At 35.7% G+C, this 60,948-nt stretch overlaps 1 protein-coding gene, 2 long non-coding RNA genes, 1 other non-coding gene and 1 pseudogene across 7 annotated transcripts; 1 reads left to right on the top strand and 4 right to left on the bottom strand.

Annotated features, from left to right (window-relative positions):
* The first annotated feature begins 324 nt into the window (after positions 1-324).
* Positions 325-396, top strand: TRNAG-UCC (transfer RNA glycine (anticodon UCC)). The gene has a single exon. It is a non-coding gene; the product is annotated as a tRNA-Gly (tRNA).
* Positions 397-502: 106 nt separating this feature from the next.
* LOC126696371 (probable L-type lectin-domain containing receptor kinase S.5) lies at positions 503-5,361 on the bottom strand (annotated as a pseudogene).
* A 6,289-nt stretch (positions 5,362-11,650) lies between these two features.
* Positions 11,651-44,313, bottom strand: LOC126712947 (probable L-type lectin-domain containing receptor kinase S.5). Of its 4 annotated transcripts, XM_050412502.1 has the most exons (5): positions 43,958-44,313; positions 42,251-42,619; positions 36,479-37,201; positions 35,044-36,167; positions 11,651-11,837 (listed from the first exon to the last, which is right to left on the bottom strand). In XM_050412502.1, exons 1-5 carry the CDS (start codon positions 43,974-43,976, stop codon positions 11,823-11,825), a joined length of 2,250 nt encoding a protein of 749 aa, XP_050268459.1. In that variant the 5' UTR covers positions 43,977-44,313; the 3' UTR covers positions 11,651-11,822. The 4 variants fall into 4 exon arrangements, with proteins under 4 accessions (XP_050268459.1, XP_050268456.1, XP_050268458.1 ...); XM_050412499.1 differs by lacking the exon at positions 43,958-44,313 and having other exon boundaries at positions 42,251-43,935; XM_050412501.1 differs by lacking the exons at positions 35,044-36,167; positions 36,479-37,201; positions 42,251-42,619; positions 43,958-44,313 and adding exons at positions 13,270-13,992; positions 21,549-21,931; positions 42,634-43,482 and having other exon boundaries at positions 11,651-12,958.
* Positions 44,314-46,234: 1,921 nt separating this feature from the next.
* LOC126712946 (uncharacterized) lies at positions 46,235-47,217 on the bottom strand. Its single transcript, XR_007651222.1, has 2 exons — positions 46,847-47,217; positions 46,235-46,460 (listed from the first exon to the last, which is right to left on the bottom strand). It is a non-coding gene; the product is annotated as an uncharacterized LOC126712946 (long non-coding RNA).
* An 8,343-nt stretch (positions 47,218-55,560) lies between these two features.
* On the bottom strand, positions 55,561-55,989 carry LOC126712945 (uncharacterized). Its single transcript, XR_007651221.1, has 2 exons — positions 55,806-55,989; positions 55,561-55,598 (listed from the first exon to the last, which is right to left on the bottom strand). It is a non-coding gene; the product is annotated as an uncharacterized LOC126712945 (long non-coding RNA).
* Between the last annotated feature and the right edge of the window lie 4,959 nt (positions 55,990-60,948).

Raw genomic sequence — 60,948 nt, 5'->3', positions numbered from 1 at the left:
TTTGGGGATATTTTTGTTATTTTGTGATATATGAAAAAAAAAAAAAAATTATTATTATTATGGGTTTTCCTTTATTCTTGCGAGGGGAACAAAATTTCATTTGAACTAGTTAGAAAAAGATCTTTTCCTTGCATTACTGATTTCACAAAAGGCTTGGACTGAATCCTAATGGAGAAAATTGCAGTTTGGGTTCGGCCATTTGGAGCTCACATGGTTTTATCTGGGTCTTGTTTACAGAGTAGATAATAACACCCTAAATCTAGCTTTTCTTAAATTCCTGTAAATTCAGTTATATAAGAACAATTATGCTCTAGTATAACAGCAGCGTTTGTAGTCCAACGGTTAGGATAATTGCCTTCCAAGCAATAGACCCGGGTTCGACTCCCGGCAAACGCATGCTTTGATTTTGTTTTCAAATGTATTTTTTTTGGCTTTGAGACACTAATATGCGTTTGCATCCTTATGACATCTTAAAGAACCTTTTGCATTACAAAGTCATAGATTTTACATTAAGTACAGATCTATACTTTCATTGGAGAATCGATCATGCGGAAAAAAAAAAGATTATGTGTAAATTGTGAAAGGGCCATTATTGGACCTCATTATGTCTATGTCACAGCAAGTCATATTGGACCTCAATCTCATCTACCGATGCCATAGATGATTGAAGCAATGCAGAGCCACTGTTAGAGCCAAAATTAGTGGTTGTGGAAGTAGAAGTAGAACAATTAGAAGAGACCAATAAGTATACACCACTAGGTCGATTTTCTGGTAAGTTCATTATGGGCTCGTTTGGGTTCATAAGAATATTCACCACTTTTCTCATCTTGGGCCTGAACATGGAATCTGGGTGCAAACATGCAAGCCCAACAATCAATGTCCTCTTCACTTGCTCCTCATCAAATTTGCCTTCGAGCTTTTGGTCCACACACTCGAGCAATACATTTTCTCCATATAAATTCCATACATGGTCTAGTAGGCTATGTTCATCCATGATACCCTTTGCTCTTTTCCCACACACAACTTCAATTACTACCACGTCAAAGCTATACACATCAGATTTTGGAGTAGCCTATTTCTGGTGCTAAATATCCTGGAGTCCCAGCTAGCGTTGTTGTAACTGAGGCATCATTTTGGAACATTCTTGCGAGACCAAAATCACCAAGATGAGCATCAAAATCAGAATCTAACATTACATTGTTAGGCTTAATGTCTCGATGAACCACAGGGTTACCACATTCTTTGGGCAGGTACAGTAATGCCGAGGCCAACCCTGTTAATATTTTGTACCTAGTTCTCCAGTCAAGAAACTCCTTTCCTATGAAACGGTCTAGGCTACCATTTGGCATAAATTCATACACTAGGAGCAGATTCTCTCCATCATGGCACCAATCTTGGAGTTGCACAATATTTTTGTGCCTCATGCGTCCTATAGTTCATATTTCTGCCATGTACTCTCTTTCACCTATAGTTTAGAGAGTTAAAAAAATAAAAGTATAAGCACAAAAACAAATTTTAGGAATCATTTGCAATAAATCATAGGAACTAAATTACAAGTTAAATATTGTTTCAAATTACATGTGATCCACTCAAGGTGTAGCATTTTGTTAGAATCCTTTGGAGATTGTCTATTTTACAATTAAAATTTTATTTTATAAATCTAATAGTGTATTTAAATGATGTGATACTAGATATATCTTTAGATTTATAATACTTATGTGGACCATGAAATAGATCCATTTCAAAGGGAGAGGATCATAATACTTATAAAAGCATATAATCAAGAAACAATGCAATAGAGGTAGAACAAACCTTGTTTTGAGTTTGCCGAAATCTTCTTCACAGCTATGACTTTCGGAGGAACCGAGATAATACCTTTGTAAACACTTCCGAATCCACCCTAACCCAACAAGTTTTCCTTGCTGAAGTTGCGAGTAGCTTTTGAAAGCTGCTTGTACGTAAACATCTTAGGGGCATTTGCTGCATTCCTAGATCGACTTTCTATATCCAGATCTCTCTGATTTTGATTCCTTAGTTTTCTTAAAACAGATGGAAGAAACATGCAACTGATCAATATAACCAACAAAATCATGAAATTCGTTGTTACAATGATCACTATGGTCTTGATATTGTCCTTTTTTTCAAACCCTTTATTGGTGGGAAGGAATGGCAATGGCACTGATGTGAACGCCCAATCAATGACCTTATGGCTTTCTGAGACGAGCCCCGTTGAAGCCGTAAAGCCCACAGAAACGGAGTTTGGAACTGTGTTAGACACGATTATTGATTGTTCGAGAACAGTCACTAATGGATTCCCAGAATATCCTATTGAAATATGAAGCATATTTTTCCAACCATCGTAGTCAATTTGGACCTTGATATCTCTTCCACTTTTGAGGTCAATGTCAGTGTTGTTAAGACTCTTTGTAGCAACTGGATTTGTCATGCTTATTGTGTCAATACCAATATGGTTTCCGTCTGGATCGAATTCATTCTTGTAGGTGTCAAGCTCCACAGCTAGTTGCCGAACAACACCACCTACATTTCCATTTTATTTGACACTTTAAAATATGTTTTCAAATGATTTTTCCTAACAAATTAAACTAATCAATTGGCTCAGTTCCTTGTGATATAAACCTCCAAATTAATTGTCTCTAGGGAGCTAGCATATGCTTAAATTCCAGGTCTATAATGAAGTCAAGAATTGGTTTTTGTTTTCATCCATAGTAGTTGATTTTGGAGCTAAAACTTTTCCCCTACTACTATTTGTGTTTCATTTTCAATGCAGCCAAGTTTTACGCATAAAAAAACATTGTAAAAAGAGGAGATTAAATTCAATGCAATATGACTTTGAATTTAATTGGAAGTCCTAATATATACAACTAAGTTTTATCATTAAATAAAATAAAAAAATGTACCAAAATTAAAAAAATCCATAAAAACTACCTTCTTCAGTCAAAAAAAAAAAAAAATTCCTTTAAAAAAATCTCACAACTAATTAGTACGAGAATGTCAATTGGCATTGATTATTACACATTCGTTAGTATACATCGTTTGTACACATCCCTTATTTTGTATGTTACATGTAAACGTGTTAAAAAAAATATAAAAAATATGAACAGATGTGAAATTATGAATATTGCATATGTAAGTGAATAATACATAACAAGTGTAAGAATATTTTCCTTTTTTATGGCCTATTTACCTAGTTGTCAATGTTCTTTTTATCAATTTTAGGTGTCTTACTATCAATTCTAGGCTTGTTTGATGTATTTTTCTATTCCAAATTAATACAAACACAAACATTAAAATAGTAAACTATATGTTTTTTTATTCTACCATATACTTACCTTCGGTTGACCGATCAAGGAGTCCAAGATACAAGCCCTGGCTATTTGGTGGCGAGGGATCATTATTTTGTGCAAATATAAACGCCATTCCATCTCCTGAACCAGTTAAATTCTAACAGTGAAAATGGTTCAGATATTGGCTGGCCATGCAAGCACGGGGTGGGAATATAGAACCCGGCCAACCTGGTTTTGTAGCTCAGGTGTAATGCTCAAGTATATCCATCGCCTGCAGTCAGTACTGAACCCATGCAAATAAGCGATCTATTGCTGCAGCTTTTGGAATTGAATGAGGGGAAAGAGAAGGTGATAGGGTCCATCATGGAGCTCAAAGAAGGTTGAATAAGAAAGGTAGAGAGGAACTAAAGCGAAAGCACGGTTGTAGACTTGTAGATAAGGGACACAGCATAACCCAAGGACAACTAGGAAATGTAGTTCATAATTTCTGAAAAGATGAATAACTAGGAAATCTGAATTCTGTCTTTTGTATGCTTTTGGAGTATCCAATAGACAATAGTTGTTAGCTTATGAGCAAGAAATGCTATTTGTTGTCCTCATATGTATAGCATGCACAACACCTATATGCTAAATGAAAAGAAGAATATAATATGCTTGCCTAAACTAGATATATGCTCAATATCACCATAAAGTTGTTCTCAATATCGATCTCTAGTCATTGGCTTCGTATAGTTTTGTTTTGTAATAATCCACTGCAAGATAATTTATATAATTTGTACATTAAGTTTTGTTGAATTTTATGTTATTAGTAATATTTCCTTTCTTTCTCTATGATATCATGCTCTTAAAATGAGTAGAAATTATTTTATGTAATGGATAAATACAAGTCTTTTGTATTTTTAGAAATATTTAAGGTCAATAATCAAGGCCCAAGCCCAATCATATTTGGTGTGTAAGCAAAGTATTATACTTGAACTACAAATCAATTAACTTTATTTTATGCATGGTTAGTCAGTTTAGTTTTCTACAAATATCCATATTAGGTTCATTGTATTACGTGATTTGTCCTTTACTCATATATTTAAGATGTTGTCCTTAAGGAATTAAAGATTTCCTTCGTAAATATAGGTCGTCAAAATTGAATCACATAATTTTCTTGTGTTCTTTTTATACTTTCATTCATTATAATATTTTTTTTATCTCCAACATTTTAGCAGGGCCTCTTTGTTGAAGTGGGTGACGTACAACCTCAGGCTTTCGTCTTCTCGTTGTTTGATGTTCAATATGGTTGTGGAGGACCATCTATGTCTTTGCCCTCCAATCAAGTGTGTAACAAAGTGCCCACTTAATTCCTTGAAGATGGAGTCTGTGTTTAGGATAAGCTTGCTGAACCATACCTTTGCTGGCCCCTTCAGCGTGGTAGGGAATGCTCTACACATAATCTCCTTTGGCGCTCTTTGTAGGTGCATGAGTGTTTTGAATGACTCTAGGTGGTCGAGTGGATCCCTTGAGCCGTCATATGTTTCTACTTGTGGCATCTGAAATTTCACTGGGAGGGGGAAAGATGTTACCTTGGCGATGAAAGGGGAGTCGGTTCGGTGGACCAGCTCATCCAAGTTGGTAGATACTCATCCCTTCATAGCGTTCATCATCATGTCCATCTTCTCCTTCATCATCTGCATCTCCTGGGCCATGTGCATTGCATTGACTTCTATTTCAGAGGGACGATTAGTGTCTTTCGGACCGTCCCTTCTACTGAGTACTCTTTTCTTGGTCTTCCCTATCTTGCCTGCCCCTTGTAGGTAGGTGACTACCATTTTGCTCGTTGGCATTTGGTTCATCATGAGGGCCTTCCTGGTGTCGCTTGTTCCTTTGGTTCAACTGTTGTTCCAACTCCTGGTTACGTTGGGTGAGTCACTCTACTGTTGCAGCCAGGGTTTGCATTTGCCTTTCCAGGGCATTGGGTGGATTCCCAGTTTCCTGGTTGATGGTAGCCATTGAACGCGTCTAGACCATGCAACTCCTTTGTCTTAGAATTGTTGTTGAAGATCCCCATAGACGGTGTCAACTGATGATGTGCTAAAATCGCCAATGAGTTGTAGGCTCCAGGTCATTCCAACGGGTACCTGTGAATAAGAACAATAGAACCAACAGAAAGCACCAGTGTGATACTGGCTAAAAACCCTCCAAAGGTCAAGTTAGTGAATGAGAAATCTCTATCAACTCTTTTGTGAGAGAGCTGTGGATTTTCTATGTACCTGAGGAAAGAGGAGGTTAAGTTTTTCTATAGTGGTAAGTAGTGAATCGAGATCCCCCAAAAGTGGGGATCTTTCCTTTTGGAGGGTATTTGGAATTAGGGTTTTTGTGATTATATGGTGTCTTTCCATATGAGAAAGACACGTAATAAGGCCTTGGTACATGATGCTCAAGGCATTTCCATATACTAGCACGCGTAGGGACCACGCGTAGCCATGTTGGAACCGTTAGCCTACCTAACTTGTCGGTCTTGTAGCTTGTCGTCACTTCATTTCCTCCCGTCAATATGAGATATAACTGTTGGCCTCGTCATCGTCTATCTTGTAAGTGCCGTCAGCTTATTAAGGATTCTACGTCACCTTAAAGTCGATGACCTTATAGAGTTTGTCTACTTTTCTTAGCCTTTCGTTTATAAGTGCTTTTCATGTTGAAAATGTCCCCACCAATGGGGATGAAGTGGTTGATGAGATGGTTGATTTGGTGAGGAAGACCATGGATAGGTTGTATGATTATTACTCTTGTGTTGATTCACCAAATGTGGTAGTACCAAGTGAGAGTGAGAGTGAGAGGACACACATAGAAGGTGATACAATTGGTTGTACTAATCCATATGCAATGGTTAATTCTTGATATTTGCGTTTCTTTGAGGCTAAGAAGTTTATAAGGTGTAGTAAGGAAATTGAAAAATATTTGGCTGAAAATTGTGAGAGAAGAAGGGATGTGAAATTTGAGATTTTGGAGTGGTGGAAAACCAATTCAGATAGGTATCAAGTGCTGTCCGAAATGGCCTGGGATGTGCTGGCTGTACCTGTTTCTACGGTTACTTCTGAATAAGCATTTAGTACCAGAAAGTACATACTTGACCCATTTCGAAGTTCACTCTCTCCTCGCATGATTCAAAATCTTGTTTATGCTCAAAACTGGCTGCAAGCCCATGTCCCAATTTCTTTTTGTAAGTCAAAGGACGAGATGGAGGCCTTGGAGGATGAATTTCATTACTTAGGTAATATGGTTAACTTACAAACTTCTTGTCTATTAAGTGTTATTAAATGTGTCATATACTTGAGCAAAATTTAATCTATTGCCTCAATTTTTTCTTTTTTAGTTTTGAATCAAGTAACAACAGTAGCAAGTTCTAGTTCCTGCTCAAGCAAAGGTGGTACTCGTACCACAGTTAGTATTGATGAATGATCACTGACCAGGTATGTTTCTGCCCTTGTAATTTTTGTTGATATTGGTTACTTCCCTTTTGGTCATTCTGTAGTTTTGTTCTTTGTCTTTTTATATTATTGATAAATATTTTCCCCCTTGTATTGTACGAGGAAGGAAGGTTGCATTTTGTATAGGAGGCAATTTTTTGGATATATTTTGGAAGATTTTTTGGACAGATGTATACCTTTTCTAACTATACATTAACTCTTGCTCATAGGAAGGAAAACTTAGCATCTATGTAGGCTTTCCTTTCTATAAGTTATGGACTTGTTAACTTTAGATAATAAAGTAATTCTTTACTGCTTTAGGGAAGCTATTTTTTGGAAATACTTATAGTATTTCATAATTGTAACTAATTATATATATATTGCTGGGAATATTGCCTACTGCCTTACATACTTGTGCAATAATTGCCTTCTTTGCTGCCTTTATGGCTTACTATATATATATATATATGGAATTATGAAGATGTTCTAGTATTTGTAGCAATGCTTGCTACTATGTGGTTTTAGAAATTTACTTGATGTGTGGAATGGTTGGTAGGTTTAATGTGTTCAGATTGACTTTTATATGCCTAAGTTTTCTTGAGGCAATTTTGAGGTACTACCCAGTACCCAGGCCTTTAGCCTTAGGCAATTTGAAAAATATTTGTTGTAATGTGTGGATGATTAACAGGTGGTAAAAAAATGGTATTTTATGCTTTTTTATTTGTTTGATTAATGCCTAGGTTTTACATGCTATTGATGTTTAACAGGAAATGATATTTTGTGTGTTTTTATTTGTTTGCTATTGTGCCCAGGTTTTACTTTTTTTTTTTTTTTTGGGTTTCCAAATGTCAATATGTGGGTTCTGGGAAGTGTAAATTTGGGCTGATATTGCTTTAAGCAGAGCTTTTTTTTTTAGATCCAAAAAAAAAAAAAAAAGACCCACTCATCAATCACCAACGGCAATTTCTTTTTTCTTCTTCCTTTCTTTCTTCTTCTTCTTTCCTTTTCTTTCTTTCTTTCTTCTTCAAACCCACTCTAAGGCTTTTTTTTTTCCTCGTCTTCTTTTTTATTTTTCTTTCTTATTCAGACCCACTCCAACATTTTTTTTTTTCTTCTTCTTTCTTTTTCTTTCTTTCTTTCTTCTTCAGACCCACTCTACCATTTTCATACACGCATACATTTATACCCAGAAACAAAAACTCACACCTCATTTTCGTGATTTTGGTTTTCAATCTAAGGATTCCTAGGTTTGGGTTTGGCAATTTGGATCGCCAATCTAAAGATTTTATGTTGGTGGGTTTGGGTTTTCTGTGTTTGTAGTTGTGGCTTGAAGCTTGGGCTATGATGGAGGTGGGTTTGTGTGGTTGATGGTTGGAGAGATTTTTCTGGTGTCTTTTCGGGTTATGCAGGGTAGGGATTTTGTTTGAAACTTTCTTGGGAATTTTTGGCTTTGTTTAGAGGGTTGTCTTGTATCTCTAAAAATGGGGAAAATGGAGAATTGTTCTGGGTGATTTTTGGGTTTGGAATTGAAGGGAGTGTTGACATTGTTGCAGAGGGGAGAAGACATGATTCCTTAGCTGGTTGTGCAGCGTCGCTTGCCTTAAAGGGGATCAATTTTTATGAGCAATTATGCATTCCTAGTTTTTCTGATGGGAGAATATGAAGTGGAGGAAGGGAGCAGAAATCAGAACGCAGGTAGTTCTGTTTACTGTCAATGGGGTTGGCTCCACCACTTTGGCAAAAAGTGGTGTTAAAAGCTGAGATATGTAACTCGGTTTTGTAACCAAACAAAAGTTTTGGAGTTTTGGAGTTATAGGGAGAATTGAGTTATGAGTTATGGGATTTGAGTTTGAGTTTTGAGTTATAAAACTGAGTCATGACCAATCCAAACGAGCCCTTATTGATTCTTTCCCAATTAGTTAGACCGTAGGTGTGATGATTTACTTCACAAGTGAGGTCTTTGATTCACGTCTATAAGATGAAGAAAGAGGATATTACCAATGGTACACAAGAGTGAGGTAATCAGAGGATATTGCTGATTGATAATTTTGTAATTTCTCTACCTTTGATTTTGTTGAAATAATTTATTTTATTTTAGCTCAAGAAAAATCCTAAATTATACTTACTAAAAATTGCATCCCAAAGATTTTGAAAATTGTGCAATTTTCTTTTTTAGTAAATAGTAATACTTATTAGAATACACATGAAAATAATAATATTAATGTTTTAAACCAGGTTTATAATACATTACCTAACCAAAGTACAACTACAAAAGAGTTTTAAAAGGGCCTAACTTTTGTAGTTGTAGACAATTGTGCAAATTGATTATGTTAATCCTTATCAAATGGTAGAAGGACCAATTTTATGGCTTAAAAATGCCAAAGCCTATCTCAGACCCTTGTTCACCCCACTTTGACTTGGTTTACCAAGTTTGACTAGGTTAACTGAATCCATCCAAAAACATTGAATTTCATAAGCCCACCTCCAAATCTCAATTCTAGAACATTTTGAAGGTTCAGGTTTAACCATTATTCACCAATATTTGAACGAAATTTGACTTATCTGATTAGGGTAAATCGAGATCCATGTGAAGAAGATGAAGTTCTCTTTAAAAAGATTGCTCACAAGCACAGATCGAGCTCAAAATGAGTGAGATATTGCAGAATCATTAAAAATAAAAAATAAAATGAAAAAAACTATCTAAACATTGTCAAATTTTGTTAAGTTTTGCAAATTAAGTTTGACCACAATCAAAGTAGAAAGAAAACATATCCGAAAATTTCCTCTTCAAAACACCCACCTTCCATGTGGAATAAGTTTTCAACCATAGCCCCAAAATAACAAAAAATTTGCATAATTGGAAATTTGTCAACAATAGCAATAACACTGAAAACGAAGGTCCGATAGGCAGTCAACTAAGTGTATGAAGTTGAGATGTCAAAAAGGCAAAATGGAAAGTAAAATATGTTTAGAAGAGAGGCTTAAGGAACAGGTTCATGGTAAGCACCACTTTCCCATTGATTTTTATTTTCTAGGGGAAGGAAAATATTGCAGAGTAATAACCTTCCTCTATTAGCCTAAAACAAAAACCTCCAATTGGGATGTGAATCATGAGGCTCATTATTTTGTTGGATATTTTTAGGGCACTAATAGGCCCTTCAACAACACCGAGGTGGTCCAACGGTTAGGATAATTGCCTTCTAAGCAACAAACCCGGGTTTGTCTCTTGACAAACGCATGCTGTGATTTTGTTTTCAAATTTATTTCTTTTGGCTTTCAACTTCCCAGTATCTCACAATCATCCAAGGTTTACTGCATTGACGACATTAAAATGCGCTTTTATCCTTTCAAAAAGTTAAAGAACCTTTGCACTACGTAGTCATATATAGGGATGGAGCTATTCTTTGGCTTTGGGGGGAAGTAGCCCTCCTAAAATTTGGAAAAAATTACTAGTACATGCATATAAGTAATAATTTAGCAATTTGATTCAATAAAATTACACTTAGCCACCATTAGAAATAACATACTCCAAAAAAAAACCCAATAACAATATCACAAAAGTTACAAAAATTAGCCCAATTTACCAATTTTACCAAAATAAAAAAAAAGCCCAGCCCTTAAATTTCCAAAGAAAAAAAAAATCACAACTAAGAAAGAGTGTGAGATGCTGAATGGAAAAAAGAGGCAAAAAGGTAGTGTCACTGTAGCACAACACGAGGTTACGTTTGGCATTGATTGGAAAAGACAGTTTTTTTATTATTCAACTTATTTTTACTATTATTCATGAGTCCCAATTCACTTTTTGGTACTATTCATGAGTTTTACTGTACTATTTTAACTAGTTTTTAGCTTTATTTATAATACTTTTAGTAAAAAGTTTTCAGTTTCAGCTAAATAAGCTATTCCCAAATGGACTTTGAGTATACAAACACATGCAGAATTGATGTTCTGAAGGACACGAGAGAGAGAGAGAGAGAGAGAGAGAGAGAGAGAGAGAGAGAGAGAGAGAGATTACAGTGGACGAAATAAAGAAAAAGGAAAAAGATGAAACAAAGCAAGAGAAACAAGTGAAGAAGGAGAGGGGGGAAATAAAAAGGATTAATTGTGTGGATGTAAAAAAGGTGGAGAAAAAAGAAAAGAAAAAGAAAGGACTAGAATATAAGGAATGGGTGGAGGGGAATAAAACATAAGAAAGCACAAATAAAAATTGTAGCATGTAGGAGGGTCGAAAAACTACAACCATGGGCCTAGTTGGGATTATATTTATGGTAGAGATATTTCTTTTGAGAGAGAGAGTTTCAATCTATGGCGTCTACTCTTGATGATAACTCTTTATTATCAAATTCAAACATCAATCGATTTTTGGTGTAGGCGAGGATTGAACCCTAGATTTCTTATTCAACCATCAGAGATTTTACTAGTTAAGCTAACTAGAATCCACTATGGTAGAGATATAAGTGGGAAAAAAAAAAAGTAATTTGGTCAATAATTACTAAAAAGATAATATAATTCTAGTATAATATATATTTATTTGACTATATATTAGCTTAATATATTGGGATTACACAATGTGGAGATTATATATATATATATATAAAGTATTGTTTTGACTCCCTTAATTTGTTTATACTAATTAGAGGTTCATAATAATTTTTATTTTATACTACAGCTCCCGAATTTGGAATCCTGGCTCCGTCCTTAGTCATACATTTTAATTTCAAATTCTACTAAGTACAACTCAATAGTTTCATGGGAGAATTAATCATGTCAAGACAAAAACATTATGAGATATTTGTTAAAAGAGCAGTGAAGACATTTTTGACAAGACCCGGGTAGTGGGCGATTTTGGGAATTACGTTAAGCATTAGCAAGGGAATAGGAATTCAGAACTTTTAAAAACTAAAAAGGAATGTATATTTCTCATTTTAAGGAATAGAGATTCATATGAAATGATTATTACACATAATAAAAATTTAACTAAACAACTGTATAGCTAAACCATAGAAATAACTATTACATTACAGTATCTATTACAGTCTACCAAACATCTCCTATGTCACTTTTAGTCACTTTGGACCTCAATCTCATCTAGCGATGGCATAGATGATTGAAGCAATGCAGAGCCACTTTTTGAGCCAAAATTGATATCCGTGGTTGTTGTGGAAGTAGAAGAAGTAGAAGAGAATGATAGATGTTCTCTAGGTTGATTTCCTGGCAAATTCATTAAGGGCTTGTTTGGGTTCATAAGCGATGCCATAGATGATTGAAGCAATGAAGAGCCATCAGTGGCTGTTGTGGAAGTAGAAGAATTAGAAGAGAAAAATACATATGCTCCACTAGGTCGACTTCTTGGCGAATTCATTATGGGCTCATTTGAGCTCATAAGCGATGCCATAGATGATTGAAGCAATAAAGAGCCATCAGTGTCTGTTGGGGAAGTAGAAGAATTAGAAGGGAAAACCACATATACTCCACTAGGTCGATTTCCTGGCAAATTCATTACGGGCTCGTTTGGGTCCATAAGAATATTCACCACTTTTCTCATCTTGGGCCGGAACATTGAATCTGGGTGCAAACATGAAAGCCCTACAATCAATGTCCTCTTCACTTGTTCCTCGTCAAATTTGCCTTGGAGCATTTGGTCCACACACTCGAGCAATCCATTTTCCCCGTATAAATTCCATACATAGTGTACTAGACCATGTTCATCCATGATATCCTTTGATCTTTTCCCACACACAACTTCAAGTACTACCATGCCAAAGCTATACACATCAGATTCTGGGGTAGCCTTTCCTATGAAGCCCATTTCTGGTGCCAAATATCCTGGAGTCCCCGCTAGCATAGTTGTAACAGAGGCATCATTTTGGAGAATTCTTGCAAGACCAAAATCACCAAGATGAGCATTAAAATCAGAGTCTAACATTACATTGTTGGGCTTAATGTCTCGATGAACCACAGGGTCACCACATTCTTCGTGCAGGTACAGTAATGCCGAGGCCAACCCTGTCAATATTTTGTACCTAGTTTCCCAGTCAAGAAACTCCTTTCCTATGAAACGGTCTAGGCTACCATTTGACATAAATTCATACACTAGGAGTAGATTCTCTCCCTCATGGCACCAACCTTGTAGTTGCACAATATTTTTGTGCCGCATGCGTCCTATGGTGCTTATTTCTGCCATATACTCTCTTTCACCTTTAGTTTGAAGAGTAAAATAAACAAGTGTAAGCACAAAAACTAATCCTGACAAATTAAGGAATTAATTCGGATATAATTATAGGAACTACATGAGTATTTTGTTGTTTCAAAATAAATATGATGTACTCACGGTTTATTATTTTGTTAAGATCCTCAAATGGAGAAAGTCCATTTTATTGTTAAAGATTTTATTTCATATATAACTTCAAATTAGTAATATTTAATATATCAATTTCAAATGGATCAATCTAAACCGTGAAGAATATTATCAAGAAACAATGCAATAGAATTAGAACAAAGTAACATACCTTGTTTTGAGGTTGCCGAAATCTTCTTGACAGCTATGACTTTTGGAGGAACCGAGATGGTACCTCTGTAAACACTTCCAAATCCACCCTTACCCAACAAGTTTTCCTTGCTGAAGTTGCGAGTAGCTTTTGAAAGCTGCTTGTACGTAAACATCTTAGGGACATTTGCTGCATTCCTAGATTGAGTTTCTATATCTAGATCTCTCTGATTTTTCTTCCTTAGCTTTCTTAAAACAGATGGAAGAAACACGCAAGTCACTATAACCAACAAAACCATGAAACATGTTGTAACACTAACCAATACGATCTTCTTGATTTTGTTGTCCTTTTCATGCCCATTGTGGATGGAAGAGGATGGCAATGGCACTGATGTGAAAACCCAATCAATGACCCTATGACTTTCTGAGACGAGCCCCGTAGAACCCGTAAAGCCCACGAAAACGGATCTTGGAACCGTGTCAGACATGACTATTGATTGTTCGAGAACGGTCACTAATGGTTTCCTAGAATATCCAACTGAAATTTGAAGCATTTTTTTCCAACCATCATAGTCAATTTTGACCTTGATATCTCTTCCACTTTTGAGCTCAATGCCAGTGTCGTTAAGACTTTTTGCTGCAATCGGATTTATCATGCTTGTTGTGTCAATGCCAATATGGTTTCCGTCTAAATCATATTCATTCTTGAAGGTGTCAAGCTCCACAGCTAATTGCCGAACAATACCTACATTTCCATTTTATTTGACACTTTAAAATATATTTTCAAATGCTTTTTCCTAACAAATTAAACCGATCAATTGGCTCAGTTGTGATCCAAACCTCCAAGTTCGTTGACTCTAGACAGCTAGTATATGCTTATATTCCTGAGTCTATAATGAAGACAAGAATTGGTTTGTGTTTTTCATCAATAGTGTTAAGGTTGTTGTGTGATTGTATGTGATAATTAAGTGATGAGAAGAATCATAAAAGATAGAGCACACACAAATGTTTACGTAATTTGGCCTCAATGGTGGCTCTAGGAATATTTTTTAAGGTGATAACAAAGAAATTTAAATCACACAAAATCTAATTAAAAGTTCGGATTTGTGTGAAAACACACAAGAACTTGTTTAGACCCCCAATTAAAATTACGGTTAGATTATTTTTACTCTAACTTATCTAAGTGTAGAATAAGAGTAAATGAAGCGTAATAAACCGATAACTATTCTAGTGCATAATTATGAACAAACAACAATAAAAATAAAGCACAAGAGTAAGGGAAAAGATATGCAATCACAAGATAACACCAAAATGTGTTATGGAAGATAAAACCGAAGAACTCGGCGAAAAACCTCTCCGCAACCCTCCAAGTCGAAATCAATCCACTAGAGAATAAAGTTGGAGTACACGAATAACAAAAGACCCTTCAAGCCTAGTCTACCCAATGTACTTGAGCTCTCCAAGCTCTTGCTACCAACGGACTTCTCTGAGTCATGTCTTCTCTAACTTTCTGGATCCCATAATACGCCCAATTGCATCCGTCAAGCCTTACTGGTTTCTTTTGACAAATTCCCAAAACTTCTCAAACTCCAAAACACTCTCTACACTCTAAATATGTGTGAGTTGTGTTTGGATATAAATCTCCTCTTAAGGTATGACAATGGGAGAGGGAAGGAAAATAGCCTATAATGATTTCTCAATAAGGATGAGTAATTCTCTCTCTAAAAGATAGGTGTGTTATGTTGTAGAAAACCTATCTAGGGTTTTTCTTCCTGAATTGCCTCTCATATTTTTGTGGGTAATGAGGGTATATATAGTATGAGTAAAGGATAAGAAAGTCGCACTTAAAATCTTCCAGGTAAAACGTTTTGCGAGTACTTTGCGAGAAGGCCTTACCCATGAGATAGTCGCGAAATTGATAGCCTGACATGACTCTTCAGCTTCTAGAATGTGCCTCTCACGTGCCCTTTTCGTGGGATACTCTTCTCGCGAGTTAATCGTGAAATTGCACTGATTCTTTATTTCATACTCGATTCTTCGCCAACTTAATACTAAACCCAATACAATAAAATCCCACAAAATACAAGAAACAAAATTAGAGCAATTACAACACTTTTTATCATGGAATAAAGCTAACATAAAACATAGTTGTAAATCACAATTTTAGACTAATAAAAAAAAAAAAATCAACATAAAAAAAAAAAAAAAAAAAAAAAAGGAAGCAAATAAATGAAGTATTACAATTTCTTTCTACTAACAAAGAGAATGAAAAAATGGTCTGAAAGGAGATAAGGTGGAAACTGAGAATGGTGAGATGAGTGTAATAAATTTAGAGATATTCTAAAATGATAATACATAAGCGAAAAATGTAGAGAGAGAGAGAGAGAGAGAGAAATGGATGATTTTTGTTACAACTGTAAACCGAGTCGCTAAGAAGAGAAAAATTGTTGCGATTGCAAAGTCAAAAACAGCATAACTACCTGCACTGTCAAGAAGAACTCACTACCATAGTATTACTCTTAATACCATTTTTTAAGGGTGAAAAAAGAAGAAGAAATTATAGATTATTTTTATATAATGGGTTGGATGAATTACAAATTTAAATGATTCAAAATTTGCAAAGTCAAAAGATAACATACCTTTAGAACATAGACGACCCATAGCACTAGTGTAAGAAGGGAAGGCTCCCCTTCTTACTTCAATTGGGTCGCCAGTCCAAAACCCAAGAATTAAGAAAAACTTTGTCTTCCAAAGTCTATCAGACGTAAGAAGAGACTCAATCATCCTATAGCCAGAGTCTCTAGCTAAAAATTGGTAAAATCCAAGAGACTTGTAGATCTCATCAAGTTTGTAATAGTAAAGGAACCCATTTACTGTGAGAGGATGATTCCCTTCAAATGCTTCTCTCCGCAAAACTTGCATTGCCACAATTATCCTCCAACCATTGGGGTTAAGTTGGTTGAGTCCAATACCTAGACTATGGAGGAGTTCCCTAGCAAAAGTGTTTAAAGGCAACCTCAAACCACCTTCAAATGCTTCTCTCCGCAAAACTTGCATTGCCACAATTATCCTCCAACCATTGGGGTTAAGTTGGTTGAGTCCAATACCTAGACTATGGAGGAGTTCCCTAGCAAAAGTGTTTAAAGGCAACCTCAAACCACCAAAAAGGTAGGATTCGTATATACCAACTCTAGAGGAATCTAGAGTATAACACCATTTACCAGGAGCAGGAAGACGAGTGTGAACGTCCATAGGAATCTGGTACATATTCCTAAGTGTATGAAGCCTATCTGCCTTAATTTTGGACAGAATGTTCATGGCACAACATTCCAACACATTGTCCACCTGATCAAAAGAAGGTGGGATGAATGATGTAGGAGCACTATGCTGATAAGCAGACGATTCAGACACTACCCTCTTCCTCATCTCTTCCTAGAAAACCTTTAAAGGAATTCCAGTAGTACCAGATGAATACCGTTCGTCCAAGGAAGTACTCTCACCACTACTATCCCCATTACTATCACTACTACTATTACTATAATTACTCTCATCATGATATTCATCTATCTTTCTGTCATCCTTATCACTAGACCAGGAAACTATGATTTCAACCATAAAGAAAGCTCTAAAGAAGAAAACCTTAGACAAGGAAGGAGATGATACCTGATTCTAGACGGAGAGGACTAAGGATGAAGGAGGACTCCTAGACGAGGCGTGAAGGACGAATGATGTTAGAAAAGAAAATATGAGAAAGTGAGAGGGTAAGAGAGAGATTGAGCTATTTATAGGGGACCAGGTGGGTCATTGAAACGACATGGACCAACTAGAAGATGCCATGTGGCCCATTTTTAAAGGAACGAAGTGATGCGACCTCCTAACCATTGTGATCAAGCCACATGGCAGCATCTATATCGATTGATTTCACCAAGTCATTCGACGCCACATGTATGACCCATCAACTAATCAGAAAGTGCAATGTAAAAATAAACGTAAAAATAAAAAAGAGAAGAAAAGGAAACAAGTACGACAAAGGCATAGACAACTTATGGACAAGGGGACAGTTGATGGTAATCAACAACAAGTATTCTTCGTCCATAGTGTCCAAGATCAACAATGTCCAAAACAACCTTGAAAAATGAGAAATAAGATGTACGCATCACAAACATAAAATAAAGACTTGTAACCAAGTCACTTGGTCGTCCAGCAAAGATTTGGTCATCTAAGGAAAGTATTGTCATCCATACAATATTCAAGTATGGACGACTAATAAACACTTAATAAATTTTCGAGTGTTTTCTACAATCTCAAATGGTTAGCCCACTAACTCACATCTTGGAACGTGTGGTTAATTCCCCAAATTTCGCTCCACATTTCCCACTAAGTCCACACATCCCCCCTGATATTAATGGCGCCCAACAAGTAGACCAACTCCAAACTCTCTATGAAAGGACCAAGCCTCATCCAGCTAAGGTACGTATTCACCATTCATCCACTCACTACTCCTATGATCTAGAAAGAGAACTGACTTAATCGTCAGAGGGTCCTTGTAGGTTCACCCTGGTCACATTTGATAGTTATTTTCTTCCTTCTCAAGTCACCTAACCATGGTAGAACTCCGGAGTATTTAACTTACTGATTTTCATGAATTATCAAAATTCAATACAATTATGTATTTGAATTTAATGAAAAACCTAATATATATATATATATATATATCTCACAACTAACTAGTATGCGAATGTCAGGTTGTATTGATTATTGCACATTTATTTGTATATATCGTATGTACACATCATTCATTTTGTATGTTAAATGTGAATATGTTTAAAAATTGCGGACAACACATGTGAAATTATAAACATTATGTGCACGAGTGTATAGTTAGGGTCCATTTGGTTGGAATGGTGAAAAAGTGAGAGAATTGAAAATGTTGGAGGGATAAAAAAGTGAAAGAATTGAATAGATTTAGTTTTCTTTTATATGTGTTTGGTTAAGAGGATGGAAAAATTGAAAGATGGATAACTTTTTTTGTTTAGTTGAGAAGAAAAATGAGAGAATAGAAAATAAAATTGATAAAAAATTACTTTTATGTCCCTATTAGATAAAACAAAAGTAATACATTATATTTTTATTAAAAATTTATGTATCAATGACTTCATAAAAAAAAAAGTTTTTAAAAAAAATCATAAGAAGTTCAAGAATATAAACTGTTTTCTTAAAAAAAAAATTTTAAAAAATAAATAACATGAAAAGAAACCAAAAAGAACTTTGTGAACGGGGCTCGGAGAAGAGCCAAGAGAAAAAAGACAAAATGTTCAATTTTTTTAACATGGCTGGGTGAAGAGTGCATGAGCTTGTGAATGTGGCAGCAGCTAGTTCTATTTTTTTTCAAAATGGAGGAGTAATTTTGTCCAAAATGCCAATGAGCTTTTGCTCTTTATTTCCAACCTCATTTTTTCCCCAATTTGGTTAGGTGAAGTTTCGGTGGTTGCCGAGAGAAAATTGAGTCTCACCAATTTTCTACCCCTTCATTCTTTCAACCAAACACCCTTCTCACCTATTTTCTCCCATATTTCTCACTTTTTTTTTTCATCTTCCCCAAAATCAATCCAACCAAACATAAAATTAATGTGTACTAGTAATTTTTCCTTTCTATAGCCTATTGGAAAAAAATGCTCATACACCCCTCTAAACTTTAAAATAATGGCCATTACAACCCCTTAACTTTTATTTTAACCAATTTACTCCTTAAACTTCACACATATACCAAATCACTACCTCAATTAGTCTCTATTAAAAATTTTAACAAAATATGCATGTGAGACACACTTGATGTTTGAGTTCAAATTTTTTGTCCCATTTTTCCTGTTTCACTCTATACTCCACCAATAAAAACCAGCCACATATTCACCTAACTAATTAAATACTACCATTATTAATTAATGGTAATAATTAATTAATTAAGTAAACATGTAGCAAGTTTTTATTGGTGGAGCATAGAGTGAAGCAGAAAAAGTGAACCAGAAGATTTAAACTCGGTTTGTTTAACCTACCAAATCTGAAATCTGAGAAGAAGAGAAACGTTCAAAAGTGAGAGGGAGACGATGATTAGAAGTTAGAACCACTGTGGCATCCTTACCTCTGTGCCGGAAATTAGTCCCGCCGTCCATTGTCCCGTCACGCTGGTCAATTGCATATCCATCTCTTGTTTGATAGCCACCATGTTACTGACATTTGCATTCTAAGTATTTTCCAAGATGCATCAATTTTGAGACTTTATTATCTTACAGTGAACTCTGATTTACAAGGCTGGATGTCTTCACTGATGTTTGACTATTGAAAGTTCAAATATGTGTATAAACACCCTTGAACGTTTAGACCCCCAAATTACAACTTAACCAATTCAAGCATTATATCAAACAACTAGTGTGCGGAAAATGAACATAAGCTACAATATAGAATTGGATAAACTATTTAAGCCAAATTAAAATCACAACCCACAGCAGATAATAAAAGGCAAAGATAAAAGGGAAGGAAGATGCAAACACAAAGACAACACGCGATGTGTTATCGAAGAGGAAACCGAAACCCTCGGCGTAAAACCTCTCCGCCGCCCTCCAAGTGGTAAACAATCCACTAGAAAATATAGTTGGGATACATGGATAGCAATAGACCCTCCAAGCCTAATCTACCCAGTGCACCTAAGCCCTCCAAGCTTCTTGCTCCAACGAGGTTGTGCCAAACCTTTTTCTTTTCTAGCTTCCCGGATTCCGCTACTAAACCGTAGCATCAACCAATGAAGATTGGTTCCTTCCTAACTGCTTCCCAAAAATCCAAACAGCTCTCTCACAGTGATGATTATGGTGAGAACAAGGTTTGGTAAAATGCCTCACAAGGATTTGACAATGGAGAGGAAGAGAGTTGAAGAATTTGAAGAGACTCTAATGTATAGATTGTGGGTGAATCAATCTTGTTTTTCTTTAGGGTTTCTCTCTCAAAATTCTCTCTGGAAACTCTCTTACATTTGTGGGTAAAAGGGGTATTTATACTGGAGTGAGAGAGGAATGTGAAACGTTAAGATTTACAAAACAGGGGTGGCTCGTGGCTTGAACTCGCGGCTTGACTAAGTCGCGAGATCCAGTCGCGAGATAACCGTATGGTCAGTTGTCCTGTTTTGTCCTATAGTGCTCCAGCTAGCATGACTGTTCACCTTCCGGCATGCTTGGCACGTGTGCTGTGTTTGGCAGCTTGCAGCCGCGAGTCACCCGCGAGTCTCTGTTTTCTTGCACACTCTTGAGCAAACTTCACTCTATCTTACTCACTACCCTTACAACAAACCCACTTAAATACAGGGTAACTAAATGCTGAAATACAAGTAAATTTGACACGGAATAAAACTAATTAGATGGTTGAATAAATTCAACCTTACAACTATGAATTCCTTAGAAGCTGCAATCAACAGCCAGACCAAATCCAATAACCCAAATAGCTGAGTCCCCCACAATCTTTACCAACCCAACAAAGAAAACTAACCAAAACCCACCAATCCAATTCCAAATCCCAACAACGCACACCGAATTCATCAAAACCCCCTTCTTCTTTTTTCTTTTTTTTTTTGTAAAAAGAGTTGCATATAAATTCCTTTAATCAAAAACTAAATTGAAAAAAAAAAAAAAAAAAAATTTGTTTTATTTAAGGTTCTTGGAGATCAAAGTCTAGGAGATTCAGAGGCTTAATTCCCCTGTCCAGATCCATTAACCTTCTTAAAATTGAAACTAACTGGTTTTAGAAATTCGAGACTTTTTTTTTTTTTTTTTTGGGTTTGTGGTGCGGATCCATATATTCTGTTGAATGGCACTGCGAGACCACAGATGGCAAGATGGATTTCTGGCGGCGGAGGGAGGGATGTTGCGGTGGTTTTGACCGATCATCTCTCTCACTCAAAACGTTTCTCTATTCTTTCCCTGAGTTCAGATTTCAGATTTGGTATTTTAAATGTCGTGTCTCACGTGCATATTCTGTTATAATTTTAACAGCATAATGAGTAAAGTTCAAGATTAAATTGACCAAAATAAAAGGTCATGGGTATAACGACAACTACTCTAAAGTTTAGGGGGGGTGGGGTGGCATTTTTCCATAGCCTATTTAAACTTTTAAATGTAGTGTCTCACGTGTTTGATATATTTTTCTATCCCAAATTAATGCAATTTATATTTCCAGGAAAGGGTCTAAAATCCAAACAGAAACATTAAAATATTAATACATATAACTATATATATATATATATATATACACACTTACCTTCGGTTGACCGATCAAGGATTCCGAGAAAGAAGCCATGGCTATCTGGTGGCGACGGATCAAGATTTGGCGCAATAATAAACGCCATTCCATCTCCTGAATCGGTTGAATTCTGGAAGGGAGAAATTCTAACAGTGAAGATGGTTGAGATATTGGCTGGCCATGCAAGCATAGGGTGGGAATACAGAACCCGGCCAACCTTGGTTTTTAGCTGAGTGAAATTGCCTTGTTGTGGCTCCGGTGTAATGCTCAAATATCCATCGACTGCAGTCGCTGAACCCATGCAAATAAGCTCTCTATTGCTGCAATTTTCAGGATTGAATGTGGGGAAAGAGAAGGTGATAGGGTCCATCACGGAGCTCAAAGAAGGTTGAATAAGAAAGGTAGAGAAGAACAAAAGCAAAAGCATGGTTGTAGATAAGGGACACAGCATAAACCAAAGACAGTTTCTTATGAGCATATAAGAACTGAGTTTAGATTGGAATGTAGTTCATTATTCCTAAAAGATGAGAGGGTGTTTAGATTGGGTGAAAACCAAGTTATATTTCATCACCCATAATCCAAAATACAGAGCCATTCTTTGGCTTTGTCCCCCTAAAATTTGGAAAAAACCACAACTGAGATAGAGTGAGAGATGCTGAATTGAAAAGAGATAGAGAGAGAGTTTATGGTGGACGAAATAAAGTAAAAGGAAGAAGATGAAACAAAACAAGTGAAGCAGGAGAATGTAGAAATATAAAAATGATTAATTGTGTGGATGTAAAAAAGGCGGAGAAAAAAAAGAAAAAGAAAAAGAAAGGTCTAGAAGATAAGGAAGAGGTGGAGGAGAATAAAACAGAAGAAAACAAAAATAAAAATGGTGGCATGTAGGTTGGTGGGAAAGCTAAAACCAATGACCTAATTGGGAATCTGGGATAACATTTATGGTAGAGATATGAGTGAAAAAAAAAAAAAAAAAAAAAAAAAAAAGTAATTTGGTCCATAATAATTAAAAGGATAATATAATTCTAGTATAATATATTTTTTTACTATATATGAGCTTAACATATATATATATATATATATATAACTTCTTTGATTTGTTAATAAGAATTAGAGTTTCATGGTAATTTTTTTTTTTATACTACAGCCGCTAACTTGGAATCTTAGCTCTGTTCTTACTTAATTGTTCTTATCGCTCAAAATTCAAATAATTGACTTTGAGGGATGAAAATCGGGAACACATCAACTAGTGGATCCCACCTACGTGTAAAGTCACCGCCCACAGGCAAAGTCATCATCAGTGGCAGTTCACCAAACGACTACAATACTGTTCACTTACCAGCATTTTTCTTTATTTTTTCCTCATTTCTCCCTAAATTTCACTTTCCCTTACCAATTTTTCCAGCCTCCATTGTTCTCTGTTTCCGAAAAGGTGAGCTGATGCTCTGAAATCTCCATGATTCGGTGTAGTGAAAGCTGATCTCCCTCTTCTTCTTCTATAGATCTAGGCCTTGCTGCCCATTTTCTTCGGTGAAAGCTCTTGGGTTTTCGTTTCTATTGTGAAGCTGTGGGTCTCTCTACTCGGGGCCGGCTCAAGGCCTAGGCAAGTTAGGCCTAGGCCTAAGGCCCCACCAAAAAACAAAAATTTTCTTAGGAAAAAAGGCCTCACTTTCCATAGTTGAAAGCCTAAATTTTTATAAAATTATATATATATTTTCTAAAGGTTGCACATTTTTTTTATTAGTGATGTTAAGGATACTACAAATTTTACTATTGGTTTACAAATTGTCATGTTATTAATTACAAAAAAGTGATATAAACATTCATTAGTTAAATTGATGAAGTTCATCAATGAGAGACAATGTCATATTATATTTTGAACATTTTACAGTGCTTTAAATTAGCTCATTTTTCTTTTTCATTTCTATTAAGACTCTCAAATTACGAAACCAATAGAATCTTAACTCAATTGAAACCCTAAAATATTTCAAAAAGATGTTGCAAATGTGTTAAATCATCAATTATAGATTAATCTCCCTTGATAGTTTGAGACTTTGATTTTTGTAAACTAATATTTGACAAAGCCATACACCAAATAATATCTATCTCTCTCTCTCTCTTAAAATCAAAATATAAAATTAAAAATTAGATTACAACTTTATTTAACTATACTTCGTCTTATATCCAAAATAAAGTATCTTTTTCAATCACAATATATTTTTATTTCTTTTTATTAATATTTATAATTCAACTATGATATTCAATTCTCTATATGAAATTAACATTAGTCTAGTTGTATTATTTATGTATTTAATGTATCAAATTAATCTTAGTTTAATTAGTATTAAATAATTTTGTTTAATTAATAGTTATATATTAAAGGCCCCACATAAATTTTTCGCCTTAGGCCCCAAATTATGTTGAGCCACCCCTGCTCTACTGCAAGTTACTCTCATGCCGTGGTCATCCTCAACCTCTCAGTCTCGCGTCTTGGTTATAATTTTTAATTTCTATTGTTGGAGAATATTGTTGGTGCATCTAATAGGGCACGTAACAAAGCTGGGCTTATCCCTTCGTGACAGTAGTTTGTATTTGTATATATCTTATCATTTGATAGCTATTTGATTGGTATGTCATATTATCGTATCCAATATAATAAAAATTAGGTTTAAAAATTGTGATTGTGTCAAATGACTTCACCACATTGTAATATTTTTTTTTTTTAATTTTTCAATAAATTCATTAACTTAAATTTTTAGATAAAAACAATTTTTTTTTTTTTTTTTATCTTTATCAACTTTTTTGGATAAAGTAACAATAAATATTCTAATGAACTTCTTTTTTTTCTTTCTTTTTTTTTTTTAATTTTATAAAGTAACAATTTTACTAGCTTATATTAGTATTTTATTTTATTCTTTTGGGGATAAACATTTATCCTACATTATCTATTTTCTAATAATAAAATAACAAATTTAAAAGTATTATTTTTTCTTCTCAAAATTTTTTCTTTTAAAATAAATAACAAAAAAATAGCTAATATTTATTAACTTTAAGATAAATTTAAAAAAAAAAAAAAAAATCTAATAACATTAGCTATTTTTTTGGGATAAAGTAAAAAAAAAAAAAAAAAAATTAATATGTAATTAACATAAACTTCTTAATTACGTAAACTCGTTTTTTCTTTCTATTCATATGAAGTTATCAACTTCTTCATGACTTAAAATTTTTTAATATAAAAGTGGGGGTATATATACGGTTTGGTATATTTTTCCCTGTTTCCTACCATACAGTTTTTTGATGTATTCTTTACTTCTCATACTTACCTTACCTATGAAACTTGCATGTATGTATTTTGCCTTTTTCTTTTTCTTTTTTCATCAAATTGAATATGTTTTGTGTGCGGGTTGCCTTTTGTTTAAGTTATTTTTGTTAACTTTGATCTAATTTATATGCTTTTATGGTCTTTAGAATCAGTTGTATATCTTCCATGAAAACTAATAGATTAATTTTAACAAAAATTTTATTCACTTTTTGAAAGATCTATTTTCCAATATGTGTAGATCCCACAAGTAGTCATGAGACCAAGATTTGAGCATCCAAAACCATGATAATGAACATCACTCCACGAAGAATGGAGACAAAAATTGATTAAATATAAAAAGGGTGATGTCAAAACAATGAATATTTAAGGTGATGTGAAATCTCCATGACTTCATTGCCTCCCCCTTACTGTCAAAGTTAATTCAATTTTCATGTGAGTATCTTTACTTTAATTCTAATTCCAGATTTTTTTTTTTTAATGTTTAGAAATTAATATTTTTTGTAATTATTGAATTTAGAGTTTCTTTGTATCTATATATTTATGTGTGTGTTATTGTGAGTTTTGATTTAAAATTTTTTATTTATTTATAAATTTTGGTGGTTTTAATTTGTAAATTTGGGATGATTGCTTGGGGTTAAAGTAAAAATATTAGGTCAATTTTAATCATAATTCATGCAATAGTAGGGTGTTAGATGTTGATATTAATTTTATGCTTATTTACATTAATTAACATAAACATCTTAACATGTTTAGTGTTGGTATTAATTTGACACTTTGAGAAGCAAGCGCTTCATTATATTAGTTTGTATTTGTAAATATCTTATCATTTGATAGCTATTTGATTTGTATATATCTTATATATTTGATATGTAAATAAAGGCACAACAAAATGATATGTCAGAATCTTATATATTTTATAGTTTTTAATTTCTATTTGATTTGTATATATCTTGTTGTGTACATACCTCTATATAGGTTGTATCTATAATTGGAAACATCATCCAAGCTTTCTCATTTTGTTGTGTCTTTATTTTCTCTAGCATCAGTTGGAATAATATAAAGGATATCGATAGTGGTAGTTTGGAGCTGAGAAGGAACATTGAAGCAGAGAGTGTCCTACGCGGGTACGTATAGTAGCTGTTCCACAGCTTTACTTACATAAAGTTGAGTTATTGAATTGAAATACTCTCATGCGTCTATTTAGCTTACATAAAGTTGTGTTATTGAATTGAAATATTTATGGTTGTATAAGAGATTTGGGATTCAATCCCTTCCTACACCAAAAACTGATTGGTGTCTTGGTCTGATGATAAATAGCTATCATCAAGAGCGGACGCCATAGGTTGAAACTCTAAAACAAAAAAGTTAAGTGGTAAATATTTTTGCAAATAATGATATTTGACAATTTTGGCCATTGACTTTGTGGTAAAGTTGTATTCACTGTTAGAGTAATGCTACAGACACAAACTATTTTACAACATTTTTACAAACTGCTGATGTGGCAAATTCTTACTAGTTCTAATATGGGCCCCTAACTAACATCACATTTTTACTTGCAATAACTATTTGGAAAATACTAAAGCCACATCAACAGTTTGTAAAAATGTTATAAAATAGTTTGTATCTGTAGCATTACTCTTTATTGTTAATCTTTGTTCTACATAGTTAGATCAATGGTTAGAACATGCAATCAAATGGTAATCTTTGTTCTGCATAGTCAACCAAAAAAAAAAGCCCAAAATGACTTTTCATACGCTCCCACACGTCTTTCCTCCTTCTTCTTTTTTTTTCAAATTTACCACGAAGTCAATCTAATGCTAGTAGATTGTTCTTGCTTCAAATTTCTTTCATACTTTAGAAGACTTGTTAACAGGTCTTTTGAAGAATAAAAGAAGTTTGTGCCCCATGGTAGAGAGATTGCTTGAACGGTAACATCTTGCATTTGGGGCATTTGACTCGGAATATTTTTGGTATTTTTTGGAAATTTCTCTTGTATTTCCTACAAAGAAGATAGTGGAACAAGAATCAACTGCAGCTCTAGGAAATATTTTATAGGTGATCCCTAAGAAATTTAAATCATACAAAATTTAATTGAAAAAAAAACTTGAATATATTAACATCACAAAATATGCATGTAAATACATAAAGTTTTATAATTTCATTCTATGTGTTTTCATATTTTAAATTTGTTACATGATAGTTTTATTACCAATGTTATAAGCTACATCTCTTCAATATACTTAACTAAGCAATCATTCATCCACTATTGTGATTGTAGCATTACTCAATTAAGATGAAAATTCAACTCAACTTTAATTTTTGTTATTGCATTATTTTTGTTGTATGCATATCATTATTGGTATGTGTAAATAGTGTTACTCTATTAACAATTCAACACATAAAAGTTGTAAATACACTACCTCACCCCTAATTACTTCAATAGTCTAATTTTTGTCTTTAATAATTACTACCCCACTACTACACATGCCCCACTCAAGAGACAATTAGACAATAAATCAATGGTAAAAATACAAATAACACTCACAAAGTATAATGTAAAATAGTATAAAAGGTTATTTTTTAAATTTATATAATCCCAAAATTCACTTGCATCAGATTAGTCAAACTTGTGTAAAATAAAAATAAAAAAGAGCTACATTGTTACTATTGCTATGTAAATCGATAAAGAAATAATAATAAATAAGAGAAAAAGATAAATGAATTGGGAGAATAATGAAAAATTAATAATGAAATAATATTTTAATGAGATGTAGTATAAAATAAATAAGGTAAATTCCACTAAGATACCTTGAAATAAGTTATTTTTTTCAACCGTTTTAGGGACTAAGTTGGCTTTAGGAACCAAAATAATTAGTTTTGAAAAGTATTAAGCTTGATTGAGATTAGCTCAAATTTCAAGATATGTTAATGAAATTTACTTAAATAAATAATTTGATATAAGATATTTTAAAAAATAATTATGTAAAATAAAAATAATACATTTTTATATTGAAATAGACAAAAACATTTTGCACAAGACTTGAATACCACAATAATTCAATAAGTAAATTTTTTTTTTTGGGAGAAATAAGTAATATATTTTAAAATTTCAACTTTTAAGCTTCTACATGAAGCCCAAGGTCTCGTAGCAAGTGTAAAATCGGTAATTTGGTACATCACTTTATTCTCCAATAGTAGTCTAGTATCCATTGAAATTTCAGATTCTAATAACTTCATTCACGTGGGGGGAGGGTCATATAGACATAGTGCCTGTTCATTTCAGCTTTCCCAACCCAAAAAGCACTTTTTGAAACCATAAATGTAATATATGCGTTTGGTGGAAGCTAAAAAGCAACTTTTCAAAAAAAGTTGTGTTTAGCTCATGTGAAGAGAATGCGCATTCTCTTAATGGAGGTATGAGGAGCCTTTTCCAAAATCCCGTGCATGTTGAAAAATCCTACCGTTGGACTTTGGGTGAAGTTACCAAATTGCCCTTCACATTTTATTGAAAATCTAACTTTACCCTTTGGTAAATCAAAAGATAAGCTTCACGCCATTCCTCATTCCTCTCATCTCTCTGCACTGCCCTCTGCCCTCTCAATAACAAATTTCCAAATCCAAACACAAAAAAATCTATAACAAATTCCCAAATCAACTAAGGAAAAAAAAAAAAAAATCAATCCCTTGCAAATTAGGATTCCTCAAAATGCAAAACAAAAAAATATAAGAATATAGCAAAATCTTTCAAATGGAGTTTGTACCCATCTTGCGGTGGATGGATTATGGAGGTTTGGAGAAGAAGTTGAAAAGTCTCTCCAAGAGGACAGATGAGTTCTTGCAAACACTTATTGATGAGCAAAGGTGTAAGGAGGAAGAGGGTAACACTATTATTGACCATATGCTTTCGTTTGCTATGCTCTGAACCAATCTTCCTGATCTGAATCATCCCGTTTGTGAGTGGTTGAATTTAGAGAAAAAGAAAAGAATCAAGAAGATCAGGGTGAAGAAGTGCATGGGTGTTATAGACGAAGTGCTAAGAAAAAAAAAAAAGGAAGAAGGAGAGCTCTGTGGAATGTTCTAGAGTTTGGAGGAAGTGGTAGGGAAAAAAAGAGGAAAGAAGGAAAAAAAAGAAAAGAGTAAGGGTACATGTGTGGAGGAGAAAGAAAGAGGGGAAAAAAGAGGGGGGAAAAAAAGGAAAAAAAGAAGGAAATGCGGTACGTGTGTGGAGGAGAAAAAAATGGGGAAAAAAGGAAAAAAGAAAGAAATGTTATCACAATATTTTCAAAATACTTTCACAATAAATTTTAAGTGGTAGGTTATTATTAGTTAATATTGGTGAGAAAAAAAATTAGAAAGAGAAAAAAAATAATTTTAATAGTATGTTCAAATTAAAATTAGTATCAATTTTTATCACAATATTTTCACAATACTTTTACAATAAATCTTAAGTGGTAGGTTATTATTAGCTAATATTGGTGAGAAAAAAATAATTTTTTTAGAAAGAGAAAAAAATAATTGTAATAGTACATTCAAATTAAAATCAATATCAATTATCACAATATTTTCATAATACTTTCACAATAAATTTTAAGTGGTAGGTTATTATTAGCTAATATTAGTGAGAAAAAAATAATTTCACAATATTGATTTAAGTATGAAATAAACTCCTTTATATATATATTGTCATTTTTGGTAATTTACCACTCAAACCACCATTTCTATAAGTGCTAGCCAAACACTCATGGCATGTTTGGTAAACTGTAATAAGCACTGTAATGTAATAATTATTCCTATGGTTTAGCTATTTAATAGTTTGGTTATGTTTTTATTACAGGGAATAGTTATTCCTTATGAATAGCTATTCTTTAAAATGAGGAATAACTATTCCTCTCTAAAAAGGTTGTAATAGTTATTCCTTAGTAGATGTAATAATTTTTAACATTAATATATTTCCAAATAAATAAACTTTCCATATCCACCTAACAATTATGGAAATAAAAAATCATAAAAAAATAACTCATCTCTCTAAAATTTAAAATATGTTATTTTCTAAGAAATATAATTGTATGAATGAGATTTTTTCTAAAATAGATCATAAGTTTTATTCTAATATTACAACTCACAATCAAACTAATGAATAGGTTTAGTTATTTTATTACAACACATTTTATTTCTGGTAATAAAGATTATCATTCCTGTTGTAATCCACATTCAATGTACCAAATGTACTCTCAATTTTTTTTCAAAAAACACTTTTTAACAGTTTTTATTAAACACTCCGCTTTTACAAAAAACCCAGTTTTATATCACACTTTTTGAAAATCCCACTTTTTCAAAAAATCCAATTTCAAAAAGCTAAACCAAACTCACCCATAGTAGCATTATTTTGACTTCATGGTAAAGCTGTATTCAACTAGTCCAGCTTTTTGTTTTTGGATAGTAAGACCCAAAAACCCACGTATTGAGACACTTCTTCCATTTTACCCTCACACTCTAAACTTTCCTCACGATTCGAATTGGCCCAATTCCCTATACTTTTTTCTTTTTACACTTTAGGTCTGTTTAGATACCGCTTATTACTAAAAACTGAAAACACTGTAGCAAAATAATTTTTAAATGTGTAAATAGTGCTGTGGAACTCAATTTTAAAGTTATTTTTACTGAAAAAAAAAATACTTGCAGGTCTCTTAAACAATGCAAGGGACCCACTAAAAAATGCTGGACGTAACTAAAAAATCATTTCAGCTCTATACAAATGTTCAGTGTGGGTCTGTTTGGGATTCGTTAATTTTGAAGAAACTGAAAACTTTTTGCTGAAAGTACTATAGATAAATGTAAAAGTTAACTGAAATAGTGCAGTAGAACCTATAAATAGTACCAAAAAATATTGTAGAGCCCATAAATAGTAACAAAAATAAATTAATGCTAGTAGATTGGTCTTGCTTCAAACTTCTTTCATATTTCAGAAGACTTCTTAACCGGTCTTCTAAAGTGATAGGGGTAATTTTGACTAAGGCTCAACAAATCTCAATAACACCACGCAAGGAAACTGATGGCACCCACGGGTCTGTCAATCCCACAGGAGCAGACGGATGATCCAGAGGGATGGCGTGAAAAGCGACAAGGCCACGTTAATGCCCAACACAAGAATCTTTCAACATGAGTAGAAAGTAGAAACAGTGAATGTGGATAAGAAGAAAATTAAAAATTGTGTTAAGGGAAGACTTTTTTTTTTTTTTTTTTTTTGGGTGTGTAGGATAAGGGTAGATTTGTGATGCTCATGAAAGTAGATAAAAAATAATAATTTTCCAGTTGTTGGGGTCCTTGTGGTGAACAAGTGTCAATCGTTAGATCGTTGGCCTTATTGGACTCAGGTTCCTTTTTGAGAGTCTATTTTGAAATTCACTCCACCTCGAGGAAGATCGAAGCCTAAAATTTTAAGTTTTCAAAAGAGACGGTCCAAATTCTAGGAAGGGGGTTATGGACAATAAAGTAACTTTAACTTAAATCCAACAATAAAGAAAGAAATAGGACAATTCAAATCCGATGGTTAGTATAATCGTGAGTCCAATGACAAAACATCAATAAAATAGTACAAATTTCAGTAGTAGAGAGACTTTGGACATGTTTTCTAGGTAGAAACATGATTCAAAACACTTTCTTTCAAGGGTGGCACATTTCAAGCAATCTCATGGCTGCAGTCTTCGCACCACTACCTCCTTTATCACTGAGCGGTCATTTAAGGGCCTTAGATAATGATCTGAACTATTTCCTTTTCAATGTTGAAGCTTATGATCCCTGTTGGAGCATTTTAATATTAAATAATTAAAATGAATAAATGTTACAATATAAATGTAAAGATGTGGGAGTGAATATGGAAGGAGTGAATATGGAAGATGAAGAGTTAATGAAAATGTTTAATCCCACATTGAAAAAGAGAGAGACTATTTTATTCTTTTTTAATTGTGGTGATTAATGGGCTAACATGAATTGTCTCAGATATTGGGCTAGATACGTGCGCAAGAGGGAGGTGAAGAGTGGAGGTAGAAGGACCAAATTTATGGTTAAAAATGCCAAAACCTATCTCAAACCCTTGTTCACCCACTTTGACTTGGTTTAACCAATTTTTAAACAAAATTCGACTTTTCTAATTAGGGTAAATCGAGATCCATGTGAAGAAGATGAAATTCTCTTTAAAAGATTGCTTACAAGCACAGATCGAACTCAAAATAAGTGAGATATTGCAGAATCATTAATAAATAAATAAAACATTATCTAAACATTGGCAAATTTTGTTAAGTTTTGCAAATTAAGTTTGACCACAATCAAAGTAGAAAGAAAACATATCCAAAAATTTCCACTTCAAAACACCCACCTTCCATTTGGAATAAGTTTTCAACCATAACCCCAAAATAACAGAAAATTCGCATAATTGGAAATTTGGAAACAATACCAATAACACTGAAAACGAAGGTCCAAAAGGCAGTCAACTAAGTGTATGAAGTTGAGAGGTCAAAAAGGCAAAATGGAAAGTAAAATATGTTTAGAAGAGAGGCTTAAGGATCGGGTTCATGGTAAGCACCACTTTCCCATTGATTTTTATTTTCTAGGGGAAAATACTGCAGAGTAATAACCTTCCTCTATTCGCCTAAAACAGAAACCTCCAATTGGGATGCGAATCATGAGGCTCATTATTTTGTTGGATATTTTTAGGGCACTAATAGGCCCTTCAACAACACCAAAGTGGGCCAATAGTTAGGATAATTGCCTTCCAAGCAATAGACCCGGGTTTGTCTCCTGGCAAACGCATGCTGTGATTTGATTTCGTTTTCAAATTTATTTCTTTTGGCTTTCAGCTTCCCAGTATCTCACAATCATCCAAGGTTTATTGCATTGACAACATTAAAATGCGCTTTTATCCTTTTAAAAAGTTAAAGAACCTTTGCACTACGTAGTCATACACAAGGATGGAGTTATTCTTTGGCTTTGGGGGACAGTAGCCAGTAGCTCCTTAAAAGTTGGAAAAAATTATTAGTATATGCATATAAGTACTAATTTACAATAAAAATAAGCCATTAAAAATAGCATACTCCAAAAAAATAAGCCCAATAACAAAATCATGAAAGCTACAAAAATTAATAACACCTGAAAGTTACCTGAATTAATTTTGTTGACACTAATTTATCCTGAATTTTGTGACAAAAATTAACCCAATTAATTTTGTTGACACTATAGCAAAAAGAAAATCTGCTATGGTGTCACTGCAGCACAACACAATAGCAGATTGAGGTTACATTTCACATTGGTTGAAAAAGACAGTTTTTTTTTACTATTCAGCTTATTTTGCTACTATTCATGAGTCTCATTGCACTTTTTGGTACAATTCATGAGTCTCATTTTACTATTTCAACCAGCTTTTAGCTTTATCTACAGTACTTTCAGCAAAAAGTTTTTAGTTTTAGCTAAATAAGCTATTCCGAAATGGACTTTGAGTATACAAACACATGCATAATTGATGTTTTGAAGGACACGAGAGAGAGAGAGAGAGAGAGAGAGAGAGAGAGAGAGAGAGAGAGAGAGTTTACAGTGGATGAAATAAAGAAAAAGGAAAAAGATGAAATGAAGTAAGAGAAACAAGTGAAGAAGGAGAGGGGAGAAATAAAAATGATTAATTGTGTGGATGCAAAAAAGGTGGAGAAAAAAAAAAGAAAAAGAAAGGTCTAGAAAATTAGGAATGGGTGGAGGGGAATAAAACATAAGAAAACACAAATAAAAATCGTGGCATGTAGTTGGGTGGGAAAACTAAAACCATGGGCCTAGTTGGGATTATATTTATGGTAGATATAATTTTTTTTTAGAAAGAGTTTCAACCTATAGCGTCCGCTCCTTATAATAGCTCTTTATTATCAGACTAAGACACTAATCGGTTTTTAGTGTAGACAAGGATTGAACCTCATATATCTTATTCAACCATCAGAGATTTTGCTAGTTGAGCTAACTGGAACCCATTATGGTAGAGATAAATGTGAAAAAAAAAGTAATTTGGTCCATAATTATTAAAAAGATAATATAATTCTAGCATAATATATTTTTATTTTACTATATATTAGCTTTATATATTGGGATTACACAATGTGGAGATTATTTATATATATATATATGATAGGTTTAAGTTACACTTAGTGTAACTTGACTAGAGTTACACCCATTTTATACCGTTGATTCTCATTAAATCTAACGGTTAGTAAAATACTACCTCTCACATCATTAATATGTAATTATTATTTGATAGGTCAACTCGTTTTAATTAAATCCCCCACATTCACTACCTCTCTCTCCTTAATAATCATCTTCCGCTTATTTAAAATAAAAAATAAAAAATCTTATTCTCCCCGCCCACTTCTAATTCTGTTCAATTAGGTCAATAGAATCCGACCTTGAAATAAAAAGAAGATGTTTGTAAACATCTCATCAATATTCAACAGTTCTTTTTGCTTCCTCCTTCTTTGGTGTAATATTGGACCATTGGTGGTGAATATATTGCAGGAATTCACATTAGTATATTAGAGTATTGAACTATTGGTCGATAGAATCAGATTATATTGCTTGAATGTACATAATTTTAATATCATTGCCAAGGTGTTTTGCTGAATTTACTTGTTCAATTAACCTCTTGAAACTACCAGCTGCATCTAATATCAATATTGCTTGCCAATCCTCAATCTTTGCCGAGGTGATTTGTTTGATAGATAGGAAGATGATTATTAATAGTAAGGTGATGAATGTGGGGAATTTAATTTAAATGAGTTAGCCATGGTAAATAATAATTACATATTAATAATGTGAGAGGTAGTCTTTTGTTGATCGTTAGATTTAATGAGAATCAACGGTCTAAAATAGGTGTAACTCTAGTCAAGTTACACTAGATGTAACTTGAACCAATCTCTCATATATATATGTATATATATATATGTATATAAAAAGTACTGTTTTGACTCTCTTGATTTGTTAATACTAATTAGAGTTTCATAATAATTTTTCTTTTATACTACAGCCCCTAATTTGGAATCCTAGCTCCATCCTTAGTCATTCATTTTAATTTCAAATTCTACTAAGTACAGCTCAATAGTTTCATGGGAGAATCAATCATATCAAGACAAAAACGTTATGTCACTACTAGTCATATTGGACCTCAATCTCATCTAGCGATGGCATAGATGATTGAAGCAATGCAGGGCCACTTTTTGAGCCAAAATTGATATCCGTGGTTGTTGTGGAAGTAGAAGAAGTAGAAGAGAACGATACATGTTCTCCACTAGGTCGATTTCCTGGCAAATTCATTAAGGGCTCGTTTGGGTTCATAAGCGATGCCATAGATGATTGAAGTAATGCAGAGCCATCAGTGGCTGTTGTGGAAGTAGAAGAATTAGAAGAGAAAAATACATATACTCCACTAGGTCGATTTCCTGGCGAATTCATTAAGGGTTCATTTGAGTTCATAAGCGATGCCGTAGATGATTGAAGCAATGCAGAGCTATCAGTGGCTGTTGGGAAAGTAGAAGAATTAGTAGGGAAAACAACATATACTCCACTAGGTCGATTTCCTGGCAAATTCATTAGGGGCTCGTTTGGGTCCATAAGAATATTCACCACTCTTCTCATCTTGGGCCGGAACATTGAATCTGGATGCAAACAAGCAAGCCCTACAATCAATGTCCTCTTCACTTGCTCCTCGTCAAATTTGCCTTGGAGCATTTGGTCCACACACTCGACCAATCCATTTTCCCCGTATAAATTCCATACATAGTCTACTAGACCATATTCAGCCACGGTATCCTTTGATCTTTTCCCACACACAACTTCAAGTACTACCATGCCAAAGCTATACACATCAGATTCTGGGGTAGCCTTTCCTATGAAGCCTATTTCTGGTGCCAAATATCCTGGAGTCCCAGCTAGCATAGTTGTAACAGAGGCATCATTTTGGAGAATTCTTGCAAGACCGAAATCACCAAGATGAGCATTGAAATCAGAGTCTAACATTACATTGTTGGGCTTAATGTCTCGATGAACCACAGGGTTACCACATTCTTCGTGCAGGTACAGTAATGCCGAGGCCAACCCTGTCAATATTTTGTACCTAGTTTCCCAGTCAAGAAACTCATTTCCTATGAAACGGTCTAGGCTACCATTTGACATAAATTCATACACTAGGAGTAGATTCTCTCCCTCATGGCACCAACCTTGTAGTTGCACAATATTTTTGTGCCGCATGCGTCCTATGGTGCATATTTCTGCCATATACTCTCTTTCACCTTTAGTTTGAAGAGTAAAATAAACAAGTGTAAGCACAAAAACTAATCCTGACAAATTAAGGAATTAATTCGGATATAATTATAGGAACTACATGAGTATTTTGTTGTTTCAAAATAAATATGATGTACTCACGGTTTATTATTTTGTTAAGATCCTCAAATGGAGAAAGTCCATTTTATTGTTAAAGATTTTATTTCATATATAACTTCAAATTAGTAATATTTAATATATCAATTTCAAATGGATCAATCTAAACCGTGAAGAATATTATCAAGAAACAATGCAATAGAATTAGAACAAAGTAACAAACCTTGTTTTGAGGTTGCCGAAATCTTCTTGACAGCTACGACTTTTGGAGGAACCGAGATAATACCTCTGTAAACACTTCCAAATCCACCCTTACCCAACAAGTTTTCCTTGCTGAAGTTGCGAGTAGCTTTTGAAAGCTGCTTGTACGTAAACATCTTAGGGACATTTGCTGCATTCCTAGATTGAGTTTCTATATCTAGATCTCTCTGATTTTTCTTCCTTAGCTTTCTTAAAACAGATGGAAGAAACACGCAAGTCACTATAACCAACAAAGCCATGAAAAATGTTGTAACACTAACCAATACGATCTTCTTGATTTTGTTGTCCTTTTCATGCCCATTGTGGATGGAAGAGGATGGCAATGGCACTGATGTGAAAACCCAATCAATGACCCTATGACTTTCTGAGACGAGCCCCGTAGAACCCGTAAAGCCCACGAAAACGGAGCTTGGAACTGTGTCAGACATGATTATTGATTGTTCGAGAACGGTCACTAATGGTTTCCTAGAATATCCAACTGAAATTTGTAGCATTTTTTTCCAACCATCATAGTCAATTTTGACCTTGATATCTCTTCCACTTTTGAGCTCAATGCCAGTGTAGTCAAGACTCTTTGCTGCAATCGGATTTGTCATGCTTGTTGTGTCAATGCCAATATGGTTTCCGTCTAAATCATATTCATTCTTGTAGGTATCAAGCTCCACAGCTAATTGCCGAACAACACCTACATTTCCATTTTATTTGACACTTTAAAATATATTTTCAAATGCTTTTTCCTAACAAATTAAATTGATCAATTGGCTAAGTTCCTTGTGATCCAAACCTCCCAAGTTCGTTGACTCTAGGCAGCTAGTATATGCTTATATTCCTGAGTCTATAATGAAGACAAGAATTGGTTTGTGTTTTTCATCCGTAGTGTTAAAGTTGTTGTGTGATTGTATGTGATAATTAAATGATGAGAAGAATCATAAAAGATAGAGCACACACAAATGTTTACGTGATTCGGTCTTAGCGGCGGCTCTAGGAATATTTTTTAAGGTGATCATTAAGAAACTTAAATTATACAAAATCTAATATAAAAATAAATAAATAAATAATGCAAATAAATGAAGTATCACAATTTCTTTCTACTAATGAAGAGAGAAAAAATGACCTGAAAGGAGATAAAGTGGAAACTGAGAATGATGAGATGTGTAATAAAGTTAGAGATATTCTAAAATGATAATACAGTAGCAAAAAATGTAGAGAGAGAGAGAGAGAGATAGATAGATAGATGATTTTTGTTACAACTGCAAACCGAGTCACTAAGGAGAGAAAAATAGTTGCAATTACTAAGACAAAAAGAGTATAACTACTAGCACCGCCAAGAAGAACTCACTACCATAGTATTTCTCTTAATACCATTTTTTAAGGGTGAAAAAAAAATTATGGATTATTTTTATGTAATGGGTTGATTCGATTGAATGAGTTACAAATTTGAATGATTCAAAATTTTTATTTTCTTGTTTTTGAATAGGCTTAGTGTTGAATAATTTGTTCACCTCTTGTTGTTTGGTCTAGTTATATTTTGTTGTTATTGGGGCTAATTTTTTTTATTGTTATTTAAGCCCCCTTTTTTAAGGGGTTAAGGTTTATGATTGGGGGACCAAAATTATTTTTGGAGTAATGTTACTTCCACAATATATTCACAAGAAATCTTATGCAACAAGTTTTTATTGATAGATAAAAAAGTTATGTCATTATTGGGTCCAAATTAGAATCAGTAACATCTTACCACATGTCAAGGTGTTTTGGATGTAACATTATTGTGGAATTATTGTGAAAATGACTGAAAATATTTTGGATGTACCATTATTCTTATTTTTGTTGAATTCAAAATTTTTTAATTCTCAAGTTAGAGTATTCAACATATTTATTAGAATGGCCAAAATAGGTTAGTTTAGTGTGCGTGTGTGTGTGTATACATACATTCGTGTATATATATATATATATATATATATATATATGAGTTCGGTTCAAGTTACACCTAGTGTGACTTTAAGCAATATTATATTACTCAATATTTTTTAATTAAGCGCAAATTTTGACAAATCCACCATTAGATTACATTATCTTCATATATTCCCCATGCTTGCAAAATTTCAAGGTGATTAAAGATTAATAGTCATTTCATCAATTAATTGTTTAAATTCAAGTTTTTGAAATTTAAAATAATGCATAAAAGATGAATTTACAGATCGAATAGTAAATAAAATCCAATTGGCATGAATGTTAAAAACTTATAGAACATCTAATTCAACAGTGGGTTTTCAAAATATGAATTCTATAACAAGTTATTGAGTGGTGTAATATTACTTAAAGTTACATTAGGTGTTACTTGAACCCTACCTTATATATATATATATAGTCACACAGACATAGACACAGTTTTTTGGAAGTTAGGAGACCACCCTAAATTAAAAGTGGAGCCACCACTATACAACCTAACGGCTTACATCCACAATGAAAAGACTTTTGACGAATACATATTGATATTAAGCACTTATGTTACAATAATGTCAATGTAGGGTTTATATATTAAAGAATGATTGACTAAACCTAAGCTAACCATGGACCAACCAAAGATTAATATGCTTGCTCTACAAGTATATGGGCCTATAATTGGTTTAAACAATAATATATCTAACACCCCCTCAAATTAAAGGTGAAAACTTGAGTTTGGAAGGCCTTGAATGTATAGCTTGGTGTGGCACCTCTGCTACTCGACTGACATGACAAGACCTTGTGTTGCTAACATGACACTGATGATGTAGAAGTAAGCCTATTTAGATTTCGCCCGCAGCCGACAAAATTGGCCTGCACAAATCCGAACCACACCCTACAGAGCTCCATCGGAGGTGTATAGCGCAGTGGTCGAAGGCGATTTCCAAGTACCAACAATGGTTGATGAGGCGAGTGGTTGTGGATTTTGCATTCCGATAAGTAGCTGAATCTACTACCATATATATATATATATGTATAATTTAACATATACATATATGATTTATAATCAAGTTTCAGTTTTAAGAAATTTCTGGAGAGAGAGAGTACCTAGGCAGTGTGATTGAGAGGAGAGGCGTGAAAATAGAAACTGTGAAAGGGAGAGTGAGAGAGGCATGAAAGGTGAAGGAAGAAGAAGAGGAGAAAATAGAGTTAAATTGAGTGAGTTATAAAACTACATAGTTTCATTATTATTATTTTTTTTAATTTGATACAAAACGGCGTCGATTTGGACATAATATTAATTTTAGTTTCAACTTCAAAATGACGTCGTTTTAGCTGGAGTCTAGGTTAAATTCTAAAATTTATGTTTTAGATCAATTGATTTCTCTTTCTTTCTGTCATTTGCCTCTCTCTTTCTCTCTTCGCCACCGCTGTCTGCATCTTGATTCCACTATTTTCCAAGTTTCCCTCTCTCTTCTCTCCTCTCTGCTCTCTATCATGGTTATTATCTAGAAAATTTTAGAGAATGTTTTGAAGCTCACTTGTCAATACCTGGCTATTATGCTTTTTACCAAGTATGCGGAGTTATATAATGCACAAGACCTAGGCTATTTATCTTCTCCTTTTGCTATGGTTTCTAGAAAATTGTAAATTTGTTTGAAAGTTTTGTGTGCGTATTAGAGAAATATTTTGAACATGTTTGTTTGTTAATATTTGAGTTTTTTTTTTTTTTTTTTTTTTTTTTTTTTTTACATTTCTATGTGGGTTGTTTGATGATTCTAATGTAATTTGGATTTTTTTTTTTTTTTTTTTTTTTTTTTGAATTGAACTAACCGCACTGCACTGCTATGGTGAACTAAACCTAGTGTAGACATAGGTGTGCTGCAAAAATTCCCTCCATAACCGGCCACACCGCACCATGTACAATCCTACGTAGAAGGTCTTGAATGTATAGCTTGGTGTGGCATTTATGCTACTTGACTGAAATTGCAAGATCTAGTATCGCTGACGTGACACTGAGAATAAAACTGACATCTGGTTAGCATGGTTCCTTAGTTGGCATAGTAGAAATGTTGAAGCAAATAGGATCTTGTGTTACGTTACTAAAAAGACAACTTATATGTGGGAACCCAGTAACATACCAAATAGCATGGGCTCATGCTTTACAAGTACATAGGCATACAATTGGTTTGGGCTACTTGGCCCATAATATGTCTACACCCCCTCAAACTAAAGGTAAAAACTTGAGTTTGGAAGGCCTTAAAAGTTTAACTTGGTGTGGCACCTCTACTGCTTGACTAACATATGGCAAGATCTTGTGTCACCAACATGACACTGATGACGTAGAAGGTCTTGAATGTATAGCTTGGTGTGGCACCTATGCTATATGTGGGAACCCTGTAACACATTAATGAGCATAGGCTTATACTTTACAAGTACATGGGCCTACAATTAGTTTGGGCTACTTGGACCATAATATGTCTAACACCCTTTCAAACTAAAGGTAAAAACTTGAATTTGGAAGGCCTTGAATGTATAACTTGGTGTGGCACCTCTGTTGCTCAACTAACATGGCAAGATCTTGTGTCGCTAACATGACATTGATGATGCAAAAGGTCTTGAATGTATAGCTTGGTATGACACTTATGCTACTTGACTGACATAGAAAGATGTTGTATCGCTGACAAGACACTAATAACGAAACTGACATCTGGTTGGCATGGTGCCTTAGTTGGCATAGCAAAATGTTGAGGCAGATAAGATTTGTTGAGGCAGATAAGATTTTGTGCCAATACCTTGCATAGAGAATTACATAACTGAAAAGACAAAATATATGTAGGAACCCAGTAACACACCAAATTACGTAACTAAAAAGACAAAATATATGTAGGAACCCAGTAACACACCAAATAGCATTGTGTTTGTTTTCGTGTTATTGTTTTTTGTTTTTTTTAACCAACCCATGTATGAACTATGAAGGCCAACCAAAAAAGAACTTTGTGAACGAGGCTCAATGAAGAGCCAAGAGAAAAAAAGACAAAATGTTCAATTTTTTGAACATGGCTGGGTGAAGAGCAAATGAGCTTGTGAATGTGACAGTAGCTAGTTCAATTTTTTTTCAAAATGGAGGGGTAATTTTGTCCAGAATTCCAATGAGCATTTGCTCTTTATTTCCACCCTCATTTTTTTCCCAATTTGGGGAGATGAAGTTCCGATGGGTGGTGCAAAGAGAAAACAGCTGCGTCTCACCAATTTTCTCCCCATTCCCTCTTCCAACCAAACACACTTCCCACTCATTTTCTTCCATATTTCTTTTTTTTTTTTTTTTCCCATCTTCCCCAAAATCAATCCAACCAAACATAGAATTAATGTGTAATGGTAATTTTTCCTTTCCTATAGTCTATATATTTAGTTGTCATGTTCTTTTAGTCAATTTAAGGAGTCTTTCTTTTTCGTTTTCTTTTTGCTTTACTAGTTCTACTCTATCTTAGTCTAATCTTAGTCTAACTATATAAAGCTCTTTTATAAAGACTTGAATCTCGAGTTTCTCCCCCTCTCTCCACCAACCCTACAAAAAATTATAATTGTGAAATAATTATCATACTAAGAGTGTGTGATGATAGAGTCGCATGTTTGATGTATTTTTATATCCCAAATTAATGCAATTTATATTTCTTTTTTTTTTTTGGTTAAAGCAATTTATATTTCCAGGAAAGGGTTTAAAATCCAAACAGAAACATTAAAATATTAATATATATATATATATATATATATAAATATATATACTTACCTTCGGTTGACCGATCAAGGATTCCGAGAAAGAAGCCATGGCTATCTGGTGGCGACGGATCATGATTTGGTGCAATAATAAAAGCCATTCCATCTCCTGAATCAGTTGAATTCTGGAAGGGAGAAATTCTAACAGTGAAGATGGTTGAGATATTGGCTGGCCATGCAAGCATAGGGTGTGAATACAGAACCCGGCCAACCTTGGTTTTTAGCTGAGTGAAATTTCCGTGTTGTGGCTCCGGTGTAATGCTCAAATATCCATCGACTGCAGTCGCTGAACCCATGCAAATAAGCTCTCTATTGCTGCAACTTTCAGTATTGAATGTGGGGAAAGAGAAGGTGACAGGGTCCATCACGGAGCTCAAAGAAGCTTGAATAAGAAAGGTAGAGAAGAACAAAAGCGAAAGCATGGTTGTAGTTAAGGGACACAGCATAAACCAAAGACAGTTTCTTATGAGCATATAAAAACTGAGTTTAGATTGGAATGTAGTTCATTATTCCTAAAAGATGAGAGGGTGTTTAGATTGGGTGAAAACCAAGTTATATTTCATCACCCATAATCCAAAATACGTGAGACCCATGAAGGAAATGTTGTTTAGCAAAATTTTTGAGTCTTGGACCCAGGGACGGAGCCATACTTTGGCTTTGTCCCCCTAAAATTTGGAAAAAATAATAATTATTATTACATACATATAAGTACTAATTTAGCAATTTGGTTTAATAATTACACTTAGCCACCATTAAAAATAACATACTCCAAAAAAAAAGCCTAATAACAAAATCACCAATAGGAAAGTTACAAAAATTAGCCCGATTTACCAATTTTACCAAAATAAAAAAAGCCTAGCCCTTAAATGGCCTCCAAAAGAAAAACCACAACTGAGACAGAGTGAGAGATGCCGAATTGAAAAGAGAGACAGAGAGAGTTTCCGGTGGACGAAATAAAGTAAAAGGAAGAATATGAAACAAAACAGGTGAAGAAGGAGAAGGGAGAAATAAAAATGATTAATTGTGTGGATGTAAAAAAGGTGGAGAAAAAAAAAATAGAAAAAGAAAGGTCTAGAAGATAAGGAATGAATGGGTGGAGGAGAATAAAACATAAGAAAACAAAAATAAAAATTGTGGCGTGTTGGAGGGTGGGAAAACTAAAGCCAATGACCTAATTGGGATTACATTTACGGCGGAGATATAAGTGGAAAAAAAAATAATGTAATTTGATCCATAATTACTAAAAGGATAATATAATTCTAGTATAAGGGATTAAGCAATGGGGGTATTTTATATATATATATGACTTCCTTGATTTGTTAATACGAATTAGAGTTTCATAATAAATTTTTTTTTTTATATACTACAGCCCCTAACTTGGAATCTTAGCTCTATTCTTACTTAATTGTTCTTATCGCTCAAAATTCAAATAATTGACTTTGAGGGATGAAAACTGAGAACACTCCTAACATGGAATCTTAGCTCAGTCCTTACTTAATTGTTCTTATCGCTCAAAATTCAAATAATTGACTTTGAGAGATAAAAACCGGGAACACGTTTTCGTTGGTTCCCACCCACATGTAAAGTCACCACACACATGTAAACTCACCATCAATGACAGCTCACCAACGACTACAATACTGTTTACTTACTAGCTTTTTTTTTTCCTTTTTTTTTTTTTTTTTTTTCTCATTTCTCTCTAACCTTCACTTTTCCTTACCAATTTTTCCAGCCTCCATTGTTCTCTGTTTCCGAAAAGATGAGCTGATGCTCTGAAATCTCCATGATTCGGTGTAGTGAAAGCTGATCTCCCTCCTCTTCTTCTATAGATCTAGGCCTTGCTACCCATTTTCTTCGGTGAAAGCTCCTGGGTTTTCGTTTCTGTTGTGAAGCTGTGGATCTCTCTACTGCAAGTTACTCTCATGTCGTGGTCATCCTCAACCTCTCAGTCTCGCGTCTTGGCTATAATTTTTAATTTCTATTGTTGGAGAACATTGTTGGTGCATCTAATAGAGCACGTAACAAAGCTGGGCTAATCCCTTCGTAACAGTAGTTTTGTATTTGTATATATCTTATCATTTGATATCTTATATATTTGACATGTAAATAAAGGCACAACAAAATGACATGTGAAAATATATATAAAATATTATTTAAAAATTAAAAACATATATTTAAACACACATACTAAATAAGTCTTGAATTGAAATACTCAGGGTCTTTTATCTTACATAAAGTTGAGATATTGAATTGAAATACTCATGGATAAAGTCTAAAACAGTGGTAAATTGGTAAATATGTTGCCAAATAATGGTATTTGACCATTTTGCCCATTGATTTTGCAGTAAAGTTGTATTCACTGTTAATCTTTGTCCTACATAGAATGGTTACAACATGCAATCAAATGGTAATCTTTGCTCTGCATAGTCAACCAAAAAATAAAGAAGCCCAAAACGACTTTTCACACGCTCCCACACATCTTTCCTCTGTTTTTTCAAATTTACCACGAAGTCAATCTAATGCCAGTAGATTGTTCTTGCTTCAAATTTCTTTCATACTTTAGAAGACTTGTTAACAGGTCTTTTGAAAAATAAAAGAAGTTTGTGCCCCATGGTAGAGAGATTGCTTGAACAGTAACATCTTCCATTTGGGGCATATGACTCGGAATTTTTTTGGTATTTTTCGGAAATTTCTCTTGTATTTCCTACAAAGAAGATAGTGGAACAAGAATCAGCTACAACTTCAGGAAATATTTTATAGGTGATCCCTAAGAAACTTAAATTATACAAAATTTAATTGAAAAAAACTTGAATATATCAACATCACAAAATATGTGCATGAAAATACATAAAGTTTTATAATTTCATTCTACGTGTTTTCATATTTTAAATTCGTTACACGATAATTTCATTACCAATGTTATAAGTTACATCTCTTCAATATACTTAACTAAGCAATCATTCATCCACTATTAAGTTTGTAACTTACTCAATTAAGATGAAAATTCAACTCAACTTTAATTTTTGTTATTGCATTATTTTTGTTGTATGCATATCATTATTGGTTTGTGTAAATAGTGTTACTCTATTAACAATTCAACGCATAAAAGTTGTAAATACACTACCTCACCCCCCAATTACTTCAATAGTCCAATTTTTGTCTTTAATAATTACTACCCCACTACTGCACATGCCCCACTCAAGAGACAATTAGACAATAAATCAATGGTAAAAATACAAATAGCAGTCACAAAGGATAATGTAAAATAGGATAAAAGGTTACTTTTTACATTTATATAATCCCAAAATTCATTTGCAACAGATTAGTCAAACTTGTGTAAAATAAAAAATAAATAAATAACAAGGAGCTACATTGTTACTATTGCTATGTAAATTGATAAAGAAATAATAATAAATAAGAGAAAAAGATAAATGAATTGGGAGAATAATGAAAAATTAATAAAGAAATAATATTTTAATAAGATGTAATATAAAATAAATAAGGTAAATTCCACTAATATACCCTGAGGTTTGGGCCAATACTAGTCAGGTTCAAGACTTTTCAAAACTAGCCAATTTGGACCCTAAAGTCAACTTAGTCCCTCAACAATTAGTTATTTTTTTCAACCGTTTTAGGAACTAAATTGGCTTTAGGAACCAAAATGATTAGTTTTGAAAAGTAGTAGACTTGATTGACATTAACTCAAATTTCAGAATATATTAATAGAATTTATCTATAAAAAAAATTTGATATAAGATATTTTAAAAAATAATTGTATAAAATAAAAATAATACATCTTTATACTAAAATAGACAATACCATTTTGCACAAGACTTGAATACTCCAATAATTCAATAAATAATATAATTTAAAATTTCAGCTTTTAAGCTTCTACACGAAGCCCAAGGTCTCGTAGCAAGTGTAAAATCAGTAATTTGTTTTGTCTATTTATTCTCTAATAGTAATCTAATATCCATTGAAATTTCAGACTAATAACTTCGGGGCCGGCTCCCCTCCCGTTACAAAACCTCCCGTTCTCTCCATTTTTTAAATGGATGAAAGACACGTGTTAAGTGAAAGATCTAAGGGCAGAAAACGAAGCCACCTAAAAACCCAATTTATCTCTGTCAACCAAACCTCTCAAGCAACCCATCTCCCTTAGTAAGCCCATCAGACCACCGGCAACTTCCCATGCCAGACCCACTGCCGCCTATACACCAATACTGCAAACAGATTCCAAATGTTTTCCTTTAAAAGTTTGGAAATCTATAATTTTGGAACTGACAAACCCTTCAGAGACACCAAATTTACAAACCCATGATTCGTGTTTCTTTCTTCATTCATTTCGTCTTCTTTTTCTTTAAAATTTTTCGAACATTAGGTTTTTTCTTTTTGTCCACTTTCTATGACTTTCATAATTGCCATTCAACCTTTCATCCTATTGTACTGTTTATTGTTTCTTTGTATTAATTTAGTACAAACCCACAAAAAAAAGCAATTGAAGCTAAAGAGAATGTGAGTTACAAAAACAAACCAAGCGAACCCAACAAACAATTTTAAAGCCAAAGGAAAGAAATTGAGAAATGGGAAAAGAAGAGAAGGAAATTACGTGGAGGGAGGAAACAAATCCTGAAGAAATTTTGGTACTGGGTAACTGGGGATTGTCCTTGAAAGCGGTGAAGCAATCTGAGAGAAATTTGTTGAGGTCTAACCTGGTGCCTTCCTTCAAAGTGATGAAACAGTCTTGGCAGTGGACAGCAACGGCATTGGTGCATGGGCGACAGTGGGTCGGCCATGGGAAGTTGCCGGTGGTGCGATAGGCTTACCAAGGGAGATGGTTGCTTAAAAGGTTTGGTTGAGAGAGAGAGAAAAATTGGGTTTTGAGGTGGCTTTGGTTTCTGCCCTTAGATCTTTCACTTAACACGTGTCTTTCATTCGTTTTAAAAATGGAGAGAACGGGAGGTTTTGTAACGGGAGGGGAGCCGGCCCCAATAACTTCATTCACGTGGAGGGAAGGTCATATAGACATTGTAGCATTATTTTGACTTCGTGGTAAAGTTGCATTCAAGTAGTCCAATATTTCTTTCTCCAAAAAAAAAAAAAAAAAAAAACTAGTCCAATATTTCTTCTAAACGTGGGTAGGTCACCTTTCACAAGGAAATTTTAGCATCCAATTATTTTTGACTTGCCATCAATTAAATGGACCCCAATCTGTATTTAATACCCTCTTATTGACTAAGAATTGAAAGACTTAGAATCCACTTGCTCATCCATCAAATCAATTTTCCATAAATTCATATACGAATCCCAATTTAATATTAGCTATTGACCCCAAGCATTGAACTTACTAAGGTCCTCCTCCCCCTATCCCCAAGGCAAAGGGCAAGTAGGGCCTTTTTTTTCTCTTTCTTTTTCACTAGAAATTATTTGGATGTACTAGTACTTATATAATAGGAGTTTGTCTTTTATATTCCCCATGTAATATTTGTTCATCATAGTGAAAAAAAAAAAAAAAAAAAAAAAAAAAAAAGACGACTTTTCACACGCTCCCATTCATCTTTCATCCTCTCTCTCTCTCTCTTTTTCAAATTTACCACGGAATCAATTTAATGCTAGTAGATTGGTTTTTCTTCAAACTTCTTTCATATTTCAGAAGACTTCTTAACTGGTCTTTTAAAGTGATAGGGGTAATTTTGACTAAGGTTCTACAAATCTCAGTAACACCACGTAAGGAAGCTGATGGCATCCACGGGTTCGTTAATCCCACAAGAGTAGACGGATGATCCAGAGGGACGGCATGAAAAGCAACGAGGCCACGTTAATGCCTGACGCAATGGAAGGCAGACAAGGTGAGTAAAAGGCCAATGGGGTGAATGAAAAAGCTGACAGGGTCGGCTTAGTCTTCCTTGGCCCCCACGAGTATTCATACAAGGAATCATCTTGTGCACCATGCACGAAAGCCCTACAATCTCAGAAACCCTAATAGTAGATTTTCCCCATAAAGGAAAATCCCTACTCCTAAGGGATCTTGATTCACTACTAACCACTATATAAGCACCAGACCTACTCATTCCTCAGGTACGCAAAAAATCTCTAGCTCTCTCACTATAGAGTTCTTAGAGATTTCTCATTCGCTAACTTAACCTTCGGAGGATTCTTAGCCGGTACCACACCAATGCCTTCTGCTTGGTCCTTATGTTCTTATTCCACAGGTACTCATTAGCGTGACTTAGGGCCCACAACTCATTGACAATTTCAGCACATCATCAGTTGGCGCCATCTGTGGGAAGTTGTGATTAGCATATCACCGTTTCTAAGACAAAAGAGTTGCATGGTTCAAACGCATTCAATGGCTACCATCACCTAAGAAATAGTGAATCTGTCCAACGCCTTGGAAAGACAAGTGCAAACTCTGGCTACAGTAGTAAAGCGACTCACCCAGCACAACCATAAGTTGGAGCAACAGCTAAACCAGAGGAACGAGCAACGCTAAGAAGGCCGACGCGACGAGCGGGATGTCGACGAGCAGAATGGTAGTCACCTACCCACAAGGGGTAGACAAGAGAGGGAAGACTAGGAAGAGAGCAACATCCCCAGTAGAAGAGACGGTCTAGAGGATACTAGCCGTCCCTCTGAAATGGAAGTCAATGCGATGCGCATGGCCCAAGATATGCAGATGATGAAGGAGAAGATGGACATAATGATGAATGCCATGAGGGGACGGGTATCTACCAATTTGGATAAGCTGGTCCATTGGACTGACTCCCCATTCACTGTCGAGGTGACTTCCTTCCCTTTCCCAGCAAAGTTTTAGATGCCACAAGTAGAAGTGTATGACAGATCAAGGGACCTGCTCGACCTTCTAGAGTCATTCAAAAACCTCATGTACTTACAAGGAGTTCCAGACAAAATCATGTGTAGAGCCTTCCCTACCACACTGAAGAGGCCAACAAGGGTATGGTTCAACAAGCTTATCCCAAACACGGCCTCCACCTTCAAAGAGTTGAATGGACATTTTCTCACACACTTCATTGAAAGGCAGAGACACTGGAGATCCTCTGCGGCCATACTAAACATTAGGCAGTGGAAAGACGAAAGCCTAAGGTCATACGTAACATGTTTCAACAAAGAGGCTCTCTTGATTGACGAAGCCGACGACAAAGTCCTCGTCACTACCTTCACTAGTGGATTGAAGTAAGGGGAGTTTCTCTTCTCCATCTACAAGAACGACCCAAAGATGATGGCTGAAATGCTATACAAGGCCACGAAATACATGAATGTTGAAGATGCGATGATCGCTCGGGGGGGACACAGCAAGAAAAAGGGAAAGGCGGGATGACCCTCGCCCGAACGGATGAAGAAAGTCAGCTCAAACAAATGAGCGAAGGGATGATAGGAGATCAAAACCCCCATCGAGGAGGAGGATAAATTTCACCCCCTTGAATACCCTGCTGGATCAAATCCTCATGCAGATAAGGGATGACGCAACACTGACTTAGCCAAACAAGTTGAAAAGCAATCCAAGCAAAAGGCCCCAGAACAAATACTGTCACCTCCACCGGGACCATGGGCATGAAACCTCTAAGTGCTACGACCTCAAGCAGCAGATCGAAGCCTTCATCAAGTAAGGGAAGTTACAACAATTTGTTAGGGGTGGTGAAAACTCGCCAAGGGACCCCGAGCCCAACCAACGGGTGAAGAAAGACTCAGAGTAATTGTAGAAGGAAACACTATGACGGGATCATCCAAGAAGGTTAGGAAGACGTACTTACGTATGGTGAAGAGCATACAAATTTCCGGACCACCCCCTAAAGCTACTAAGGTCGATAACCCTGCCATCAGCTTCACAAAGGAAGATGCTAGACGACTACACCACCCTCATGACGACGCCCTGGTCATTAGCTTGTCCATTGCAGACTTCAATACCCAACGAGTATTAGTAAACAATGGGAGCTACTAAGGTCGATAACCCTGCCATCAGCTTCACAAAGGAAGATGCTATACGACTACACCACCCTCATGACGACGCCCTGGTCATTAGCTTGTCCATTGCAGACTTCAATACCCAACGAGTATTAGTAAACAATGGGAGCTCAGCAGATATCTTCTACTACCCTGCATTCCAACAGATGAAGGTTAACCGAGAGCGTCTCCTACCCTCAAACACACAATTGGTAGGATTCGGTGGCACCAAAGTCTTTCTCATTGGAACTATTACTTTGCTAGTAACCATAGGGTTGTACCCCCAACAGCTCACTAAGGAGGTTAATTTCCTTGTCGTTGATTGCTCCTCTACCTACAACGCCATCATTGGTCATCCCACGCTTAACACATGGTGGGCAGCCACGTCCACATATCCTGCTAGTAAAGTTTCCAACGGAGTACAGGATAGAAGAAGCACGAGGAGACCAAATGGCCACTCGTGAGTTCCATATAGCCATTCTGGAGATGGATGATCATTTACAAGCCTTGAACATCGAGGAAAGAAAGGTTACTGTAGAACCGACAGAGGATCTGGAAGAAATCCCCTTGATGATGATACCCCTGGCTGAACCACTAGTGTCAGCACATGAGCCGACCCTTCAGTTTGTAAAGAGCTTGCCCACTTCCTAAAGAACAATCAAGACGTCTTCACTTAGAGCCACGAGGACATGCTAGGGATCAGTCCCAGTACCATGGTACATAAGCTCAACGTATGCCCGTCCTTCCCCCCGATCTGACAAAAGAAGAAGGTCTTCGCCCAAGAAAGGGACAAAGCCATAGCTGAAGAGGTACGTAAGCTGCTAGAGGCAGATTTCATTAGGGAAGTCTACTACCTCGAATGGTTGGCCAATGTAGTCATGATCAAAAAAGCAAATAGCAAGTGGAGAATATGCGTAAACTTCACTGACCTGAACAAGGTATGCCCAAAGGATAGCTATCCACTCCCGCACATCGACCTCCTCGTGGACTCTACGGCTGGCCATCAGTTGTTATGTTTCATGGACATCTTCTTCAGGTACAATTAGATCAGATTAGATGAAGCTGATCAAGAGAAGACCTCGTTTGTCACAAGCCAAGGACTCTTCTGCTACAAAGTCATGTCATTTAGACTAAAGAACATAGGAGCAACATACCAAAAGCTTGTAAACAAAGATGTTCACCCAGCAGATTAGGCGGAACATAGAAGTGTACGTAAACGACATGCTCATAAAAAGCGCAAGGGAGGCTAGCCACCTTGACAACCTTTAGGAAACACTCTAAACCCTTCACCTCTACAATATGAAGTTCAACCCCAGTAAATGTGTGTTCAGCGTTGCGTTAGGGAAGTTTTTGGGAAGTAAATGCGGGGTGGAAGCTAATCCCGACAAGGTTCAAGCTATAATGGAGATGGCTCCTCCGAAGAACACCAAAGAGGTGCAAAGCCTGAACGATAGGGTTGTAGCCCTTAATAGGTTTGTCTCCAGGGCAACGAATAAGTGTCTGCCCTTCTTCAAGGTGCTAAGGAAGGCTTTCAAGTGGACCGACGAGTGCTAGAGGGCATTTGAAGAACTAAAGACCTACCTTGTATCCCCACCGTTGCTTAATCCATCCAAACCTGGTGAAGAGCTCTCCCTCTACTTAGCCGTGTCTTTAACGGCCATTAACTCCACTCTCATACGAGAAGAAGACCGAGTACAGTTACCCGTTTATTACACTAGTCGAGCACTCCAAGAAGCTGAAAGAAGACATCCCCCAATGGAGAAGCTGACCTTCGCATTAATCACTGTTGCCCAAAAACTCAGGCCATACTTTCAAGCACACATAATAGTAGTCCAACAAACAAACCACTATGGAAGGCGATGAACAACCTAAAGGCTACAGGAGGATTAATTCTATGGGTGATAGAACTCGGCAAGTTCAACGTTCAATATTGGCCCAGGACTGTGATCAAGGCACAAGCTTTAGCCAACTTCATTGCCGAGTTCAAAACAAAAGAAGACGAAGAAGTGGAACCAACAGTGTGGATGATATGGACGGATGGTTCATCTAATTAACAGGCTGAAGAAGCTGGGGTCCTGCTACGATCACCAGAAGGAGATACAGTAGAGTGTGCGGTCCACCTCCAATTCTCAACAATCAACAATGAGGCTGAATACGAAGTGGTCCTCTCAGGCCTCGACTTAGCTAAAGTAGCAGGGGCCATGTCGGTAGTCTTACACTGCAATTTGTAGGTTGTTGTCAAGCACATCAATGTGACTATCAGGCAAAAGGGGTACAGATAAAAGAATACTTAAGCATGGTCAAAAACAAGATAAGTGAGGGATTCTCAACTAAGTTTGTGTAGATCCTAAAGGAAGAAAACGAGAAGGCAAACCTTTTGGCCAAAGCTGTATCCACAGAGTATACAGACGTCACTAATCAGGTGTTATCCTTTGTCCAATATTCCCCTGCCATTGACGAAATAGAAGTACAGGTTATCCCCTTGGGAACCGATTGGGCGACACCAATTGTATCCTACCTTAGGAATGGGACATTGCTAGAAGATCACAATGTTTCCTGTAGACTGAAGGTACAGTCGTCGCGTTTCCTAATGATTGGGTATATCCTTTACAAAAGGGGCTTCTCTCGTCTATATCTAAGGTGTCTGACCCCCGGCAAAGCAAACTATGTCATGAGGGAAGTGCACGAAGGGTTATGCGGGAACTACTCAGGAGCACGCTCACTAGTTCACAAGCTAATACGGGCTAGATACTACTGGCCTACTATGCAGAAAGATGCCCAGTCCTACGTAAAGGCATGTGACAGGTGTCAACGCTTCAACAACATCGTACGATAGCCATCAGAGGAGCTTACTCCTATGAGCGCCCCCTAGCCATTAGCCCAATGAGGATTGGACATAGTAGGACCCTTCCCCATTGCCATACGACAACTCAAGTTCCTTATCATGGGGATCGACTACTTTACAAAATGGGTCGAAGCAGAACCATTGGCCACTATTACAAAGAAAAATATCCAGAGCTTTATCTAGAAAAGCATCATTTGTCACTTCGGGATCCCAAGGTCTTCATTTCTAACAACGGCAAGCAATTCAACAACAACGCATTCAGGGATTTTTGCCAACAATTAGGAATCAAGAACCACTACTCCTTTCCCGCTCACCCCCAGGCCAATGGACAAGTTGAACTCACAAACCGATCTCTACTCAAGATGATCAAGACTCGACTCGAGGGAACAAAGGGTATATGGCTAGAAGAGCTACCCGGCGTCCTATGGGCATATAGGACGATGGCTTGCACACCTACAAGGGAGACACCTTTCTGCCTTGCATACGAGCAGGAAGCCATTATCCGAGCAGAAGTTGGACTAACCAGCTATCGAGTATCCCACCATAATGAAAGAAAGAATGAAGAAGGGGTACACCTACAATTAGATCTTCTTGACGAAGTCAGAGCAATGGTAGAATAAAGGATGGCTCGTTATCAGGATTTGATGACAAAACACTATAACACCAAGGTCAGGTCTCGTCACTTTCAAGTCAAGGACTTGGTCCTAAGGAAGGTAACAACGGTTACCAGAGATTCCTTATAGGGTAAGTTGGGCCCCAATTGGGAGGGACCCTACAAGATAGTCAACTACCATAGAAAATGGACCTACTACCTAAAACCCTCGACAGATAAAGGCTCCATCACCCATAGAATATCGAGCACTTGAGGAAATACTACCTGTAATAGTCAAATGCAGCCTATTTTATCACTTTCTGTTTGTTTTTTCATTTTTTGTTAAGACTCTAAGGATGTTAAGTTTCTTTTTAGCTTTTTCTATTATTAATGAGACTTGGATGGATAATCAGAAACGCTGTTCTACTCTCTACTCTTCAGCAAACCATCTAAACCACATTAAGTCCTACCTACGGGGTGGATGGATGACCAAGGATACCGACGAGTACTTGGTCCTAAATTATGTTAAGTCCTACCTACGAGGTGGACGGATGACCAAGGATACCGATAGGTACCCGGTCCCAAAATTTTGTTAAGTCTTGCCTACGGGGTGGACGGATAAAATAGAACAGCAACGGCACCAATACGACAGGGGCATACACACAATTATAATAAAGAAAAAAATGAAATAAGTATATGCAACAGATAAAAGCAATAAACATAACCCAAAAGGATAAATATTTTTACATAAAAGCCCAAAAGAAGGGGGCATTAATCATTGTCTTATAGATAAACCTACAAAAATTTAAATTTAAAAATAGAAGGATGGAAATCGAGACAGAGGAGCATCAGGAACGGTTGGATTCACAGTGGACGGGCCATCCACGGTCGTCGAGTCCACAACTGATGAGACCACAATAGCGTCGGGGCCTTCAAGGGTATCTGAGCGACGACCATGCTATCAGTGTCCTTCACCTCCTACTTAACCGTATGAACAGAATCGACAATCTCGTCGCTGATGGCATCGTCTCCCCTAGGGGTCAACGGGACAATGTCATCTATGATGATCTGAGACAAGTCCAAATCAGGATAGACGGCTCCAACTTATTTTAAGCAATCGTTAAACCGGTCTCCATAGTAAACATCGCACGTGTTGAAAAAGGGTTGGGAGACTTGGAACTCCACCACAGCGTCAACCATGGCCTTGACCATTTGATCACGAAGAGCGGTCAGCTCCATCACTTGATTGGTCTTCGCCTTTTCTGCCTCTTCGCGCTGACGGGTCTCCTCCACAAGCGCCACAATTTTATCTGTCAACTCCTTGTTAAGAGTGCGGATGACCTCTTTATACTGCTCTCATTCCTTGTTCTCTATCTCCTGACGCTTGCGAAACCAACGGATTACCCCCTCGTTGGCCATACATTTGTCTTGAAGGGCCCTTATCCGCACCAACGCCTAAAATAAAAAATAACGACAGAGGTAAAGATGAATACACAAGAATTATCAAACTGAAAACGACAGGTACGTACCCTCGACAGATCATAAAGGCCCGAAGCCCCCAAGTCTTTAGTGGCATGCTCACCACAGGGGTTCAGATCTGTCTCCTTGATGATTGAGTTGACCATCTCAATGGCATAGTCTTTAGGCGTGACCAGCCTTTGGACGGGGCCCTTACTCATCATTAAGTGCCCGTTTGGTTCAGCTTTTGAAGTCCAAAAGGCGCTTTTTCAAAAAAGCTCAGACCAGTTTTGCGTTTGGTAAGCTCAAAACGCAACTTTTATACAAAAGTTGCGTTTTGAACTTTCAGAAAAAACTGAAGGAAAACGCGGAATGGCTTATGGACCCTCAGGGGTCCATAAATGAAAACGCGCAGAGCGCGTTTTGTATTATTACCGTTGCAATAGTGAAAATACTAAAATACCCATCACCAATAAACTTTGCCCTTTTCTCTTCTCCGCTCCTCTGTTACAGACCAACACCGGTCAAGAAAGTATCAACCAAATACAAACAAAGCACCACCCAACAATCACCGATCTACCACCACAACCCATTTCAACATTTGATAATCCAAACACAAAATCAACAAAATCAAACCAATTTTACACAATTTTACAAAGGAACCCAATAATGAAATCATAACCAAAAAAAAAAAAAAAAAACCGAGCTGACCCATTTCCGCCGCATGTCGTTGGCAGTGAGGAAGAGATCAAGCAACGGTGGAGAGGAAGACAGGCAGCGGTGAAGGCAGAGATCAAGCACCGATCTGACCCATTCCTCCCTTTTGGATTTCCCATCTATCTTCGTTTGATGAGAATCATGCAGACGAAGAGCTAAGAAAAAAAAAAAAGAAAAAAAAAAAAGAGAGGAAGAATCATGCAGACGAAGAGCTAAGAAAAAAAAAAAAAAAAAAAGAGAAGAAGGAAGAATCATGCAGACGAAGAGCTAAGAAAAAAAAAAAAAAAAAAAAAAAAAAAAGAGAGGACGAATCATGCAGACGAAGAGCTAAGGAAAAAAAAAAAAAAAAAAAAGAGGAAGGAAGAATCATGCAGACGAAGAGCTAAGAAAAAAAAAAAAAAAAAAAAGAGAGGAAGAATCATGCAGACGAAGAGCTAAGAAAAAAAAAAAAAAAAAAAAAAAAGAAAAAGAGGAAGAAGGAGAGCTCTCTGGGACGTTCTGGAAACTTGGAGAAGTGAAATGGAAAAAGAAAGGAAAGAAGGAAATAAAGGAAAAGAGTGGCCAGTGGGTACGTGTGTGGACTGGAAAAAAAGAGGGGGAAAAAAAAAAGAAAAAAAAGAAGAAAATGCGGTAAGTGAGTGGAGGAGAAAAAAAATGAAAAAGAAGGAAATATTATCACAATATTTTCACAATAAATATTAAGTAGTAGGTTATTATTAGCTAACACTTGTTGGAAAAAAATAATTTTTTTAGAAAGAGAAAAAAATAATTTTAATAGTACGTTCAAATTAATATTAGTATCAATTTTTATCACAATATTTTTACAATACTTTCACAATAAATCTTAAGTGGTAGATTATTATTAGCTAATATTGGTAAGAAAAAAATAATTTTTTTAGAAAAAGAAAAATTGATTTAAGTATGATGAAGTAATTGATTTAAGTATGAAACAAACTCACATAAAAAAAAAAAAAGTATGAAATAAATTCCCTTATATATACATTGTCCTTTTTGGTCATTTATCCCTCAAAAAGTCACTTTTATAAGTGCTAGCCAAACACTCAGCTTTTTCATTATGCACTTTTTAACAGTTTTTACCAAACACTCAGCTTTTTGAAACTCCACTTTTTTATTATACACTTTTACAAAACTCCACTTTTTCATTATGCACTTTTTCAAAAAGCTGAACCAAACTCACCCTAAACCTTTGCCAACCCTGTGGTGAAAGAAGGGAAGGGATTTCCACTACTAATCCTCTACAGATTGGCCCATCCCCTTCTTAGCCGAACAGTTATCCTTGGCATCATTTTTTCTTTTTAAGGCAACCTTCGGGGCCACCTTAAGTGTCAACCCTGAAGCCTCCCCCTGCTGCTTGCGCACAGCAGCTAACTTCCTTATTAGCGCCCTCTACTTGCCTATATCCATCTCTGGAAAAAGTGACAGGACGAATTAAAAAATGGACAGGCGAGGTAAAAAAATATGTAACAAAAATACAGATGGACAGGGGAACTTACGACATTATGAAGAGGTGTGCAGTCGTCGGGCTATAGGCGTCGACTCTAGACCACCGCAAAAGGTGTCAAGGGTAACCAAGTCCTTCCACTTCCTCTCTTCCAAGGGGATCACCCAAACCTTCCTAAGAAAGTTCTCTCAATTATCTTAAGACAGACTTCAGCTGAAAAACAAGAAAGATCTGAGTGTTAGGTACAAAACTAAACTTGGCGAAGATAAGAAAAGTCGACGGCTCACCAGACTCCTTGACAATCCCCCAAGTGTTATCAAATCCATCAGGCATACTAGCCCACTCCTCAGGCCTGCACACCCACTCTGTCCCTTTGACGAAAAAGTACCTATTCTTCCTGTTTCTGTTGGAATCTGGCATGTTGGACACTAGTCTAAGCAACGACTTCCTAGCTAGGAAGTGGTAGATGCCCTTTGATGAAGATATCTACTGGGGCTTGTAATAATAAAAGAACTCGTCGAGCGTAAGTCGACGGTTTCCCCCACTCAATTGACCCTATATCTCTTCGGCACCAATAAAAATCCTCCACGCATTCATGGCAATTTGGCTGACGAATAACCCAAGATAGTTGGCAAGTTGACGATGTAATTTCGTCAACAACAGTCTTAGCCCAATGGTGAATATGGCATCGTACATGCCAACATCCGTCGTCTTCCCTGAATAACACCTCTCAAATTTCCCTAGCAGGCGGATAGGAATGCTATCAGGAATTTGGTAATGGTCATGAAGGGTGTTGAAGACCTTCTGTGACATAGACGGATAGAAATCATTCACCGTCCATATCTTAGGTAGAATGAAGGGCCTACTGCCGCTACCATCCACCTGGCCTACCAACTCGTCACTTTCCTCTTGACTCCCCTCATCACTCTCTTCTTCCTCTTCATTTTCCCCTACCTCTCCTTCCTCTCCCTCGTTGTCTTCTCTTTCTTCATCCTCTTCATACTCCTCCTCTTCCCTGTCGTCAGGAGAATGAGCAGACAGTTCCCTTTCTAGGGACTAAGTTGAGCACTCATCGGGCCCACGACCTGACTGGTAGACCTCATCGTAGCCCGCACCCTTACAGACTGATGACAACTATTCACTTGTCGCTTCTCTACCACCTGACATCTATTCACCTACAAGCGATGAAGGTATTCTAAGAACCTATTTGACGGGTCTCTATATAGATGACGACCAACTGAGAAAATAAATAAAGAAAAAGATAACAAAGGGGACTTACAAGGAAGGTAAACGGTATCTCGCAACAACGGGTTCCTCAAAGATGACACTGCAATGCAAAGGACGGGCACTCAAGAACAACAACTTGATGAAAGTGATCTGATCTCAAGAGCTCTTAAGGAATAAAAAAAAAAATAAAGGAAACAATTGAGGAGGAAGGAACTATTTATAGGGCAAAGGGGCACGACAAATGAAGCGACACTTTTGATTGGAAACAAGGCCAACCTGCAAGCACCATGTGTCACCTAGCATTTAAACATAGGGTTTCCTATGCCATTTAATGACACACACTTCGATAAAACTCTAATTAATGATCATAATTACTCATTACTCCACAGTCCATCAGCTGAAACAGATGGAACCATGGAATAGAGGGCAGCTGATGGGGGTAATTTTGACGAAGGTTCAACAAATCTCAGTAACACCACACAAGGAAACTGACGACACCCACGGGTCTGTCAGTCCCACAGGAGCAGACAGAGGATCCAGAGGGACGGCATGAAAAGCGACGAGGCCATGTTAATGCCCGACGCAATGGAAGGCAAATGGGGTGAGTAAAAGGCCGATGGGGTGAATGAAAAATCTGATAGGACCGACTTAGTCTTCCTTGGCCCCCATGAGTATTCATACAAGGAAACATCCTATGCACCACACACGAAAGCCCTACAATCTCAAAAAGCCTAATAGCATATTTTCCCCAAAAGGGAAAATCGCTACTCCTAAGGGATCTTGATTCACTACTCACCACTATATAAGCACCAGACCTACTCATTCCTCAGGTATGCAGAAAATCCCTAGCTCTCTCACTATAGAGTTCTTAGAGATTTCTCATTCGCTAACTTGACTTTCGGAGGGTTCTTGGCCAGTACCACACCGATGCCTTCTGCTTAGTCCTTGTGTTATTCCATAGGTACTCATTGGCGTGACTTGGGGCCGACAACTCACTGACGATTTTAGTACATCATCATAAAGTATAAAAGAAGTTTATGCCCCATGAATGATAAAGAGTGCTTGAGCAGTAACATCTTACATGTAGGGCATATGACTCATAATATTTTTGGTATCCTTGGGAAATTTCTCTCGTATTTCCTACAAAGAAGAGAGTTGAACAAGAATAAATTGAACTCAACTAGACAAATGTGCCCTTATTTAAACCAGATTTATATTTTGGGTAATAATTATCACACACTTGTTATTACACATTCATTGTCACATGAATTGAAATCATGAAAGCATGTTTTTAAAATATGATTTCACAATTTTAACTAAAATTGAATTTTAAAAACGAGATTTCAAAAGGAAGTGTGAATGTTGTGCAATAGAAAGTGTGTAATAAAATATTCCAAGTCCAATGCCCCATATGCATAATGTTATAGCTTAACCAATCTCTCTATCATGGGGCACAAATTTCTTTTATACTTCAAGACCTATTAACAAGCCTTCTAAATAAAAAGCTTTTTAAATCCATCCTCAAACAAAAAGCCTTCCAATGGGGCATCTTTTAAACCTTCAACCAATGCCATTTTTAAAATCCTTTTCCAAAAGAAGTTAAGATTGAACTTTCATTTTACCTTAAAAGATGAACAAAAACCATGGATTTTCATTTCCTAAATCATCTTTCTTCCATTAAAACCATGGAAACTGATGATGCAAAAAATCAACAATTGAGCTCATCGTCGTAACGGATGGACCATACTGTGAATGAGGTCGTCTTTGTAGATGAGAAACCTGCAAAATGAACGGGGTGGAAGAGTAAAACATCAGTGTGGTGTCAGCCAAACCGCCTCCGATGCTTAAGTGAGTAAGAGAGAAAGATTCTAGAGAGAAAATGAGTAGAGTGTGATTTCGCAGATTATTTGTGTGTAATTGATCATACCTTGGGTTTCTGGTGCTTTCTCTTTTATAGTTGAATGCCTAATCAATGGGTAATGAATCACTGTATTTATACTCAACGGCTAGTGCATTACAGAATCTTTGTCTGAAGTTCACAACTCATTCTATGACCGTTGCTTCGTCCATTATGTTTCGTCATCAATGATCGTAATAAATGTGTAACATCTTCTTTGAGTAAATGACGATCTTTACGTAGTGACGACCATAAATTTCTGACTCATCAGCTGCCCCCTTGTTCGAATGGTCGTCTATTAGACGAGATAAGAACAAATTCATCTAACACTTCGTATTCCATGTATTGCACATTTATGACAATTTTGATGTTTGAGCAGTTGAATGCCATGTCTACGGCCAAGATGCGTTCATCGTGCAAACATGTCTCGGTTTTTCCACACATGTTTTGGCCACTTGTTTTGCATTTTTCCCTCCTTTTTCCTTTCTTCAGTATTTTCTCCATATTTAGTTTCCGTTCTAGGGTTTGTTTCTTCTCCGAGCTTCCTTTCT

This window comes from Quercus robur, chromosome 2, assembly GCF_932294415.1.
Source record: "Quercus robur chromosome 2, dhQueRobu3.1, whole genome shotgun sequence".
Taxonomy (NCBI): Eukaryota; Viridiplantae; Streptophyta; class Magnoliopsida; order Fagales; family Fagaceae; genus Quercus; species Quercus robur.
The sequence above is the reverse complement of the archived record's forward strand: the minus strand, read 5'-3'. Positions and strand labels throughout refer to the sequence as shown.

Coding starts and splice junctions, on each gene's coding strand:
- LOC126712947 (XM_050412499.1), bottom strand. CDS start 42,710: ATGCTCATAAGAAACTGTCTTTGGTTTATGCTGTGTCCCTTAACTACA. Junction 37,202..42,250: donor CCTTGATCGGTCAACCGAAG/GTAAGTATATAT, acceptor ATGGAAATGTAG/GTGTTGTTCGGCAATTAGCT. Junction 36,168..36,478: donor TTCGGCAACCTCAAAACAAG/GTTTGTTACTTT, acceptor TTCAAACTAAAG/GTGAAAGAGAGTATATGGCA.